Here is a 72,089-nt window from a genome sequence, read left to right as displayed (position 1 = left end):
GGTCCTGCAAAAAAATTTAATCTTTGAAGTTAACATCAACAGTATTAACAAATTCTATAATTAACAATTTCTATAAATCTAGCTAAATTCACTACATTAACCCCCTAATCAACACTAATTAACATAAAATCCGTAAACCTATCTAAATTTCCTACACTGACCATCTAATATATCCTAAACTAATAAAATTAGAGAGGAATTAGAGAGAGTTACCATTGCTACGAAATAGAGAGGAAGTTGAGACGAAATGAAAGTGTGAGCGCTCGCGAGTATATATAAGAGATTAGATATCCTCGTAATTTCCTCGTAAATTTACGAGGAATTACAAAGGCCTGCATTTTGTTTCCTCGTAAAGCTCACGTTAAATTACGAAGAAATAGCAAGGCCCGTGTTTTTATTTTACGAGGAAATAGCAAGGCCCGCGCTTTCCGGTTACGAGGTCTTTACGACGATTTTTGATTACGTGGAATTAACGAGTCCCGCGTTTTTTTTTTTAATTTCGTCATTATTTCCTCTTTATTTTACGAGGAAATTACGAGGATTATGTTTAAATCCCTAAAATCGGAAACCCCAAACCCCATCTTCCTTATCTTCTACTTCATATATTTCAAACCCCAAACTCATCTTCCCTTTAACGAGGAACTCGCGAGGCCCGTGTTTGGTTTCCTCGTAACATCCGGAGACCTTTTTGGATGGTTCGGACCAGGTATTAATATAGTCAAGAATAGCAACTCCCGTTGCATGCACATCTCCGGTGGCATGTTGTATGGCGTAAGAAAGACTGGCCACAATGAATATTGTCTCCCTGACATTCCGAATGGACTAAATCCATATGTGCATAATCCAAGATACACATTCCGGCTATTGCTAGTGAATTCCGGATGTACTTTGTTAAAATGTTTACAGGTTCTTGCATCTAATGGATGAGTCATCTCACCATCCGTCTGAGTATGCTTGGCCTGCCATCTCATCCCTCCGGCTGTCTACTCAGATTGGTACAATCTTTTCAATCTGTCTGTAATTGGTAGGTACCACATCCTTTGGTACGGTACCTTATTACGTCTCCGTCCTTGCGGCTTGAATCGTGGCTTCTTGCAGAATCGATATTTTTCTAACTTCTCATCATCTACCCAGTAGATCATGCAGTTGTCGATGCAAACATCTATTATCTCTGAAGGAAACCCAAGACTATAAACCAGTTTCTGAATCTCATAATAAGAATCAGCAGACACATTGTCTTCCGGCAAATACTCTTTAAACAAGTCTGCTCATTCATTCATGCAACTTTCTGGTAGATTGTGATTAGTTTAAATATTCATCATTCTAGGAGCTAACGACAATTTAGAGAGACCTTCTCTACAACCACTGTAAAGTGGCTGATTCGCCGCATTTAACATTCCATAAAACTTTTTTGAATCTATGTTAGATTATTCATCTTCATCATGAGCTACGAATGCATCAGCTACCATATCATGAACCCTATCATAATCTACCATGTGCTCCTCCCGATGGTAACTATGTTCATTATGCAAATGATGATCAACCAGTTCTTCCTGAAAATTGCTATTACTACTACTAGCTTCATTCTGATCATAATTATAACCTTCTCCATGTTGAAACCAGATATAGTAATTTGTCGTGAAACCTCTATTTAATAAATGCTTTCAAACATTTTCACGATTTGCCAATTTCAAATTGTTGCATTTCCGACAAGGACATAACATTTTACCGCTTTCTTGGACGAACGGTGTGGAATCTGCTTGATGCATAAATGTCTCCAGCCCCGCAAGGTATTTTTTCGTCACTCTCCCGTTAGCATCTCTATGCATATACATCCACCTCCGCAACTCGAAAATATTCCCGGAGCCCGATATTTTTTTTCACGTTTTTTTTCTTGTTGATGTGTTTAAAATGATGTTTAAACGTCTATATTTATAGGAAATTTTTGAATCTGGTAGTTGTAATTTTGCTAGGAATTTACGACAAAATTTAGTTAGGTTGCCGAAAAAACGTGTTACAACTACAAAGTTGGTGGATTTAAAATTTCCTTGCTAAGTAGACGTAAAATATTTCCTCATACAGTACACGCTACATTTACGTCGAGTTTACGAGGAAAGCGTATTTCCTCGTAAAAGCCACGTGACATTACATCGACTTTACGACGAAATGATTTCGTCGTTATTTTACGAGGAAATAACGTTGATTTTATATTTCCTAGTAAGTTCCTCGTAAAATCGACGTAAATTTACGAAGATTAGTTTTTCCCGTTAAGTTTTCTCGCTAAACTTGTGTTTTCTCGTAGTGCATCGTCAGAGATGTCTAAGAAAACGCAGTGATTTCTTTCTTTCTTTTTTGGCAGGAAAAAACGCAGAAAATGTTGTGAATTTCTAAATATATATAACCACCGAAGATGATTGTACGAATAAGTGTCGTGTCGATATAATTACGTTTCTGAACGTAATTGATTGATTTGACCCCCGAGTTATTTCATCTACGCAACTCTTGTATATATGAAGTCTTTTTTTGAGGGGTCTAAAGTATATATGAAGTCTTGATTTTGATTTTAAAATTGTTTAGGAAAATTAAGATATGAAGAAAAAGAAAGCTATGTTTGGAAAAGTGAAAGATTTAAATGATTTTTAACTAACGTTTAACTAGCTAGTTCCCACTTCCCACATCTTCATGATATGGGTTTATGCTCGTTTAAGCAGTTACTGAAATTACATAAATGAAATCTTATTCTATGAATATCTTAATTAAGTATTGAAATCGTATTCTATAAATATCTTAATTAATCACGAAACAAGGTCTGAATTACAAATTTTTAAATATACATATCAAATAACGGTTATAACTACATGATTCTATTATACATGATTTATCATAGCTAGAGACATGCAATATTCCTAGTAGTACAATTAATAAGTATATTACGTGGAAGAAATGAGTAACGCTTTTAAGTGTAGTTGAAGCATCCAAGTTACAAAGGGTCCATTAACCAAAAAAGGCAAAGCAAACCAAAAAAGTTGGCTAAAAGAAATTGTACTTAGAAACGAAGTGAATGATTCTAGCGCGTCTCACCAACTCATTTAGTTTAATTTTTATTTAAAATCTTTTATAATCATATTGGAGACTAGAGAGTGATTAAACTATTAGAAAACTATTATCATACACGATAATATATATATAACTGATGAACCAATTCATTTGCAAGGTTTTTTTTAGTTAACACCAAGTATCTGAATGTTTTCTTTTGGGAGCCGAGATATAGCAGATATAGACTCACAATCTTTGCAACTGGAACTACATGTTAACACCAACTATCTATATGTGAAAAAAAAAAAAAAACTATCTATATGTGCTACCAGTTCTTTTTAAAACAATAAAGTGAGACAAGTATCATCTAAAAGCGATGTTCCTTTAAGTCGATCATTTAAATGCTTGTTAATGCCATGTTTACAAACATAGTTTGATTATCAAATTTAGTGAGAATGTTTCATTTGATTTAGTCCTGCTTGAGATTTCATAGCTAGCGACACCTAAATTATCTTGATTTTTGAAGAGGTCGACGACGATGCTACTTTTTAATAATATGAAAACATTATAAATTATTTATGGACCTACGATCGCTCAGATTTATGGCAACCAATTTTTTTTGTATCAACGTCACTAACAGCAATGTTGGCCTTGGCCTCTCCACATCTTAGGTCCCAAGCAACTTTTATTTACTATCCTTTTTGTCGTTTCTTTTGCTGTTAGCGTCTAAGAGCACCATTATCGGGAGCTCTTAAAGTCCGTATTTAATGTTTTCAGATTAAAAAAAAAAATTAGGTAATTAAAGAAGAGACGTCGCTTAATCAAGCCACACAAGAGACGGGTTTTGTGAACACGTGTCATTATCTCATCCCTCTCTCTCTCTCTTTCGTGTCTCCTCGGCGACTTCGAATCCATCTGCTGCTCCTCCACGATGACCTATCCGCGACGACTCCGACTCCATCAACCGGCGACTCCGACGATGACCTCTCCGCGACGACTCTGACGCCATCAACCGACTCAGAGACTCACTTCTCGTCAACCTCACGTTTTCCTCCGCCGCCGCGTCTTCTTCGCACACAGGTTTCAAAACTCTCATCTGATTCTTTACCAAAAGTGATCGTTTCCTTGTGGCCAGAGTAGTTTGGAGAACTCTTTGCAAGCTTGGGTCTCGGTCGCATAATCGATTGTAACACCCCGATTTTTTGTGGATTCAGTTTATTTTTGGATATATGAGGATCTTGACTTAAATCTAAAATCTCATTTAAATCCAATTGAATAAAAGATTAAAACGAGGATAGCAACCCAGAAAAGAGAAAGAAGTTAAAGAGAAAAAGGAGAAGAACGTGAGATGGAGAAAGGTGAACTAGAGAAGAAGGAAACAAAGGTGGAGAAGAAGAAGTACACAGTTTGAGATGGAGTTTCGAAAGAGAGATCCGGATCAGATATGAGTTTGGGAAATCACATATGGATTTTCTCTTAATAGAGGACGTGGCAGGGAAGCCATAGAAACTGACGTCTCTATCATTGGAGTAATGACTTCGTTGTGGTGTGCCTTGCTTCCTACGCAAGCATCAGAAGTAGCAGCTCAAATCTGGGAGGTTCAACTGTTCTGTCGCAGCAATTTCAAGAAAGCGTGGGAGGTTCATTTGTATGCTGATCTGACTGAAACTTTGTATAAATGTAGGGGACACTGCAGACTCAGAATTCAACGGTGTGATCGAAAAGTGGACGGTCAGTTTATTAGTTATTCATGTATTTCTGAACCGGTTTGGTACATTGTGAAAAGAGTGATATTTTGATGGATCGTCTTGTTTGGTTGGGAAATGAGCTCGGACTGAGCTCATATTTGGCAGGAACCTTATGGACTCGTGGATATATGTTCAACTATAAGGAGAGAGGGTCTGGAGTTCGGGAACATGGAAAACGAGCGGTACAACGGATCTGTCCAAAGTTGAGAAAATGAAAACTTGTCGTCAAGTGGCTAAGGTGAGGGATTTATGGGAGCATAGTTCATATTTTTCTGTTATACTACATGAGTTATATTATGTAGGCTTAGATCTGATTGTTATTTAGGAATTCTATGATTATATGATTATATGGTGAAGGTTGCAAAGTGTGTTACACTTAATAAGGTTAACTTTACTTGCTATCTCCTTGGACTTGTTATTAGTGAAATTGATATAGGGAACATTGTTTTGAGATGGTTAAGCTTTTTCATTTGCTTGTCTAGTGTATTGGTCTATGCCTTGGTTTGTTTGGTTCCTTGTATCTTTATTGTATCCTCCATTGATGGAGTTGAACTCTTCTATATTTCAATGAAAGTAGTTTGATAAAAAAAAAGTAGGTTTTAAAGTACATTTAAGTTTCAATGAAAATAGTTTTAAGAAACCTTAATTAAGAAACTTGCATTGGAGCACATAAATATTCAAATCTCTTAACTAAGTCTCTTAATTCACTATTACTATTTAAAAGTATTAAAAAAAAATAAGAGACCCAAAATGAATCTCTGGGATAATGATGCTCTAAGTTCCCAACAAAGCTAATTCTTCCACCATTTGTAATTACAATTAACTGATATTATTTATAATGATTGGTTCAAAGATGTTTAGATATATACGTTGATAGCCAAAACAAATTTTCTTTCTATCACAACAATAGAATCGATGTCTTTAAGAAATTTCGAGAAGTTTAAAAGTGTCGGCCATTTGATCGCAAAAGAGTCGATAAAAAAGGAGAGTGACAACTTTCCAACCCCAACTTGTTTGCTTGCTTTCCCTCAACTTTATTTGTCCGTTTCCTCTTTCTCTCTTGGAATCTGTGTGTGCCTATGTCTCTTGCTACTTCCTTTTCTCGTGTCACGTTTATAAAAACTAATTTCTCCGTTTCACAATACATAATGTTATTTGTTAGTGCACAAAAATTAAGAAATTTTTCTTTCTCTAAAAAGTAGTTTTAAAAATATAATTTAAAGGTCATCCAACCTATTACATAAATGACTACAACATCTAATTAGTTACACAGTTTTCAATAAAATTAAAAATAACATAAAAATATCAAAAAAAAAACTTCTACTTAAAATCAAGTATTATCATAAATAACTATATAGGTGAGTTGCGAGTTGCTCAAAAAAAAAGATTGAGTTTAATATCGGTTGATCATAGAATCGTAAAAAATTTTAAAAAATACTATGGAAAAAATCAAAATCTGTCTAATGAAAATAGGAAAATAAGTTTCTTACACGATTGAATAAATTTTGTAGGATGGCGGAATACAATAAAAAAGATTGATCAAAATATATTTTATAATATTTTATTTATTGTAAGAAAAACAATATTAATAATTAAACTAATCACTACAAAATGTGAAAATAAATAAAATTTATTAAAAAATATTTTATTTCTTATTATAAATATTTAACCTATTTTCCAATATGATTTAATAATAAATTGACATTTATAATAATATAAAATAAATTGTAGTATAATTTTACTTATAATATAACTATCTATCATTAAAAATTATTGCTATTTATTTAAAATATAAATAATATTATCATATAATTAAATAATATAAAATATTAATTATAAATAATTTACTAAAACTTAATTTTCCACTTAATAATTTTTTTTTGCATTTTTTGTCAACAAAAACAGAGACTTACGTTTTTATATTTTTCCATTTCATAATTTTTGTTGATTGGCAAAAAACTTGTGGAATCGTGTTTAAATATGATTTCACCATTCCGCAAAGTTGCCGGTAAAGGTTTATATGGTTGAGGATATGTTTTTTTTAATGAAATTGGATTTTGATGAAAACGAATTATAATGGGTTTATGCATTAGTTAGCCAATTCTTGAAGTTAGTTTATATACAATAATACTTCTAAGAATTGGCTAAATAGTGCACAAGTCCCATTTATAATTCTTTTAAGGTAGAGTTACAATTTTACAAAACTACGGGGTAATAGTTTTGCGCGTGCTTAAAAATACATGTTTTATCTGATAACATTTTATTTATTTCTAAGAAGAAAGAGGCACAAGCTGAATGAAATTAATAATGATATCAAGAAGGTAAGAAAGGCAAGGGTTATGAAATTGATGGTCTGTTCTTCTGCATCCTCAGACGAAAATATCGTACGTCTTTTGTAAGGTCTCGTGATTAAAACATTAACTCCTTTAGATTTTGTCCCATCATTTCTTTTCTTTTAAACCCGGTCGACCAAATCATGACATATGCAGAACTTTCATGGGTTTAAACAAAAATAATAATTTGCTACATGGAAAACGTCATTTTCATTGTCTATTCCATTTATTTCTTCCTACTTCTGAATATGACGACTACGACCACATGGTGCCAGTACCCACGACTAAACGATTTAAATATTATATTATTTTCTCCATACTAAATTCTCATAGACAAATGTTATTGCCATAATGATATATATGTATATAATTAGATGACTTTTACCCATTATTTTACATACCATTGCTGAAAAAGCACAAAAATCTCGGTGGTGTTTGGTTGTAGATTTCAAAGTAAGCTGATGACAGATTCCAATTTTTTTTTGAAACATGCATGGGTTCTTTTGAACAAAATTCAATACAAAAACAAAAATGTATATATTATTTAAAAAAAAAAGAAAAAGAAAAACAGGTCGTTCAGTTTCAATTGTACTGTTGCTGATCAAGCCATGGCCAGAAACCAGAGTGGTCATCCATTGCACACAACATGTTACTGATACTGTTTTCTTCTTTAACCATGCTTTGTCCTGACGACGAGTTTTGGAAGAACTGCATCGTCGTTGTGGTGGTCGTTGCGGCTGCTGGTGACGGTGGGAAGAAGTGTCGACCGACTGTCTGCGGTGCTGGTGGGTGGCCGGCGGTTATTGTGCTGTCTACTGATGGCAGCGCGGTCGAGATATCAAGTCTGAGATTATCGGAACTGTTATCGCTTCTGTTACTGCAAGATCCTTCTGTCTCTTTGTTCAAATTTATTGATTCTATTTGTTCTTTGTTTTTTAATCCCATTATCTGAAGTTTTAAAACACATTTATGAAACCTATTAGATTCGAATTTAGAAAAAGAGAGTACTGTATAATGTGATAAGCATAACAAAGCTATTATTTTCAGATCTCTAGTTTCATACAAGAGGGAGGAAAAGAAGATAATGATGTTTAAAAGTCATGAATCATGTCGAGTTTACTAACCCTACTTGAATGCAACTTCCGATCCAATAATTATTATCAAAATATTATTTTTAAATAAACTTAGATTTTTACCTTTAATTTTTTTTTTAAATTACCCTAGTGAACGCGATATAAGAGATTATTAACCAAAAATTCCAAGTCTATAAACCGTCTGTATCCAAATAGGAAATATAACATATTCCAATACTTTTTAATAAAACAAACTGTATCACAATACTAAAAGGGGAATATGCTGAGCAATTAGGCTATCCACATCAGCAATTATATTCAACCAATCACAACATTTCATTTTCTTTTTGGGTTTTATTTGTTTGTATTTGGGCTTTGTTTTCACTTAACTTAGAAACCTAAAACTAAGACCCAAACCTAAATCTATGACGTGAGATGTCGAGGCTCAATCCTCTGCCACTTCGTCTTCTCTAAACCTTATTGGTTTGTAAGGTTGACACAAGACAATGCCTCCCATCCTGTTCGTCTTCTCCAAATCTTAACCAATCAGCGAACCGAAGGAGGGAAGGTTTGTTACCGTGAAGGCCTAAGAACACGTCGCAGCATCTCACCCTGTTGTAAGAGACCGAGACTGAAGATGTCTGAGTGTAGGAAGACGAGTCATGCCCTCCTCTTGGGAATCATGGGATCACGCTACTCGAAGGCTCGAGATTCTGAAACACGAGGTCAGAGCTGGAGGTGAGGGGATCGAAGCTGTCGCATTGTGGATCGGAGCGAGTTGATTCGGAGTGGTCTTGGGGTTTGAGAGATCTTGGGGAGAAAAAGGGAGATTGGTTAGCTGAGAAGAAAGCTGCTGAGGAAGATGAAGACATGTTTTCCCCATAAATGCTGCTGCTGCCCTATCAATCCATCGAAGCTAATCTAATCTAAAAAGGAAACAAAAAAGGACAAAGTCAAGATTTGGACAGAACAAGGAAAGTTAACAGCTTATGTGCGTAGGTTTGGTAAGAACTGAACATTACACGGTGATGATTTCTTCCACAGTATATACCATAAAAGCTCTCTACTTTCTATTTTTGAGTGAATAGTTTCAGAAAATACAACACTTTCTCAAAAGCAATAAGAAAAAGAAAATGATGATTCTTTTTATTAAGGGAAATAATTGATTTTGAGGACGTCGTAGATCTAAGCAGAAAGGGAAATAATATAATCATTTTTAATGAAAATGAAAGTTTTGTTTTCTTATTTCTTATTCTTACAGATGGATTTAGATCTGAGAACTTACATAGCTAGGCGTCTTGAATAAGAAACCATCAAAGAAGATTATTTGAGCTCTTTGTGTTCAAGAATCGATCAAAGCTCAGGTACTTCAGAAGAATGATGAATCCAACAGAATGACTAGAGTTTGAATGAGAGTCCACCTGAAGAAGGAAGAAGAAGAAGAAGCCAGCTCGAATAAAACGATGTGTGTGAAGTCTTTTAAGAGAGTGTATCAATCAATGAGAGAGGAGTTGAAAGTGAGAGAAGGAAATGAGAGAGAGAGAGAATAAAGAAGTAGAAGAAGAAGAATTAAAACACTACAAAAGCTTTCAAAGAGTTGTAGTCGAATGCATAGCCATTTACAGATAGACTTTGAAAAGGACTTTCTTTTTATTTTATTTTCTTTAAACAAAAACAGGGGAGACAGAAACTGAGATATGTCTTAAATGGAATATTCAAAAGAAAAAAAATCGAATTGGTCAAAATAAATAATTTCATTTTTATATTATATAATAAATATATATTATTTAGTGATAATAAAAATATAGTTATTCATCTATCACATATATCTATGCAAATATGTGAATCGTGATGAATGGTTCGACTGTGGCTTTAAAAATTTTAGTTGTAGATGTTTAACTGTAGATAAATCGGTTGTAGCTGTAAAGTTATTACTGTAGACTTTTTCTGCAGAGACTTTTGATGTAGTTAAATTTGTTGTAGCTGTAAGCTGTAGGTTGTAGATATTTTAAAATAAAATATATGAAATATGCGTTGTATATATAAAATTATTATTTTATATATCAATTAAAATAATTTATATTAATATTTTTTTAATAAATTATCAGAATTTATTGTAATTTAAAATGTGATATGTAAATAATATTTATATTATTTAAATATCTTAATAATTTAAAAACACTCAAATTCAAAATTAACATATTTATAAAAGTTTTTATTATGATTATATAATTTATTTGATATTATAGATTTTTTTTTTATTTACAGATTCTACAGCTTATAAAAAGAAGATGTAGGGTTTTTGTCTAAAATACATAAGAAAAAGTTTTGCTTTATTTTTTTTTGATGCAGCTTTAAAAATAAAGGTAAAGCATGATTGGTAAAACTAAATAAAAACTTGATGTAGACTTTAATTTTTAAAAGTAAAGCTACAACATGATTGTTAAAATTTAGTGATTTAAAAATAAATAAAGTTAAAGTAGGGAGATAAAACCCAACCAATAACTCATGTTCACATAATGATTTTCATAAAGAAAATTTTAAAAATATATTTATGTTACGTAGTATTATTTTATATTCTTTAAATAATATAATATAATATTATACATTATTTTTTAGAATTGAGAAATACATATAATATCTTATCCGCGCGTAGCGCGGCTAAAAAATCTAGTTTAATTAAAATTTTCAATTTTTAAAAGTAAAGCTGTGAGATTAATTACCTCAGCTTGGAGTTTCTGATTATGAGTTTGAAGAAGCTCATTATCAGCTTTAAGGGCATCGACTTGCTGTTTAAGCGTATCATAATCTTTCTCGAGCTGCTTTGTTTTCCAGCGAGCTCTTCTGTTCTGAAACCAAATCGCGATCTGTCTTGGCTGTAAACCCAAGGCACGAGCCAACTGCATTTTCATCTCTGGTTCAAGTTTGTTTCCAAGCTCGAAAGTCTTCTCCAACGTCTTCACTTGCTCCATGTTCAGTCTCCTCTTCTTCTCTCCCATGTGAGACCCATCATCTGAATAATCCTCTTCTCCGTTCATATTGTTCCCCACTTCTATTGGAGATCTCTTACCTAGAAACGAAGCAAACCCTAAAAACAGAGCAAGAAAACAGAGTTTTTAGAATAAAGAGGAGACCATGAGCAAGTGTGTGTATGTATGCATATACCATGTAGATCCTGAGGTATAGAGCAAGAAGGAAGGAGAGGTGCAAGAGATGGAGCTTGATGAGGATGATCGTCTTCGTAAGAGGTTTGGATCATGAAATTTGAAGGGAAAAAAGACATTCCATTATTGCAAGACATTTTTTCTCCTGTTATTCAACAGAAGACAAGACACTGTTGGCTCAAACTTTGGTTGTTTCTATTTAGTTTCTTCTTGCCATCATAATTGAGAAGTCGAGATCTCACAACTCTTTACGTGAGTCGGAGATTCAAATTGATAAAGAGAAGAGGAAAAGAAAGGAGAGATAGTGAAATGAATCGGCCTATAGACTATACCACTTATGGTATTTGTTTTCTTCTTTATTGCGTTTTATATAGAAAGGTTGACAGAGAGAGAGAGGGATAGAGAAACGAATCCTCGTTATTGAGTAGATAAAATTGCTTAAACTCCATTTAATTAAACTAAACGAAAGCTATAGTCCGACTCCATTTTTTTGTTTTCATCTTCCACTCTAAATTTGCTGAAATGCAATTTACTTGACCATGGTATACCAACTGTACTCTGCTCGATGACCATTCTAAACTATTTCGAGGTGCTGATGATAAACGTCGATGATAAAATCTGGATATTAATTGAGGTGTAATTGCGTCGAGTGAAGCCAAATAATCATCAAGATCTAGAACAAAAATGTTGTTAGATTGTTCATATTCATATGTTTACAATCATAAGAAGATTTAAAATCCTAAAGTGAAATTGGAACCAGAAATAGAGGTATATTTAGGTTCAGAGTGATATGATTTTTGTTATAAGTTTTTTTTTTTAAAGATAGTTTTGTAAGGTTTTAGATCAGTTTGATTGAAACTAGGAAAATTGTATGAGTTTTATCAAAACACTCCGAAATTCCATTTCTAGTCATGAATTTTGGATCTTTATATTTAAAAATTTAACAGTTTTCCTAAAATAACATATTCAAACTATTTTAACAATATGAAATTTAAAATATATATTTTAATCAAAAGATCAGTAACACCAATTTCTAAATGATTTATTAAAATTCATGTTCCCATCTGAATTCGATTCCAATATAACATATTTTGTTGAATATTTTTACAATATGAAAACGAAAGAATTTGAATTTTTTAAGGAAAATATAAAAGGGTTACAGCTTGCTTACAATGTGGAAAAATGAAAAGATGAGAATCAAAAAGGTAAGAAGGAAATGACTCTTCTTTTTCCCCTTGGGAGAGACATGCAGATGTGTTCTCTCTCACTCACCATACCTTTTTTCTCTCATCATACAGTAATTAGAGACATGCAGATGTGTCCTTTTTCTTTTGTAAACCAAATTTGATGGGCAATGCTCATCGGCCAAAAAAAAACTATCCAAGTTATTTCTCTCTCAATGTGTACTCTAATTAATGTACAGTTTGTTACTACTTATTGATTCCCTGGTTCAAAATAAATTAACCAATATATTTTATTTTACAATTTAATATACTAGGGAAGGTGGATAGTGAACGGGTCCACTGTTGATCCTAAAAAGTAAAAAGTGTATATACACTAGTACGTATAGGCCTATTAAAATCGTAGTATTATGCTACATAGACCTACCTAGCCTTGTAGGTCTATTGAGGGTACGCAATCAAGAAGAACCTTAGTATTTTTTATGTTTCTTGGGGAGAGAGCAGTGATATTATTGATTTTCAGATGTTCTATGATGCTAACGTTGGGATTACTTTGTGCAAAACATGGATAGAACAGTTCATAGACTATGGCATTATTTGTTGCAATTGAACGCAATCTATCAATTTTATTTAACGATAACTTATAAAATCTGATAGTTCGTGTTCGATCGAATCATATTTGTTTCCGTGTTCCTAAGTTTTGGTAGATTAAAATATAAGTCTAAGACCATGATTTAAGAACCGGTTCTTAGTTTTTTTAGTAAAAAATTAATAAACAGTTTCTTAACTTCCGATAAGAATCTCATCACAAGAGCCCTGAATTAATCATGTTCTAAGGACACTTGGTGATAGTTTGTGTTCGAACGAATCTATCAGTTTTAGAAAAACATAAATGTAAACAAAAATTTCAAATTTATTTTTATATTGTCTACAACTTGACCATACTTTCGATAACGTCACCAAAAGCATTAAATAGCAACAAGAAATTTTAAAGTTTTCGTAATAATTATTTTCAAAACGAAAAAATGAAAGAAAAGAGAAGTTTAAATTCTACTGTTTAGTTTATTTTGCATATGCCAACATGGATATATATATGCAAACAAAAAACAAAATCAAATATATAGACAGAACGTGTTACATGGCTTGTGTAGGCAAGAATGCATATGCATTAATGCATGTATAGATCATAAAGATGGTACGTGGGGTATTTAGGTTAAGGAGAAAAACAAACAAAATCACTGTTTAATTCGCCCCACATAAGAGCTGTTCTATTTGTCCCTACTTCCCTTCTCCTAATCAATCTTTCCTTAATTAATTTTCCCAACACCCCTTGTGCCGTGTTATTATAGATCAATTTATCATAATAGTTTTCTAAAATAACAAGAACCACATAATTATTACATTTACATTCTATTTCACTTTATATTAAGACTCCAATATTAATTATTGCTTATTAGAGTATTTACCCGCCTAACTGACATGCACAGAGATGACCCATCACCTCGTGCGAATCAGAAATTAAAATTTAAACTTTAGTATTCGAGTAATTATTCATTTAACTAATATATTCATATATGTAGACATGAAGTAAACTGAAAAAAATAGCAATGGTTAAATTAAACTAACCATTTCAGTACTCATATCGATCAAAATATTATGTTAAATATTTGATTTATTTGGGTTGAGGCATGTACATATACACGGTTGTTGAGAAAAAAATATACATATAATATACAAAATTATATACAAACCTAACACTAGTAAATCATGTTCTAGAATATATAAACCGATATTATCTCATTTAAGACACATTTGTGTATACATTCAACGAGCCTAAGAATTTTTTGTACAAGTGATCAGCTTTTTATTTTTTAAATGATGACCTTAATTTTCCAGTTTTCTTATAGTGTTTCCAAATCCATTCTTTCTTGACAGGATATTCGACTGGACGCGATATATGCACTCCATCATCAAGTAGTGAAAATATTAGCATGATACGATTGGTGAAAAGGCTAGCTAGTCTCACAAGTTGCTGGAAATTGAGATTATATTGTACATCCATGTTTTCTATATGATCATCAAACTTTTTTTTATCTATTTGAGAAAAAATATATGCCCATATATGGTTTCGATTAATGTCTATCCATATAAGAATGTCATAATCGGTCACAAAATTTCAATATGAAAGTGAGGAATGTCAGCAATGTGGTTTTCAAGAAGTCACAATATGTCTCTCCCCACTCGTCACCGGTCCTCCTAGCGTACTAGCTGCGTAGTATAAAATACTGTATATGACAAATTTATATGATATATACGTGATCGTTCGTTTGTGCTTCTGTCAGATTTTACATGGTACGTCACTATTGCTATTGTGGTCAGGCCGTGGCTATAGTGCATTAGAAAAATCATTCGACTCAAAGATCTAGTTCGTTAGAGAAAAGATCCCATGAAAATACGTAAATGACTTAATAATACATAAAGGATTTGGACCATTCCATTTACCGCCAATTGATTTTAAATTAGAAATCCACACAAATTGTCATGATATCACAGCGTGCCAACACCCAAACCCATTAATCCGGTCCGAAAAATGGTTCGATCATCCTATGAATTGATTGCCCAAAAAAACTTAATTTCTTCGAGATAACTAGAAAATAAAACATTATCTCGGATGGGGTATAATGGATTCTGCGAGATTAATGATTATATCATTATCTCGAAGGAAGGTGTTGGAGAAAATATCTCACATTGAAAATATGTATTGAATTTGAGTAATATATAAAAGATTTGGTTCACTACATTTACCACCAATTGGTTTTAACTTTCCCATGATTTAAATTTATCTTTTTCTTATGTAATTTAATTGTATCTCTAATTTATAGGTAAATGTATATATTTATGTAAACTTATTATTATTATTTTATCGATATATTTGGTTAATATGATTGTATTTAAAATTATTTTAATATAATTATAAATAATCTTATTTAAAAATTGCTTTAGACTTCAAATATTATTCACACCAAACTGATTATAAAATTAAATAGAATGATATAGAAGTTGTAACTAAAAGATAACTATAAAGTAGAATGAATCTTTTTTGTCAACTTCCGAGTTTTATAAAGCCATACAATTTAAGTGTCTATGGAGATGATTGGTTGGGGGTGTAGATGCTCTGGACAGCCAAAATTTAGTCTACAGCTATATATGTCAACTAATCGAGCTTTGTTTTCCTTAAAAAACTCACAGCAAAAAAATCTCTGCAAAATCAAAATATGGCCGTAGAGAGCTTTATTCACAGAACAAAAAATTAGTGCTTTAGAAATCTACAACAAAAGAAGTTACAACAAATAAATCTACAGATTAAATTCTACAGCAAAAAATATAAAGGTACAGCACTTACCAATCATCCCCTATGTTAAACATGTGTCGACTTAGAATGAAAATACAACATGTATTTAAAATTTAACATGCAAATCTGTAATTGTATCTCTGCCACCAGCAAGCTTCTTTCCTCAAACCATCGTTGATTAAAGCTTTTCTACCACAATATTGTGTCATCTTTGATTTGCACTCCACTTGACTGCATCAAATGATAACTCAGGGAGAGCTCAAATGACCAATCAAGAGATATTTATCGGACCATCTTCAATATAGAGAAGATGCCGGTTTAGCTAAATCTCCATTAAAGTCAGCCAAGATCAAAACCAACAACACTGCTTCCTTTCCGCATAGATACTTTACTAAAAAGCTAATCTATCGGTTTTACGATACGGAGAGTAAAGATTGACTCTCTTAAAAAAGGGTTTAAAAAAAAACACATAACAAGAATCCGACAATTCATTGTGAAAATTTAGATAGAGAACATAACCGAAAAGAAAGTAGAATGAATCAGTTGTAGAAATTTGCTCGTTTAATGATTTACAGAATTAAACTTAATTATTTTAATTATTCAAAGTAAATAATTACAAATCAACTAAGAAGAATTATCAAAGATCTCAAGTATAGTGTAAATATTTTACTATATCAATATATATATATGAACAATTATTCAAAAGTGATATCTATAAAATTTCTAAACATGTTTTTTGGTATCCCAGTTGGTTTAAGTTATTGTATTTTCCTAGTTTGGAAAAGTGGGTGTTCACTGTTCATGTTGTTGTTGTCCAACAAAAACATGTAAATAAAGCAAAGAAAACATTAGTGGACCTATGACGAGAAATAAGGGAGGCCCAAAAGTTGGCTAATATTAACCAACACAACAAGGCATATTTGTCCACTGGACATTCGTTTTATTATTCCTTCAAACACTTCGCTTTCGATGACAAGAGAGAAAAAAAACACTTCGCTTTCCTTCCCATTCTCGTTAGTATTCTTCCAATTTTCTTTTAGCAAGAACACAAATACATTCACTCCCATATACGTATACTTATGAATTTTAATAGATTATTTAATTTTAGGGAGAATTGCCAAGTGTGACTCAAAACTTGGAGTCAAACCCAAAACAATACTCCAACTTGGATCAAAGGCAAAAGTAACCTAAAAGGCTATTGAAATTACAAATATCCCCTTGTGACCAAACAAAAAAACGGATTTTTTTTTACGTTTCTACCCCTCGCAAGTCGTCTGTTTAGACGACTTGAAAATAAGTCGTCCAGAAAGTCGTCTGTTTAGACGACTTGAAAATAAGTCGTCCAGACGACTTAACTGAAAGTCGTCTGGACAGTTAGTCTTAAACATAATTTAAAAATTTTGTAAAAAATATTTTGATAAGTGAAAAATGGGAATTATGTAATTAACATATGTCTTAGGAGGTATAAATTAAGATATAACAAATTTCAATTGTTTTCAGCATAGATGAGTGAAAGTAGTGAGTCATGATATTCTTTAGTTTATGTTTCATCAACATATGTTGTAGTATTGTATGTGTTCTTAGGGTTAGATTTTGGAAAGCATTAAAACCGTTTTTGAAAATTTTTAAAATTACTTATGCGTGTTCATTTCTGTGTATAGTAAACACTATTTAAGTATAATTTGATTTTATAACGTGGTTAGTTAGTTAATCTAGTCATTTTAGTTTAGGGGTTCATTTTAGGGTCTAGGACGACTTAATATTTTGTCGTCTGAAAACAGACGACTAAATATTAAGTCGTCTGTTGTACATTATCAGCCAGAATAAGTCGTCTAAACCGGACCAAACCTTAAAGTTTACCAATGTACTTTTAAAGCTAACCGGATTATTTACCCAATATATAAGGTGATTTTTTTTTGTTTCATTTTTCGCGAAATTCAGAAACCCTAACAGTTCTCTCTCAAAACCCTAACAGTTCTCTCTCAAAGGCGATTTCGAATTCCCACGATTTCCGAACAAACCATCGTTCTCAACGTCGGCTATCTATCTCACTTCATTCTCACCGTTGTCGCCGCAGCTTCTTCTAACCCTAGCGCCGCCGATTCCTCTAAACCCTAGCGCCGCCGATTCCTCTAAACCCTAGCGCCGCCGCTTCCACTATTTCCGAACAAACCGTCGCCCTCGCCACCGTGGTCACCAACGTTCTCACCGCCGCTTCCTCTAAACACTAGCGCCGCCGCTTCTTCTAAACCCTAGCGCCGCCGCTTCTTCTCTGTAAACCTTAGCGCCGTTTCTCTGTAAACCCTAACGCCGCTAAGTCATCAATCTCGAGGAAAAGATGAACATAAAACGTTGTCTCTATCAATTTACTCATTCTCACCGTTTCACGTTTATTTTTTCAGATCTATAACCGCAATGACGAGTACTCCAACTCCTTCTGCGACTGGAAGACTTGTAAGTAATTTAAGTCGTCCGGCTTTGTCTTCCAACTGGACGACTTAGTAGATGACTTAAATATAAGTCGTCCATTTGGAAGACTTTCCAGACGACTTAATTATAAGTCGTCTACTAAGTCGTCTGGACTTATATTGTTGTCTTTGATTATTTTGCAGACAAAAAGGATGGATATTCCAGAACTCCCCCGTAGGTTATACACATCAGGGGAAGAGCCAGAAGCCCACAATAGCATTTCGTATCATACGGATAACAGCAAGTTGCATACTGCTCTTAGGAAAGCTCTTACTGATGACGAATTTGAAGAGCTCAAGGAGTCGAGTTTGGGAGTTTTCATCAAGTTCAAGGAGCAGGGATTTGGTTGGGCTTCAAGGCTGGTTCACTACATGCTCAGTTTCAAGCTGGACATTAAGAAGAAGTATGAGATGTGGTCTCTCGTTGGTCCAGAACCTTTGAGGTTTTCACTGTTAGAGTTTGAAAACCTCACTGGTCTAAACTGCGAGTACATCGAGGACCTTGAGACACCAAAATGTGACGTTACCCCAGAGATGGTTTCTTTCTGGGGGATGCTGGGAGTTCATCTGGAAGCTGGGCCAACTACTGATCAGATAATAGCAGCACTGAAGAGATGCGGGGATTGGTCCAGGGAAGATCGCAAGCGGCTCGCGTACCTCTCCATCTTCACTGGATTCATTGAAGGGAGAAAGTTTTCAACCGCTACACGATCTACTCTGGCAAGGCTAGTGATGGATTTAGAACGGTTTGAGAATTATCCATGGGGGAGAGTCGCGTTTAAGGTGCTGATGGACTCTTTGTGGAACAAAGAAATTGCTGGCTGTTACACCGTGGATGGGTTTATACAAGTTCTTCAAGTCTGGACGTACACAGCTATGCCGGAATTGGGTGCTAGTATTGGTGGTCCCAGAGCAGACAGTCCGTCTCCACCGATACTGGCTTACGAGGGCAGCAGAGGCCGCAGATCAATGAAAGCTGCTATCTTGAGTCAGGTATTTACTTCAATCCAAAAGACTGCGCAGACGACTTATTATAAGTCGTTGGAAGGTCGTCCAGCTTGACGACTTATCGGACGACTTATAATAAGTCGTCTGGAAAGTCTTCCCAGCTGGACGACTTATCGGACGACTTAATTAAGTCGTCTGGAAAGTCTTCCATCTGGACGACTTATTAGACGACTTATAATAAGGCGTCTGGAAAGTCTTCCCAGCTGGACGACTTATCGGACGACTTAATTAAGTCGTCTGGAAAGTCTTCCATCTGGACGACTTATTAGACGACTTATTATAAGTCGTCTGGAAGGTCTTCCATCTGGACGACTTATTAGACGACTTATAATAAGGCGTCTGGAAAGTCTTCCCAGCTGGACGACTTATCGGACGACTTAATTAAGTCGTCTGGAAAGTCTTCCATCTGGACGACTTATTAGACGACTTATTATAAGTCGTCTGGAAGGTCTTCCAGCTGGACGACTTAGTAGACGACTTATAATTAAGTCGTCTATTTAGTATTTTTTTTCAAATATCTAACTCGATTCTTCTATTTACTGCAGACCCGCGTGATCAACTTTGTTGAGAAGGACATTAGTGAAATGTGGCCAAAATGGGACTCTGAGGTTGAGGACCTGCCCGCGGAGAACATCATTAAAGTCATGTATGAGCGGAGACCGTGGAAGTGGACCATGGATTGCTGGGAAGTCACTGGTACTAAGGTCAATACAAAACCTAAGGTTGTGACTCCATCGAAGAAGGCCAAAGAGATGGTTGTGTTGGAGGAGGAGGAGGAGGAGGAAGACAATCCAAGACCTCGGAAGAAAGCTCGTAAAGAGGCTCCTGAAGAGGCTAGAGAAGAGGCTAGAGAAGAGGCTAGAGGGGTGACCAGAGAGGAGTTGGAAATTATGTTCAAGGGCGTAGCTGAGGCTATGAAAAAAGGGTTTAATAAGTGCATGAGGGAGTTTAGGAAGTTGTCTGATAGATTGGAAGCTGTGGAGAAGAAGGTTGGTGTCACCAATCAGGCTACCCCTCCACCTCTAACCAATCAGGCTACCCCTCAAGATAAACAGCCTACCCCTCTTGCCAAAGAAACCGGGGGTAGAAACAAACAGGCTACCCCTCATGCCAATGAAACCGTGGTTAGTAACCAGCCTCCTCCTCATCAAACCAAACAGCAGCCTCCTCCTCCTCAAAAGAAACAGCAGCAGCCTCCTCCTCTTCAAAAGAAACAGCCTCCTCCTCAAAAGAAACAGCCTCCTCAAATCAAAGATGTTAGTATCAAATCCAGGGTTAACTAGTTGTCCAGACGACTGTAAAAGTTGTCTGGACGACTAGTTGACCCTGGACGACTTAAACGTAAGTTGTCTGGACGACTAGTTGACCACGGAAGACTTAATTTTAAGTCGTCCAGGGTCAACTAGTCGTCCAGACAACTTTTATTTAAGTCGTCCAGGGTCAACTAGTCGTCCAGACAACTTTTATTTAAGTCGTCCAGGGTTAACTTGTGTGCAACTTTTATTGCAGAGATGGTTGCCGGAGGATACAGCAACCGAGGCGAACTCGGTAAATAAAGCAGATGGTGTCACCTCCAAAGAGATTGTTGCTGTCACTTCCACCGATCACCAACCGAGCCTCGCTTCCACAGATCAACAACCGAGCCTCGCTTCCACCGAGCCAAGCGATCCAGTTTCACAACCGAGCCTGGTTGTATTGGACAAGCGTGCAAAGAGTAAACGAGCGAAGAAACCTGCTCCTACTGTGAGATCTCCTTATATGGCAGAGAAAAAAAAAGATAAAGTGGCAGCCTATAATCCATTTCCGCCAGTAAACAAAGAAAAGTTGAAGGAACTCGCTGATTGGTTGAAAACTGATCCGTAAGTGATTGCTTTACCCATAATAGCTTGATTTAGTCGTCCAAAACTGATTGCTTTTTTGTTTGCAGTCATTATTTAACTAAGATCGAGGACAAACCACGTACATCACCAACAAGGTGGTACCACTTCCTCCGGACAGCCAGAGGATGGCTGGAAGACTGCGTAAGTCTTCTGCACACGATTTAAGTCGTCTACAAAGTCGTCCAAGTAGACTACTTTCCAGACGACTTAAAGATAAATCGTCTGGAAAGTCGTCTACTTGGACGACCACGTAGACGACTTAAATATAAGTCGTCTTCGTCTGGTAACTTCTAACTTGTTATATTTAATATGCAGCATATAGATGCTTGGATTAATGTGCTAAGGCAGAGGTATCAGGAGAACCCACAAGCTTTCAGGAGCGAGCGAATGTGCTTCCTGGATCACAACTTTTCTCAGTCTTGGAGAGAGCAGTATCAGCTCTTCAAAACATCGGAACCTGATCACAAAGGTTTAGGAAGAGTTCTACCTGGTGGGGCGTCGTATTTTTATGACGGATCAATACCTTCATTTTGCCAATCAAACAAGAAGTGGGGGGAGGACATTGATGATATCTATGCGCCAGTGAACTTGGACGACAAGCATTGGGTTGCTATTTGGATATCGATCCCTAAGAGGCACATAGTCGTCTGGGACAGCATACCTTCATCTAGTGTACCAGACGCATGGGATGCGATAATGGAGCCTTTTCTCCAGATGGTCCCTTATCTGCTTGTTGAGTGCGCAGCCACCGACGAAATGCGGGTCAAATACGGGTTGGAGCCATACACATATGAGAGACCTCTGAAAGGTGTACCCACGGCCAACAATGGTGATTGTGGCGTGTACACTGTAAAGTACATTGAATGTCATGCGCTCGGGGGCTCCTTTGACCCTAAAGACTTTGCTAGGTGCAACGCGAAGAAAATGAGGGATAATATGGCTGTGGATATATGGAAGGAGCTTGTTGATCAGCATCTGAAAGAAAATGTGGATGGTGATAAGTTCGTGGGCATGTATGATTAGATTTGTATTTGAACATGATTTTTTAACATAATTTTTGTATTTGAACATGATTTTTTAACATGATTTTTGTATTTGAACATGATTTTTTTACATGATTTTTGTATTTGAACATGATATAAGTTGTCTGGAAGAAATAAGTCGTCTGGAAGGTTTTCCAACTGGACGACTTACAAATAAGTCGTCTGGAAGGTTTTCCAACTGGACGACTTACAAATAAGTCGTCTAGAAGGTTTGGACGACTTATTATAAGTCGTCTGGAAGGTTTTCCAACTGGACGACTTACAAATAAGTCGTCTAGAAGGTTTGGACGACTTATTATAAGTCGTCTAGAAGGTTTTCCAACTGGACGACTTACAAATAAGTCGTCTAGAAGGTTTGGACGACTTATTATAAGTCGTCTGGAAGGTTTTCCAACTGGACGACTTACAAATAAGTCGTCTAGAAGGTTTGGACGACTTGAAGGGATAGTAGAAGGTAGTCTAAAAATAAAATACACTTGAAGGGATAGTAGAAGGTCGTCTAAAAATAAAATACACTGGACGACTTAGTAGAAGGTCGTCTAAAAATAAAATACACTTGAAGGGATAGTAGAAGGTCGTCTAAAAATAAAATACACTGGACGACTTAGTAGAAGGTCGTCTAAAAATAAAATACACTGAACGACTAAATATTTAGTCGTCTGGACGGGTAATCAAGACGGGACGACTTAAATTTAGGTCGTCTGGACAACTAGTCAACTGGTTGTGTACATTGTGGTTTCGTATGGCCAGTTTCCTTGCAGTTTGAGCATCTCCGTGCCCTGTGTTTCTTCCTGGGTTTGTGTCCTCTCATCCTAGATAGCTCCAACCAAGATTGCCATCTTGATTTCTTCGGTCTCCCCCGACCACGCTTTAGTTCTGGAGGAAAGCATTCTCGTTCCTCAATATGTTGTGACACGATAGGATATATATTCTCTGAGTATCCTGCATACAGATAATTCTTTGAGTACAGTGGACATACAAGTGTGGAGATATGCAAACCAGCATGTATTCCAGCAGCTATAGCATGAGAGCAAGGTATTTTCTCCACTCCATAGACACCACAATCACACTTTGCATGTTCCAAATCAACCACACAGTCCATTTTGCCACCTTTGACAAAGAAATGCCATCCATCAATTGGTTCGACCGTCATCATACCCGCTATCTCTTCTCGAACAGCAAGCAAGTATTCAACAGCCCGGCTATGTTCAGTTGTGAGACTCAAAGCATCTTGTCTCCTTTTCCAATACCATTTTCCTAACTTCTGCCTTATGAACTCCAGCAGGAACGTAATCGGAAATCCTCTTGCTCGCTTCAGTGCGGAATTAATAGATTCAGCAATGTTGCTTGTTTTTATGTTGAACCTGTTCCCCTTACAATAAACCCTTGACCATAGCCTGACGTCGGCTTTCTCCAAATACGTTGCAAGTTCCGGGTTTGCACTCCGTATCTCAGCCATGTACCGGTCAAAATCGTAAACCGTGTGAGCATAAGCAGCCCCTTTCACCAAGTACATGAGATGTTTCCCTTTAAACTTTTTGACAATGTTATCTTGAAGGTGATAATAACATATTCCTCGGGTTGCCCAAGGAAACACCTTATCACACGCACTTTTAATGGCCTTGTGCCGGTCGGAGACTATCACCAGAGGCTTGTCATGAGATATACAACTAGCCAATTTTGTGAAAAACCATTCCCAAGAAGGTATATCTTCCTCATCCACGATCCCAAAAGCCAATGGGAATATCTGAAAATTGCCATCTTGTGCGGCTGCAACTAACATAGTTCCTCCATACTTTCCACTTAGGTGAGTTCCATCCACCACAATGACCCTTCTCTGATACTTAAAACCTTTGATAGAAGCTCCAAAAGAGAGAAATAGATACTTAAATCTTTTCATAGAATCAAGTTCTATCGCCGTGATAGAATCAGGATTTGCAATGGAGATTTGCTCGAGATATGATGCCAGACGCGAATACCCTTCTTCTGCTGATCCTCTCACCAATCTTTGTGCATATAACAGTGCTCTGTATGAAGTGGTGTAATCAAGCGCCATGCCAAACATGTTCCTCATTGCATCAGTGATATGCTGCGGAGTTATCCCATCAATGATTCCAACACGATCAATGAAAAGACTACCTACATACTTCGGAGTACAGTGTCTCCGCTGAGCGATTCGGTCTCCCGCTGAGCATAAATGTTTTTCCACATACTTTGTTACCCAAAACGTGTTTGTCCCATGTTTGACACTCGCTCTGACCTTCCATCCACAATAGCTAACCGGACATGTTGCCACAACGAGAGTTTTCGTTGATTTGTATAATCTGAAAGAAAACTTACCCCTCACTGCTGCCAACCGCAGCTCTGAAAGCAGTGCACCCTTGCTAACAAAACTCTGGTTGACATAGATGGTACCATTCGATTTTCCTCCTTCAATAGCATTTGTCTTAGCATATGCCTTTTGGATTTCTTCAAAACAAATATTATCATCATCTTCCTCGTCCTCATCTGGAACCTTTCCATAAAGACTGTAATCCCCACCATTCTGATCCGTTTCACCAACAATAGAATTATCAGCATCCTCCTCCCCATTTTCCTCCTCCCCATCTTGATTTTCATCTTCAACAAACTCATTATCACCAACATCTTCATCATCACCACCAACATCTTCTTCCCATTCACCAGCTTCATCATTATCACCAACATCTTTTTCCCATTCACCAGCTTCATCAATATCCCTTTTCTCTGAAACCGTTTCGACCTTGCTGCGGCTTGATACACAAAGACATACTCTATGGGTTTTGAGTATCTCCAGCAAGTTTCGAACTTGTCTATCACTTGTAACATGAATGGGAAGACTGCCTGGAGCCATCATCATTTCTGCTGGTAATGAGTAGCTAATCTCCACACTCACTGTTCTCATGTCCAGGTTATAATCTTCTTGAGCCATTGCAACAAGTTCAGCATGTGTTGAATCTTCATTCAATAAAAACAATCTTGCTCCTTTGAGATCATCAACCACAAAATCCCAACGGAAATCTCTCAACAACCATTCTCCATACACTGCATGTAACTGAAAAATCATCTGCAAATATTCAAAATAAAACACATTAGTAAACATAGAGAAAATGAAGAAGTTCAATAAACATTGCCGCAGACGACTTAGCATTAAGTCGTCCAGAAGACTTAAAGGTAAGTCGTCTAAAGAGGTCACTTTTGCAATTGAAAATTAAAAGGGACGACTTAATTCTAAGTCGTCCGGCTTTGTTTGTTAAAAAAAAAACTTCAGACGACTTATATATAAGTCGTCTACGAGAAACGGGCTAGTTTTGCATTTGACCGAATCGTGTCAGATCTTTGACTATTTCTGGACGACTTATAATTCAGTCGTCTCTGGGAAAGTTAAAATTTCAATATTTTATGAAAACTTGACGACTTACGTGTAAGTCGTCCTAAGGTTAGTTTTGTAATTGAAAAATAAAACTTGAAATTTAACTTTCTCCAGACGACTTAGATGAAAGTCGTCCAGCTAAACGACTTAATTTAAGGTCGTCCGGGATAAGCAAGGTTTGACCAGAAAATTGGGAAAAATTCTGGACGACTTTGCTTTCCCCGGACGACTTTAAATTAAGTCTTCTGGAGGGACGACTTTATATTAAGTCGTCTGGTTAAAGTTAAATTATGAAGTTTTATTTTTCAATTACAAAACTAACCTAGGACGACTTACACGTAAGTCGTCAAGTTTTCATAAAATATTAAAATTTTAACTTTCCCAGAGACGACTGAATTATAAGTCGTCCAGAAATAGTCAAAGATCTGACACGATTCGGTCAAATGCAAAACTAGCCCGTTTCTCGTAGACGACGTATATATAAGTCGTCTGGAGTGTTTTTTTTTAACAAACAAAGCTGGACGACTTAATTTAAGTCGTCCGTTTGACCAGAAGACTCATCAGTAAGTCTTCTACATACAGATGACTTACTAGTAAGTCTTCTACGCGAACAGATCTTGAAAAAAAATTCAAATTCGTACCTTAAACTAGGTGAGATGACTTCGTTTGCACACAGGGTCTTCTCCAACCACCCAGAACCTCAAACGAAAGCAACCGTAAGTAAAAACGAAAGAAATATGGCTCTGTCAACCATAGCCCATATTTTGAATCAAAAGCTTGAGTTTTTTGGATGAATATAGAGAGAAAGTGAAAGAAATGTTGTTTTTAGTTCATAACAATTGAAACAGAGAGAGTGTAAAGAGATTTACGTGCATTAAAGGGCATTAAAAGCTCCAAACAGTTCGTACAAGGTTGTTGCCACTATTCATTGCAGTGGCAATATTGTAAATACTTGAAGAAGATGAGGTTGAGACAGTAAAGAAGCCATTTTCGAAAAAAAAAAAACAAAATGTTAATGGCATTTTCGTAGATAAAATGCAGGTGTGGGGTTAAAATCTCAAAAAAAAAAGGAGTCAAAAGAAAAGGTTAGTTTTCTGTTTGACTCCAAGTTTTGAGTCACTTTTGCAAAAAGCCCGTATGGAGTTAGTTACCGCAGTGAGATCCTTATAGAAAACCAAATGCATATATTTTAATTGATTTTTTATAAAACACTGTGTTATAATTACTTAACAGTTTATGTTACACCATTTTGTATAGAATTATAAACGCTTAACAATTACTCATTTGTTTAATATATTTTAGATACTCATATACTTGTTTTTATTTGTATTCCATTAAATGTTTTCTCAAGTTTAGATTATGATTTAGTATTAAAATATACCGCAACAAATGAGTTCAGAATTCAATCGCGTAGAAAAAAGAAAATATTTTAAAAAATAAATTATTCAAAACCGAAAAGTGCAGAAAAATTATTTGAAATACATTAATTTGAATTTCACTTTTTAAAATACACTCAATCAAAAATATCTTAGGTTTAAATTTAGGGTCTAGTAATTATTGTTTAGTGTTTAAGCAGTAGGGTTGAGTTTATAAGCTGTTACAAATCATTTTTTAAACATTTATAAATAAGTTTAAGAGGAATAAATATTTTTATAATAAATTTAAGGTATTTGTAAAAATAGTTATCATTTAAAACTAATCAAATTTAAGATAAAATTTGAATTTTCTCGAATGTAATATTATTTCATGAGTAAGCATTTGACATTCGGTAGTGGATGCAAAGCACACACTATTTTTTATTTTTATTTTTGTTAAATTAATTATTCTTTAGAGTTTTCAATGCCAACTTTAGAAAATATTTAATCTTTCAAAATATCATATGTATTATTATTTTCAAAACAAATTTGACTTTATTGAAAATTAGTTGATTAATAAACTTTATTTCTCTATTTATGATTGATAGTTTGAATTTTAATTTTTAAAAGTAAAATTTTAAATTCTTGTATTTAAAAAAAATTATGAAACGAAGAAAGTATTATTAAAGACAATGAAAAAATATATAGTACTTCCTCTATTAAGCATAAAATATTATTTAAAATACATATTAAAAATTAGTTTTTACCTAAAATGATTCAAAATATATTTTATTAAAATAAAATATAAATTTGATTGGTTATATTTTTTAATAAAATAATAATTTACGTAAAATATGAAAACATTATATATATGGAAACATAAAATGTTTTAGAGAAATTGTCTCAAATAGCTCCAAAACAAGTTTTTGTTCCAAAGTATAGTGCTGAAAAGTCAAATGATCTAAATATATTTTATTAAAGAAAAAACTGATAATTATACTCTTTCTCAACACAAATATAAAATATTTATAAAATATTTTTTTATTGAGAAACAGAAAATTATGGAAAACTGTTTGTTCCATGAACAATTTTAGAGAAAAAAGAAGTTCTTTTGTAATATAATTGTTCTTTTGGAAGAATTTCTTGAATGTTTATGATATATTCTTCAATTTGAGTTTGGGAAAATAATTTTGAATACATATAATATCTCCCTACATTTTACAAAAATATATATAATATCCTCACAAATTTTTGAATTTTTCATAATGTGTATTCATTTGAAAATTCATGAATATACATTTCTAAATACCTTTTTAAATTTTATTATATGTACATTTAGAAAGATATTTTTTAAATGTATATCATTTTCTTAGGGAGCCTTATTGACTTAGGGATTTGGTACATCTAAATCTCCTATTATTGAATTGAGTATTTATAAAAGTTCTTACAAATCTAGTGTTATTAGATTAGTCATTTATACAAAACTATAAAATCCCCCTCTTATTGGAAAATAAGTATTTCACTAACAATATGTCAATATATATAAAAAAATTATTTGAAATTATTAAAAATTTGATTTATAGTCAACATTCATTGGAAACAAATACCACCTAATGAGATGGTATTTCAAAAAAAAAACAATAGTTTCATCTTCTTCGTTTAGAAACTTTCACGTCAAAAAGTGATCAGTTTTTTTAAATAAGAGAAATGGATTTGGAACCCAGCTTTCACATCGCACGTCTCTTCATTTTTCTTTGGTAACACCTCCTTAACGGTCTATTTCAATTCGATGGATCAGCTTGATGTTGATGTGTGGATGGTCCATCTGTTAAACATGTGATCAGATCAGTCTTTTTTTATCCAGGATATTGTGGACGTATCGAACTTGTGTATCTTATTTGCCACCCTTCATTGTTTAATTTCTTACAACTTTTTGGAAAGGACATGTTTCTTCTATCATCATCTTATATATTAAAACAAAAGTCGCAACTTTGATTCATGTGTAATTTTTTTTAAAATAAACTCTCACAAAAATCAGTTATCATTCATTTATTACTAATAATATGACTTAATAATATATCATTCCTAATATAACATCGACTCCTAAAAACTCGGATTGGTTAACAAACTCACCTTGATTCATGTGTGATATTTTTATTTGGATCATCATTTAATTTTTTTATTAAATGTATTTTCTTAATGCTAATATATAATCTTTTAACTACTTAAATCATAATATAATTTGATATCTTTTAATTTAAAATATAAATATATATATTTAATTTTTTTAACAAACGTGTTGAAAAACATTATAACAATATCTTAATTATCAAAAATTGTATATAAATATTTTCACTAATTTTGTAATTAGTAATGAAATTAATGTTATTATACATTAATATATATATATACTCAGTTATCTTTTATAAAATGAAAAAAATTATATCAAATTTTACTATTTTATAGTTATATCTATCATTTTAAAATAAATCATTGTATTTAACTAAATATGATAAAATTATTTTAAAAAATTAATATATTTTATTTTCACAAACATTAAAAATTTATGCTAGAAATATAATATGTTGGTAGAACGGGTTAACATTAGTAAATTAGATAATTCATGTATAAAATTAACTTATCTTAAACTTTTATATATATATAGTTATTATCTTAAATGAATAAACATAAAAAAAGTATTGATAAAGGAAATCTAGCGCTTTGAATTACAGATCATGATCATAATAATTGAATAAAAAATAATTTTAAAATATATATAATAAAAAATATCAAATATATGTGATGATTTGAAATAATCAATTAACTTACATCATGAAAACTATCAGATTGTTTTATTTAAAATAATTATATATAAACATTTAAATATATAAGTAGCTTAAAAAATATATTCTAATTATGTAAAATATATATAAATATGAAAATTAATATCCGCACGGTTGTGCGGGTCCAAATCTAGTTTTATAGTTAAAGAAAAAGAGATGATAATGTACGAGAATTTTGAAAGAGATTACACGGTTTTGGAATATTTTTTAAAAAGATATTGCCAAATCTAATTTTGTTTGTATTTTAAAATTCTATCAAATATTTCCTCAAAATCTCCTTCAAAGTCCTTCTAATCCAAATATTTCAGCTAAATTCCAGCAAATATGAAATCTTTAAAATTTTACCAAATCCATAATCTAATGAGCCCCATTTAAAGTTTTTAGAAGACTTTTCTAAGTTTTATATCTAAAATTGTGTAATGATATTATACATATTTAAAAGAATTTTCTTATGTTTTTGGAAACATTATATATTAAAAAATATTTTTTAAATATGCATATAAATTAAATTCAGAAAACATCATATATATAATTATGAAAAACTTACTAAATATATATACTAATTATAATCAAAAGTTTATTTGCACATTTATGAAAGCGTTCGGCAATTCAGAATTTTTTTACAAATTTAGAGATTTCATTAAAAAAATCTTTTCAGTTTTAATGGAACATATTTTTGTCATTTTTTAACGCTGGATAATTATGCTAGTAAAAACTATAAGAAATATTACAAACGATTTTACACCCGGCAATTCTACGTGCTATATGAGGATTCACGTATTAACTGCATCAACTGAATTGTCTATGCGATCCACGCTTGACGGTACTCATTGCGCCATGTTATAGATTTGTTGTAAGTTTTTTCTCTATTAATTTGCATAATTCTGTATTTTTTGAGATTTGAAATCCATGTCTACTGTTGTGGAAGCACTAATGAACTCATAACCAAACCATTGGACTAAGGGAGAATCCACTATTTTTGTAACTTTGATTTTTAGAATTTATTTAAAAGTCAAAAACTTAAATCAAACTACTTAGGAGATTTACCTAAAAATTTAAATATCATTTATTAGAGATGGAGAAATTGTTTTTAAAGTGTAGAAGATTGCAGAAGTGTAGAAGGTTGTTTTTAAAGCCAAAGTACTTGGACCATTTCCAACTAATTTATATATATGTTTTGTTTTTATAATAGCATTTACAATCAAAACTAACTCATCCCACCTTTTATTTTTCATTTAAAATATAGATCACAATTTTTACCTCTATTTATAGAAGATAAAATGATATTTTTTATTATTTTTTATATATTTAAAAATTATTATTTTAAAGAAAAAGTTGGAGAAAAAATATTTCTATTATAAATATAAAAATAGCAAAATTACATTGCAAATTATTATTATTATTATTATTTTTTTTTGATAATCCAGGGTTCCCTGCTTCGCGGATCAGTCCCTGGGCCCGGTCAGGTAGCGGGCCAGCTTCACCCGGGAGGTTTTTCTCTGAGCCCGAAGGTCCAGTATCCACTTTAGTGCCAGGGATGAACAGTTCGCCTCCGACTGGCGTCGAACCCGGAAACATGACAATTGGCCCCCAAGGCTCTAACCAATAGAGCTGACTCATCCCGTCACATTGCAAATTATTTTAGTAGCTCAAAACTCGTCTGCGGCTGGACCACCATCACGTGATTCATAGTTGCAAATATTATTTTTTATTTTAGCTTGATATGAATTATCTGTATGCGCTTAAATAAATATATATATATATATATATATATATATAATATATATCTACATATTTTTGTTTATCGCGTCGTCCATCTAATTAACTCTAACCGATCTAGATGCATTAAGATAAGAAATAATTGATTAGATCTCGATCCGCACAACCGCGCGGATTTTTGTTATCATTTATTTTTATATTAACATTTTGTTTTCAATTCTAAATTGTTATATATTGGCTGTCAAAAAAAAAACTGTCAAAAAAAAATTAGTATATATTATAATATATATGTGTCTATCAAATTTTAAAACATAATAAGTTTACGGTATTTTTTTCATTGAATAGATTGTTTTAAACTTTCACATGTATTTGTATCTTCATCTATATATATATTTTCGGATTATTATTTCATTATTAAAATCGTAACTATATATATAAAGATTAATAAAATATTATTTTATTGTCATATTCAAAAATATTGTAACATTTTACAAATTTAAAAAGTTTTTAAAAACTTAAACTTTTCGCTTCATAGATTTATATTATCGAGTAAATAATTAAACATTTAGTTTTTGTTTAATTTTTAAAATAAATTATATAGTTTAAAATTTGTTTTCATTGGTTTAAGGTAGTTAAGATTAATCATTGTTAGATAATATGATTTTTGTTATTTAAAAAAAAAATCTTTATAATTTTAAAAGTTAACATTGATAAATATTTAAATAATTAACATATGGAAATACAGTATTACAACATTAAATTATACCTAGTTAATTTATATTATATTTAAATTCAATAGATCATCTATTGTTTTAATTTATATTATATTTAAATCCAATAGATCATCTATTGTTTAAATCCAATTATTGATATCCCAATAAAAATTTCTGATAGGCCCAAAATTTAAATGATAAGATTAGAGATTAAATGTAACATGATTTTTTAGGAATATGTCTATTAGGTCCGATTTTTAAAAAATCACACATGAATCAAGGTTGTGACTTATGTTTTAATATATAAGATGTAGATATATTCCCTATATATTAATCATGGAGCATTACATGTTTTCGTAGTCACGTGTCATCATGAGAATAATTGTTATAATTGTTAGAAAAAGAAGTTGGTCCACATAAACATATACTATGTTTTTTATTAAACTAACTATAAAACTAATTAATAATATACAAAAGAATATTTTATTTCCTTAAATAAAAGCTACATAATTACCTAATATTGTTAACATATATATGATAATTAATGATTATGAATAATACATATTTGATTAAAAAAATTTAACCTCTCTCTTTTTTGTTTAATTTTATACTATTAAAAAAGTTAAACAATAACATTAAGCATATAAAAAAAACAATTAGATTTTTTCTTATATGTTATATTTTGAAACTTTAAAAACGACTATAAATTACTAAAAAAAGGTAAAAGTCTGACTTAAAAAATTTGTGATCAAAGGTTTATCTTTTTTTTTTGTTCAAGCAAGATACAAATGATCATATATCATAGGGGTGGGCGTTCAGATACACGTTCGGGTTTGTATAAGATATTTCAGTATAAAGGTATAGAACCCGTTCGGGTATTTCTACATTTCGAGTCGGGTTCAGGTATTTTATGTCCGGGTTCAAATATTTTTGGTCGGGTTTGGATATTTAAGTTTTGAAGAAAAAATAAATAAATTATTCATTGTTTAAGTTTTTTGTATTTAAAGTATATTTTAACTTAACAGTTTTTTTTTCTTTTAAAGATTAAACTATTAATAGGTTTGGAGATAAAACTTTAAAAATAGAAAGACACTAATTTAGTTGTTGTTTTGAAATCTTAGATGCAACTTTTGTTAATGCAAGAAACAAGAACTTGATATGTATTTTAAGTGAGTAGCAAATGATTTTGTCAATAATTATATGTATATTATCTAATTTTGAACAATAAGAATCATTAATATAAATATTTTGAATAAAATGTGAGAAATAAACTAGAAATATATAGTTAAGTATACTTACGTTTGGTTATTTTCTGATATCCATTCGGGTTCGCATATTACCAGTTTGGATTCAGATATTACCTGAATTGGTGAAATAAGTAATATGTTTTGTTGTTCTAATTAGATGATTTTTAGACCGAACTGGTGAATATATACTAGAAAAACATTTATATTTCGAGTCTGCACATATATTCTCTAACAAATTGATATATTATATTTGAACACTAACCTATTAATATAGTTTGCCTGTGATTTTTTTTCAAAATTTTGATTCTTAGATATGTATATGGAGTGAAACTAATTTTTACAGATGTCCATTTTTTAATTGACACTTATATAATTCACTAAACTCATAAAAGAAGTTAAAAAAACTTAACTCATATCCATGAAACAAAGACGAGAACGAAAGCACAATTCTATAGAGGTAGAAAATGAAATCACTTATAGAGAGTTAATAGTAAACTAATCGAGAGCAGAAAACCTAACCATCTTTCGTCATTATACAATCGATGTTGCCTATTTGGTTTTGGTGATTTGTGTCAGCCACAAAACTTAATTTCGTTTTGTGCATATGAAGTCATAAAAATAATTAAAATGAGATGTAATACGTTAACTTTTCAACGACGACGATATATTTAAGAGACCAACATTTGTATTCATCATTTTATAATCGATAAAGATTGTACTGTTGCAAAATATTAAAATCATTTTATAAACAAAAATTATTATAAGAACTCACTACGCGCATGCGCGCAGCTTATCATCTAGTATATATTAATCTTGGAGCATTACAACATGTTTTCGTAGACACGTGTCATCACTAAGATAATTCTTAGAATTCTAAGAAAAAAAAGTTGGTATATACAAATATATATTATATTTTTTTTATTAAACTAACTATTAAATTGATTAGTAGTGTACAAAAAAATTCTCAATTATTTTCTTAAATAAAACTATGGAATTACCTAATATGGTTATAAATATATATGAGAATTAATGATTAAGAATAATACATATTTGATAACAATTTTTGTATCCTTTTTTAAATTTTATATTATTAAAAATAAATAAAAAATCACATTAAACATATAAAAATATATTTTTCTTATATGTTATATTTTGATTTTTTTTGAAACGACTATAAATTACTAAATAAGGTAAAAGTCCCATATTAAAAAATTTGTGATCAACGGTTTAACTTTTTTTTTTTGTTCAGTCATGATAGAAATGATCATAAATCATATGAATATGAAGTATCATAAATAAATATTCATATTATATATATATATATATATATATATATATTAATTTTCAAAATTTTATTGATAAATCTCACTTTAAAAATTTCGTGATTAACAGTTTAAAATTTTAATACAACAAATATACAAATGTTAATAAAATCATATGAGTATAAAGTGTCAATAATAAATATTTATATTAAAATATTATATATATATATATATATATCTATGTTAATAACACTAAATTTTTATTATACACCAATAAATTAAATAAAATGATTTTATTGATTTATTTACCAAAAACATGATTGTAAACAAAAAAAAGGTATTGGTTTGATTTATATGATTAATCAAATTTATATACTTTTATGTATAAAATTATTTTTAAGTTGGTGGTTTCTAATGCTCCTTCCATTTTTTAATATAAGTCGTTTTATAATTGTGCACATAGATTAAGAAAATTATTAATTTTTTATATTTTCTAAACAAAAACATCATTAATTATTTACCAAACCACAAATCAACCAATAATAAAATAGAAGGTATATTATCATTGGTCATATAACATTAAGTGTTAATAAATTTTACATAAAAAACCAAAAACGTCATATAATTTGAAACATAAAAATTTCTCTAAAACGACTTATATTAAAAAACGGAGGAAGTATGTTATTTGATCCTGACATTCCCATGAATACATTTCTTCAAATCGAAAAGATTTTTAATATTGGAAGCACTATATATATATATATATATATATTATTTCATTAGGATTTAATATTTTAGTCTTGATTTTTATTCATAAATGCTTTTAGTGAGATATCATGACAAGATTTCAATCATCTCCTTTTGAGTTTGTTCCAAGAATGAGAGATTTGATCATTCGATATTTGTTTCTCTCTAATACTCTATATAGCTATTGTAGTTGTAAAATGAGATATTTGAACTATTTATTACAAATTTTATGGTTTATCATTTAATAAATTAAATAATTCTTATTTTATACCCCTCAGTTTCTTTTTGTATGATGTTTTAGAAAACAATTTTGTTTCCATTTGTATGACGTTTTGAAACTTTTTATGAAAAACTATTAAAATAAATGATTAAAATATTAAAACTTAATGTGTTGTGTTTGTCTTATTTGTTCAGAATAGCAATGATTAGTTACTTTTGTTTATTTATTTTTTTCTTTAATCAAGTGTTTTAATAAAAGTGCAATGTTTCTTAATTTGTGTGCTAATACTAAAAAATCATATAAGATGAAACAGATGGAGTACATTGTTTACATATACTAGAATGGTAAAGTATTATATTTTTTTTGTTGATATACTCTTAAGTAACTAAACCTCAAAAACTAAGTTAATAAAATAAGTAATTTGTTTTGTTGTTCTCGAATTATATAATTTTTAGACCGAACTAGTGAATATATACTAGAAAAATATTTATATTTTGAGTCAGCGCTTATATTCTATAATAACTTGATATATTATATTTGAACATTAACTTGTGAATAGAGTTTACCGGTGATTTTTTTTCAAAATTTTGATTTTTAGATATGTATTTGGAGTGAAACTAATTTTTACAAATGTCAATCTTTTTAAATTGACACTTATGTAATTCACTTAATTCATATAAGAAGTTAAAAGAAGAAATAAACTAATATCAGTGAAACGGAACGAGAACGAAAGCACAATTTTATAGAAATAGAAAATGCAATCACTTATGGAGAGTCAATAGTAAATAAATCGAGAGCAGAAACCTAATCCTCTTTCGTCATTTTACAATAGATGTTGCATATCTGATTTTTTTTTGTGATTTCTGTCAAGTGCAAAACTTAATTAACTTTTGAGTATATGAAGTTTTAAAAATAATTAAAATAAGTTGTAATACGTTAACTTTTCAACAAAGATAATACATTTAAGAGTCCAACATTTGTATTCGTCATTTTATAATCGATAAAGATTGTAATGTTGCAAAATGTTAAAACCTTTTAACGAACAAACATCTTTATATATATAGTTGGGTTTGCTTCCCTCCTAGACTGTCCACATAGGCGGACACATCACTAATTCGAGTCTTGAGAAGCCGACACGTGTCCGCATTCAAAACGCGGCGTTTCATTAACTTGGAGTTGAAGTTGGAGATCGTGTGGGCTTTTGGTGTAACTCATAAACACGGGGAAATATTGTCGTGTGATCTTCGATCAAATTAAAAATAATACTTTTAATAGTATAATTTTATATTTTAGTAAACAAATAATGTTGTGTTCTTCGTCTTATGAGTACGTCATAAAAACAGCTCTTATGATATTGGTGATATTCAATTCGATCATACCGGTATGACAAATTAATGTAAATCAACAGAACCGAGTACAATGATTTTTATTCGATTTACATGTGTCGCAAATACAATAAAATGTTTTTATTTATTTTAATGTATAAAATAACCCATAAAAACCAAAAAAAGTAGATGAACCAATAGGTTTATAGTATATTAGTGAACGTACATATAAAATGTATAATATTATATAGTGAATACAAAATTGAATTTACTAATTTGATATACATATACTGAGCATTTAACATATGAATAATGTTTTAGCAAAAAAAAAACATATGAATAATTATTTGTTTTACCCATTTATATCAATTTATTTTTTAAGGTCCATAATTTCACGATAAATAGTGCTCATATAATTATTTGCTTTACTCATTTACATCAATTTATTTTTTAAGGTCCATGATTTCACGATAAATAGTGCTCCTAACTTCTTCGTTTTTTTTTCATACAATAGTGCAAACATATTATTATATATTACTCTTACTTAGCTATTTGAATAAACGAACACTATGATATTTAAAATTTTTGAATGATTCCTTTTGTACGGTAAACGGTTTTATTTCAAAGTATTAATACATCAATGTAAAAATATATTTTGCAAGATAATTACACGCATCTGCAGCATAAGCTCTTTATTATATAAGAGCATGAATTCTATAAAAAAGCGTTCATGCAATATTATCATTTAATTTAAATATATTGTTAATTCATAACGCAAGTTTCCACGGTATTAATAACTTCTAAATTAATAGTAAAAACTATCTAATAAATTCTAAACTTATTTAATAACGATAAACCGTATTTAATTTAAAGAGTAACAAGAAAGTTGAAGTATGACTTTCATTAATAGAAAACTATCACATTTAATTAAAACATACACAGACAAGCTACTCACATTAACAAAATGTCGTTTTCGCTTAGATAATATAAGTTTTTTTTTAACATATTTCCCTGGGATGATCATTGCATAATTGTATGTGGACGTTATTAATCTTATTATATTAGTTTTTTCTTCATAGAAAAATGAAAGTTACTGTCATTTTAATTCAGTTCAAAAATATTTATTGAAAATAACAACATATCTCCGAATTCTATTTATTTATTTTTGTTTATAGTATCGTTTTCAATCTACAGTTTTGTTAAAAATGTTTTATAAAATTAATGTAAATTCATATAAAATAGTTTTTTCTAATTTTTCGTCCGTAGGACGGGCCGAGAGTTACTATAAGAAACTCATTCATTCTGCGCATGTGCCCGGATTACCATCGACTTGTTTGTTAAAACATAAGGATTGCGATATAATGCGCAAACATTTAACTTTAAACGTGAACTAGATTTTGATCCGCACTTTCAAAGCACGGGTTTATTTTTCTTTTTTTCAATTGACAAATATTTAGCGTCATATTTCATATATTTGTGTTTTATTTTATAAAAGACTTAAACTTTTTATCTTTCTTTATCGTGTTTTATTTTAAATGACTATTTATGTTTAAAAAATTAAGCTTTATTTTTTTAATGAATTAAGTTGGTATAACTCTGATGAATTAATTTTATTATGTGGTTAATATATTTAATAAAAATAATTATATATTTTTAATAAAGATTTATACTTTTCAATGAAAAAATCAATTTTTTTTTTTATGAATGCTTAAATTATATTAAGAAAAGAAAAAAAAATTAATTAAGAATGGTTGAAAAAAAAAAATTATTTGAACTTAGATTCAATGGCCCAAAGGAAAAAAAATGTGAGAATTGGATCTGATTTCTTAATCGGCCCAAATGGTCCAAGAGAGATCTGATGTGGATAGTGGGCTGAATCCGAAAATAATGGCCTAATATAGATGTGTTATTAATATTACTTGATTGTCTTTAATGAAACATGCAATGTTAATAAAGAAAAGGCAGACTAAAGTAAAAAAGACAATAGGATACTGCTTTAATAGTATAGATGAGATGCTAATTAGGTCTGACGAACCACAACGCGAGACCGCATTCTTGGTTTACTTGAATTAATATTTTTCACGGGAACATCGTTAATCTACTTTATTTTCTTTAATAACTTTAGTTCAATGCATTGCTTGAATCGATACGTTACTTCTTTTCGCTCGCAAAATAAATAAGTAGGGCCAATAGTAGATACTCCGAATCATCATGATAGGTTTCAGGCTTTTGCAGAATCACATATATTATAGTATTATACTTAAATTTTCGTTCTCGATAATTAAGACCATCACCGATAGAATTCTATTTTTCTTTCTGTAATTTACGCTAACTCTATTATAGTGTAACTTTTGCTCTAATAGTATTATTCTATTATAAAATGAAATATAGAAAAATATCATATATATTTTTTTTTCATTTTTATTTGATACTTCAATATTTCAAAATTTTAAAATAACATGAAAAATATGAATTTCATAAGAGAATATTTAATAATTTTAAATAAAGATGCATAAACTAATAAAAATACCAAAACTGAACATAAATATATAAAATATAAAAATAATAAATGATTTAGTAAGATAGTCAATTATTTATTAAACTGCCAAAATTGGTGAAATATTGTCCAAACGATCTATGACATATTTAAAAAAAAAATCTTGATTTAGGAAAATCGAAAATAAATACACTCATGATTCTTTTTTTTTTTTGGAAACACTACTCATGATTCATTATAAAATGCATTAGTTAACCATTTGTGGAAAAACAAAATTCTAATGTTCATTATTGAACCAAAATATGTTATATCTTATATATATATATATATATATATATATGATTATTGTAATTTTTAATAATAAATATTTAATTTAAATAAATATATTTTTATGGAAGCTTTCCAAACATAAAATAGTTGGGGTTAATTAGTAAAATTTTAACAATTATTACTAACAATTATCAATTAAAATAATATTACTAACAGTTACTAATTAATAAAAGTTCAATTATTTTGTAATATTGTTTTTTGAGTAAAATATAAATAATACTTGGGATTAAAATCCAACTTCATTTTAGTATTATACTATTTTAGAACAAAAAATAAAGTAATACATTGAAAATGCTCTTAAGAAATTTCTAATAAGATTCTTTATTTTTAATGTGGTTCACCGTTAAAACAAGGGATGAAGCGGTGGTTCTCCAACAACCATCTTCAAATTAGCAATTTAAACTTTAGTTTTTAACATTATTAAAATTAACTATAACCATTAAACTTTCAAAAATCAATAAAACATACTATTTGAAACATATTAAAATAAAATATTTTTAAAATATAATAATACATAGTCAAATATAATAATACATAGTCAAATATACATAAAATGTTAATAAATAATTTTAATCCAAATAATTTTTAAAAATATACATATAAGTACTAAAATATAATATATAAGAAGTTATTTATGCTAGTATCAAATATATGTAATTGTAGGGACTAAAATAAAAAGTAAATAATATTTTAAGAGAATAAATAGTGGATTATCAAATTTGAAGATCTACTATTCATCTCTTTAAAATTTTAGGGAATGAATAACCGTCCGAATGCAAAATCCTTCAGAAATTAAAGGATAAGAGACCGTCGAAGATGCCCTTACATGTCCGAGTTTTCTTAACCTTTTATATTTTTCTAAAGTATTTTGAAACATAATACAAAAGAACATACCGAAGAGGCGAAGAGGATGTTAATTTCGTCGGGAGAAACGGGTGAACATAATAATGTCACAAGAAAATATCCGCCTATTCGAATAATTTTGTTTTCGTATTTAAAATAAATAAATTCCCTAAGGAGCACATGTCCATTCATTTTTGTGTCGATAAGCATCATGTCCATTCTTTTTTTTGTGTCGATAAGCATCATACCAGTTGAAAAAAAAAAGAATCATACCAAACATTTAATATTTGACTCTCGAAACGATAAGTTATGAGGTTCTACACACGACACGCATACGGCAATATACACATGACTGGAGAACCCTTCACTCTCTAGAGATGCAGATCTTCCAAAAAAAAAAAAAAAAAAATCTAGAGAAAAGCTACCTAAGATATAACAAATTAAATGCAATTTTTCAAAAGTATTTTCATTCAAAGATTAGTAATTATTATTTAGAATTTAATATTTAAGTATTAGAAATTTAGAGGTTGATTTTTACCAATTTTGAAGTTGTTTTTGGTTTTTGTTTTTGGAAAAATCAATTTTTAGACAATAAAATTTTGTAAGAAAATAATTTCCTTATATTTTAGAGAAATTGATTTTTTTAAATAACTTTCATTTTCTAAAAAAAGCCAAAATCCAATTTTTTTTGGTTTTTTATCTTACAATGCTTTTTTCATTCCTTTTTTTGTTAATTTAAAAGTTTTGTTATATTTATGCATTAATACAGTATAAATAAATAAAAATGCTAACTACTTTAAACAAATAAGTTTTAGTAAGAAGAAAATTTTTAACATATATAATACAAAAATAATTTATATTAAGAATTTATTTTTATATAAAGTTTGCAGGTTTTGTTAATAATCTATTGTGTTTTCATTTAAAATTTAATGTATTCTTTAAGTAATTTTATGGTTGTTTAAAAAAATTATATTTAAAAAAAAATAACAGAAAAACTAAAATAGACCAGTAATCAAATTTTAGAAAACAAAAAATCTAAAGCAAAAATTTAAAATGCAGAAATCTAATTTTATTTTTAATAAAGTTTATATTTTTGTAATTAATTTTTATTTAAACTTCAAAAAATAATTAATAAAATATATTAAAATTAATTTAAAAAAAACTGAAAATTATCACTCAAGTTTTTATAAAAACTAAAACTACAATAAAATTTAAAACCAAAAAATTAAATAAATATTTTATTACTTTTTAAAACAAAAATCTAAAGCTAAAAACCAAAATAGCCATTTGTGCTTTTTCAAAAACTTAAACCTATTGCAAAATAAAAAACCAAAAACTAAAAACCAAAATCTAAAAACTAAAAACTAAAAACTAAAACCCAAAAACCAAAAAGCAGAACCAAAAATCTAAAATTCATCTAAACAATCATCACCTTGTAAAATTCTATAAATAATATATAGACATTTATATACAATTTCGAAAAGTTATTTTAGTGTTTTTATCATAAATTTAAAATATTTATGAAAATAATTATTATTTTACAATTAAAAATAATATCAATATTGTCGTAAAATTATAATTTTCGTAAGAAAATGGACAAAACTTTTAAGATCCAAAATTCGATGCAAGCCATAATAATAAAAATCTATAATTAGTGTGTACTTACAATCGTTAGTGAGTTGTCATTTTAGTTGATATGAAAAATCGTTATAATCGTTTTGCTGTAGTTTCTTTTCTATGTCAGATTACCGAGTTTTGTTTTATTTGGATAGTTTAAATAAATGTATTTGATAAAAACTTAAATAATTTATTTTTATCATATAGATTCTTCAGACTAGATCGGAAGCTCCGCATCCATATTTGCTTCTTTGTACTGCGTACGAGACTGTCTGTCTTTGAATTTTGCGTTTGTGGTATATGAATGAGCTCTAAGTTGTTGAAACTTCTCTTCAAAATCTTTATGTCTTCCAAATAATTTGCAAAGGCTGTTCATTTCCGCTGGCCACCGTCGATTAAAATGGGGTGAAAAATACGGTCTTCCAGGATGTCTTATGATGAGGTGTACTTAGCCGATAGTTTATTACCTGGATTATAAAAAAAAAAAAACTTGCAAAGGCTGTTCATTCTTCTGGTTCTGAAACCATCTTCACCAACTGAGAACAATTTGTTGTAAATGTAACAGTCAAGTGTCTTAGATTCTTCATGCATTCTATTGCCTAAATGAGAGCCTCTATCCCCGAATGAAAAGGCGATTGACTCGCTCTTATATTCATTGCTCCCATTAAACCATCAAACCCTTCCATAGTGTTATACTACCCTTGTCCTGAATAGATTTCATGATTTATTTCATGATCCATCCGTAAGACACCATCTATTTGGGATAGATTGTGCTATTGCTTCTATTGATAATCGAGTTTCATCGATTCTGTGTGTAAGTGAAATCCGTGTCTCAGCCCAAAGTAATGACTCTGTTTCTGCCAATTTGAGAGTATTCTTTGATCACTATCCAAATCTATATATATAAAAATATGTTTGTCTCTCTCCTAAGCTATCCACGTGAAAAGTCACTCTCTGACAAACCGACACGTGTCCGTCTTCTGGGTTTTATTTCTTTGGTTGGGCTTGAGCAAAACAAGCAAATATCTCTAATCAAATCAAATATTGGTAGCTTCATAGTCTATTTAGTATTCAAATACATTAACATGTACAATATTTAACTAATATGTATATTTTTATATGATACAAATTTATATTGAACATTCATTCTAACTGTTTAAATTTTTTTAAAATTTCCATCCCGCCCGTAGGGCGGGCCGGCCCTAGTTGCTAAATACTTTGTTGTTTTTTCCTTTCTATATCTACCATAAGATCCTTGCAAATTGATGATCTTCTAGTTCTGGAGAAACCCTCCGAAATAAATAATCTATGTTTGCAAAAATTTATTGAGTTGGAAAAATGAATGGATTCGATGGGATTCGCGAGAGTTTTCAAACATGAATCATAGGTGGACATTCAAATAACACATGGTTTATGGATTCTTCAGTTGTTTTACATCGTGCACGAATTGTATCCCCTTGTATTACTATACATCCTAATACCAGTTGCCATAAAAAATGTTTTATCTTAGGTGGACAGCGTACTTTCAAGGAGAAAGCCTTTGGTAGAAAACCGAAGGACCATACTCTGATAGCGTTCTTTCTATATACGGGTACACTCGTTTTACTTGATATCCATATTTAACTGTGTACCTTCTATTATTATTAAAATGTCATTCATCACGATTTGCTGTCTGTATTTGATTTAATGGTATATTTTTAATTATTTTCGCATTTTGAGAATCTACCAGAGTCCAAATGACCTGTAATTTTGATGAGAGAATCTACTGTAAGGTTCGGATAAAAATTGTATTGAATTTTATTTACCGGTGGTTACAATCACTTGCAATTCAAGAATCTCCACTTTTAAATCACACTACAAAAAATTATAATAAATCAAGTAAATCCAATACACCTTAAAAAATCACCAGCATAATCAAATATTAAGAAAAACAAAATTTTAAAATATTATTTTAATAAATAAATATCTCAGGTTATAGACCTCCATTTTAAGTGTCTCTAAATCTCAGGTTTCTTTCATCATGCTCCGTGCATGCATTGGAAAACTTCCATCTTAATCAACTACTAACTTACTTTGTAACTTCTTCTATAATTTCTCATATATCTGTTTCAGATATATGTTTTTCTCAATTGTAAGATGTTATTATCGAACAATTGTAAACTTTGGTTACTTTTATTTTAATGCACCAAATTTAGTCAAAAAAAAAAAAAACAACTAGGTCTTCATTGCAAGCAATGTGGCGCTAGTCTAATGTTCAAGGAAGATTTAACGCCTCATTAAGTTTAAGTTTAATGCCTATCAAATTTTAATTTGTAAAATGTACCTTTGGCTCAAAATAATTTTTGTATACAGCTTTTTCATTAGTAGATATATCATATAAAAGAGTGAAATATTATTTGGCAATTGGAACCTATTAATAATTTACTAAAATTATTTGTTTATGTTGATATATTGTATTTGACTAATAAGTATTGCATGCGTTAGGTCTAAAAGATAAAAAAAAAAAAGAACGCTCATGTAATTATATTATATCTATAATCTTTACTAGATTATAATATAAAACTGTAAACCATCTATTTTAAAATATCTCTCCGGGTGATGCGAAAGATGGAAAAGGATTAACATGTCTCTTTCCTGACATGCACGAACCAAACAAAGTCCTTAATATTATTTTCTTTCGTTTTAACACATTTCGTTAAAAAATAAAAACCTCACTTTGAACACAACCTTTCTCTATATATAGATTTTCAGTCTCCTCCTCTCTCATCAAATCACACGATACTCTCTCACGAACGATTTAAAAAGCTAAAACAAACCTCTCAACACCCTTGTAACATCTCTCCGTCAAACTAAAAAAAATGGCAGAAACAGCAACATCATCGCCATTGAAACGCCAAAGAGACGAGCAAGAACAAGAAACCACACCCCACGAAGATTCAAAACGACAAAAGACTTCTTCATCATCTACCTCGTACAATGAAATTCAATGTCTCCTAGATAATGTAGAAGCACAAAATGAAGCAGACAGTGATCTAACTTCCCTAATCACCACACTTCAGCAAGAAATCTCAACAGAAGAGCAAAACGTTGCTGTTTTTGAGAATCCTCCTCTCTCTTCTTCTTGCTCCTCTTCGTCGTCTTCATGCGCTCCAAAGGAAGAAGAATGCGAAAGTGACAAGGAGAAAGTGATGAAACATCTTTTAGAAGCTTCCGATGACGAACTCGGGATACCTAACACTGAAACTGGCGGGAGTAATTATGAGATAGTTAACAGTGAGACTAATCAGGATTACATTAATGGGTGTAGTTTACTAGATGGGTTTGGTGATGGGCTTTGGGAGCTTGAGGATGAAGTTGCTAACTATTACACGTTGCTGCAGTCAGAACTGTTCATGTAAAAGTCCACAAGGGTAAAGTAGGGAAACAGAAAAAGAGATGATGGGTATAAAGGAAAATTAAAGAAAATATATGATGAAGAAGAGAAAAAAAATAAAAGAACAGGATATTTTCTTTTATGGAATTTATTTTCATTATTGCATTTTTTTTTCTTTCCATGTGAATTTGAGAGGTCCCCTTTGATTTTTTTAGCTCTTTCTTTATTTGGTTTATAAAAATTTTAGTGGGACTAATGATAATGATACTTTGTTGTTTTTATCTTTCAAAATTGTTTGTTACGTTATTAAAAGACATAGGACCCTACTATAATTGAAAGAATTAAGTAAGAATACAAATCTTATTCAAGTGGCCTTTATCGGTTCCATTTCGGACCATTGTGTTTCATCTCGTTCGTCAAAGAATTTCCTCCAAATATTCGTGTTAAAGTTATTGATCGCTTTCACGTATATTATGCACGTTCACGGTGTACCTTAATTTTGCTGATAATTATATATAGAGAAAATGACTAGAATATCATTAAAAAAGTTTTTGTCGAAAATATAGTTTTTAAGAATAAAAATGATCAAAATAATATTTAATGTTTTATCAAAAGAGATAAATATAAACTTATATCTCAATGGTAAATTAATTTAGACATTAGGGTTTAAAATTAAGATGTGGGTTTAGGATTTAGGGTTTAAGGTTTAGAGTTTAGGGTTTATAGTTTAGGGTTTAGGGTTTAGAGTTTGGGGATGAGATTTAGGGTTTAGGATTTAGAGTTAATGGGTGGGGTTTAGGATTTATGGTTTAGGGTTTAGGATTTAGGGTTTAGGGTTTAGAGTCGAGGAGTTGTATTTTGAGATAAGATTTCAAATTTTAAAAAATAAAAAATATTTAAATTTTCGGAAGATAAAATGCTATTTTGGTCATTTTAGTTTTTGAAACCTATTTTTACGACATAAATTTAGAAATGTGTTATTTTGAAGATTTATCCTTATATATAACGCTACATCTATTATTTGGCGTACGTCACTTGGTCACGTGTCTCGGATTTTAGTGTTTGGCGATAGTGCATCGAATAAAGAGGAGCATTTCTCCAAAAAATTGATTTGTTCGATGAAGTGTATGCAACTTTTTTTTTTTCTTTTTTGTAACATAAGTGTATGCTACTTAAACGAAGATTGAAGCATATTAATCTTAATTTATTTGAAAATAGAAGAAAATAACAAAAATATCAGCCTAATTTTTTTGGTTTTTTGTTAAGTTAAGATTATGAAATATTGGTCGATGCATATGAGCATCTCTACCTTAGTGAAAGAGCTCAGAGCAACCTTATGGGATAACCAGTAGCGGTAGTCCAATGGCGCTTAAGAAAATAAATCCAATACGACGAATTCTGATTCGAACTCCGCTGACCACATGGATATGAACTATTGTTTACGGTTCATTTGAATATCAAGAAAAGAGTCTAACCGTAGGTTATACCTCCACATGAAAATTGATTCTGTGTCTTTAATAGATTCGAGTTTAACCATTTTAGTTTACAAAAAAAACCTTATGGGATAGTATCTCAAAATAGGGTTCTAGCTATTACAATATAAACTACTAATGTAAATTAACTTTATAATTAAATTCTAATATTAAGAAAATGAATTAATTAGAAAATGACAAGGGGTGTAATGGTATATTATCATAAGTTTTCATTTGAGAACCTTCTTTTTATTTCTTTTCCATATTTTAATTTTTAAAAAAATACTTAGTAGAATATCTCATTGAAAGTGTTCTTATAGCTCAAACGTTAATCTAAGAGGTTCTAACTTCTAAACAAGTTTCAAACACAATATATTATAAAGAAAATGTTAAGCCTATAAAAATTAGCTAGTATTATTTTTATTAGAGATTTATTAAATAAATTTATGAAAATTTTCAATCAATATTATATGACGTCATACTGACCAATTTTGTCTAGCCTCACACCAAACTTCACAACAACAGTTGTGGAATATTTTTATTTACTCACCAAAAAACCTAAATCACTCATTCCTTTGTTGGTTCATTCTTTTCTTCCAGACGGCTAACCCTAAGCTTAGAGTAGCCTACTTGTTACATACTCCACATATTTCCGTTGATAGTAGTATCACTATTACTATATCTTATTAGATCCTAACCTACTATGCCTATCCATAAGATAATTTTTAAGGCAGATTGTTAATTTCATCTTTCCTTTTGGTTTTAAGCCAATTGACTTTATAATCAAATGAACTACCGGCAAAAAGCATATTTAATTACGTTATTTTGCAAAAAAAAAAAGCATATTCTTTTGCAAAAAAAAAAAGCATATTTAATTACGTTATTTTAGAAATTTTGTTTGCGTATATCTTGGCATTTATCTGAAAATAATTGTTTATAGTTTTATTTTCGGAGATACAAAATGTATTAACACTGAATATAGTTGGCATTAATAATGATATTTTTTTATCTCCATTTTATTGGCTATAGTTGCGTCGTAACAAAAGATAATCAAGTGGAATTAGGACTACGCCTATCGTGACAATGATTTGAGACAGAGAGATTATGCTAACTTGATTACATAGTTGAAAACTAATAATCTTTTCTTTCGTTTTAGCTTAGAGTTATGTGATCTTAAAATACTGTATAAATGTAAACCAGCGAAAGAATTGCTTCATGTACGTCACCCTCTCAATTATTCTTTTTTTTTTGAACGGCAATTCATTAAACTCAATTATTGCTTCATGTACGTCACCTTCTCTATTACTCCTTTGCTTCTTGTTAGTGACAACAATATATGAAGTCCTAAAATTTTTATTCAGAAGTAAACAAAAATGCATGAAAAAAGGTTGACAAATAAATATTTGAAATCATTTTGATTCTAACGTTTTATATAGTAAATATTTTTCTTTGTAATAGTTATAAAATGGACAGGAGCTAATGAGAACATAAACCCACTAACTAGATGTAATAGAATTTGATAGCATACAACTATAGTTCAATACAATTATTTTAAGTATATTCAAATACAATTAAATTAACTAAATGAAGTTGCAAGTCAGTTAGATTGTTATAGTGATATACTTGTTGTATAACCATGTTATTTATTTATTTTTATTTTAAGGATATTTGCACTCTCTGCATACGCATTTATGCGAAATTAGCTATATACCAAATTTGCCTTGCTCTGATCCAGCTTTAATCCAACACGTGATCCACAACAATATTTTTAAGGCAGATTGTTAATTTCATCTTCTTCTTTTTTTTTTTTTGACTAAAAAATGGTTAAACCTGGATCTATTAAAAATACAGACCTAACTTCTGGACGGAGGTATTCCAAACCGGAGGTGTTCTATACCTTGTTTTTAGCGACTTTTTTATTATCTTTACAGAAAAGGAAAAAATGAATAAGTGAACAACTAAAAACGTTCTCCTTTTAAGAATCTATATGGGGAAATTTTACTTATACACTTTTCTTGATACCACTTTTCACTTATACCACCACTCAAAGGACATTTTCATAAATACCACATTCATTAATGTATAAATGACTAAACTAACCCTGCCTTATCTTCAGTCTATCGTCTCCTTCTTCTCTACCGTCGTGATCCTTCTTCTCTCTCCGTTCGGATCCACCGTCTCTCTCCGTCGGATCCACCGTCCTTCTTTTCGAGATCCATCGTCTCTCTCCCCGTTGAGATCCTTCTTCTCTCTTCGTTGAGATATGTCGTCATCTCCGTCGAGATCCGTCGTCATCTCCGTTGAGTTCCATCGTCACTCTCTCTCACGTATCTGGTGATAAGCAATTACGAGAATCACGATTCAAAACCTCAAAGATGTTGGCTCCTCTCCACGATTCACACTGGTATGTTTCTAATTTGTGTATTTTTTTTGTTCGATTCAAGTAATATTTTGGATTTGTTCTTTCTGTTATAAAAAAAAAATCAACGAAGGTTGGTTTACAACAGGTCGATCTAAGAGAAAGAGTTTTGATAGTGAACATTGAGTTTTCAAAAAATTATAAACCTTTATAAATCTGGGTTCAAGTAATTTTAGGATTTTCTTTCCTCTGTTATTCAAAAAACAAATAAAATTGATTTAGACTTGTCATTTGAATAGTTCTGGTTAGGAGAATTATTTTCGGATAGTGAACATTGTATTTTAAAGAATTAGAACCTCTTATAAATCTGGGTTTTAAGATATTGTTGATAGTACAACTCAATACTTTACAAGGTTTTATAAAGAAGTTTGTAAACAAGAGTTGTTCATATATGTCTATAAAAAACATATAAATGTGTGAATTTGAGAAATCTTGTCTTTTATTATCCTATATTCTTTGTAAGACTGTTACCAAAATACATGAACATTATGCTTGGATAAAGTATCTTTAGACCATGATTAAAAGTTAACATCATCTTTTTATGTCGTCTTTCAGTTAGATAGCAATGAATTTTGCACATCTTTGAGATTGCGTCCGAGGATTGATGAAGCAAGAACAGAACCACTAGACAATCTAAAAGTGATTATCCAATCGGTGTTTTGGTCAATAATGTGAAGCATTTTATAAAAGATTATAAATGTAGTTTTATAAGGGTTTATAAATTAGAAGTTTGTAGAGACTTATAAAACATTGTTTATTCTTTATTACTTCTTATGGTTAATACAATGCTTTGATTTCCTGATGAATACAAACATTTGGTGACCCTAACACATACTGATCTTGATGACATGGATTTTAACAGTGTTGTACAATTAGTTCAACAAAGATATAAAATAAAAAAAATTTAATGGGAATAAGGATTTGTAGATTTACTTTTTGCAACATATGATATAGGAAAATAACACATGAAAGAAGATAAAAATGAAGAAAAAAGAAAGCTGAAAAGAAAATAAGAGTTTGTAAATCATTTATAAAACGGTTTGTTAAGTTTATAAGCTATTTATAAAGGTTTATAAATTATTTGTAAGAGTATCGAAACCATTTATAAAGGTTTATAGAACAATTAATAATGGCTATAAACCATTTATAGCTGTTTATAAAAAAATAATGAAATTTTATAAACAATTTATAAGGGGTATGTATACAATTTATATGGTTTATAGGTTTAGGAATCAGTTAGAAAGTCTCTTAAATAATTTATAAGAGTCTCTAATAATTAATGAAGACTTATAAAAATCATTTATAAGAGTTTGTAAAGTAATTTATAAGGGTTTATAAGGATATGTAAATAATTAATAAGAGTTTATAGATCATTTATAAAATTTTATTTATTTTTTTTATGAATTTTATAAACCTATTATAAAGGCTGATAAAACAGTTTATAAAGTATATAAACTATTTATAAATGTTTATTACAAAATTTATAAAAGTTTATAAATAATTCATAAGGGGAATGTATATAATTTATAAGGTTTATATAGGTATATACATGTTTATAAATCAATTGGAGGTCATTAAATCAATTATAAGAGCTATAACCATTTAGAAAGGCTTATAAAACAATTTATAAAGTATATAAACTATATATAAATGTTTATTACAAAAATTATAAATGTTTATAAATAATTTATAAGGGGTATGTATATAATTATAAGGTTTATATATGTATATACATGTTTAGAAATCAATTGGAAGTCTTTAAATCAATTATAAGAGTCTATAACCATTTAGAAATGCTTATTAAACAATCTATAAGAGTTAATAAAATAATTTTAAAGGGTTTATAAGGGTATGTAAATTATTTTCAAGGTTTATATAGGTATATACATGTTAAGAAATCAACTGGATGTATTTAAATCAATTATAAGAGTCTATAACCATTTAGAAAGTCTTATTAAACAAGGTGTTATAAAAGAAGTTCTTAAACAAGAGTTCATCGTATATATCTATAGAACAACATATAAACGTGTGAACATGAGAAGTCTTGTATTGTGTTATCCTATATTCTTTGTAAGACTGTTACCAAAATACATGAATATTATGCTTGGATAAGGTATCTTTACACGATTAAAAGTTAACATTATCTTTTTATTTCGTCAGGCAGTTAGATAGCAATGAATTTTGCACATCTTCGTGATTCATCTGAGGATTTATGAAGCTGGAACAGATCCACTAGACAATCCAAAAGTGATTATCCAATCGGTGTCTTGGTCAATAATGTGAAGCATTTTATAAAAGATTATAAATGTAGCTTTATATGGGTTTATAAATTTGTAAATTAGAGATTTGGGAGACTTATAAAACTTGTTTATTATTTGTTACATCTTTTGGTTAATACAATGTTTGGATTCTCTAAGGAATACAAACATTTGGTGACCCCAACGCATTCAGATCTTAATGACATAGATTTTGACAGTGTTGTACAATTAGTTCAACAAGGATATAAAAAGAAGAAAAGTTAATGGGAACAAAATTTTGTGGATTTACTTTTTGCAGTATATGATATAGAGCAATAACACATGAAAGAAGATAAAAGTGAAGAGAAAAGAAATTTAAAGGGCAAATAAGAGCTTATAAATCATTTACAAAAGTTTATAAAACATTTTTGTAAGTTTATAAGCGATTTATAAATGTTTATAAATTATTTGTAAGAGTCTCTAAGATCTATGGTTCACTTTCTCAGATCAACCAATGGGGGTAGATCTATGATTATTGATGAATGTAAATAATTTATAAATTTATAAACTATTTATAAAAGTTTATAAAAATGTTATGAAAGCATATATTCAATTTATAAGGGGTATTATAAGAGTTGTATAGGTTTATAAATCAATTAAAAGAGTCTATAACCATTTAGAAAGCTTTATAAAACAACTTATAATGGTATGTATAATAGTTTATAAGGGTTTATAAAGGTATATAAATAATTTATAAGAGTTTATAAAAATAATTTATAAAATTGATACACCATTATAAAATAATTTATAAGGGTATGTAAAATTATTTGTAGGAGTCTATAAACCATTTATAAAGACATATAAGATTTGTAAGTCCGACAAAGGAGGTTTCTTCGTTCGTGGAGCTGAAGCGGTGGGGTCTGAAGCGGTGGAGCATTGTTCGCTGTCCGAATGTGCCTCGGAATCTGCCACGTATCATCATCTCTTTATAAAACATGCACATGTTCTTTATTTTTATGAATTTAATCTTGTGTATCAAAGTGTTGGGCTTTAAGACGAAAGACTTGTGCCAATAATTTCAGTCCATGAGGCTTAAATGAAAAGAATGTTGACAAAAAAAAAGATTTATAAGGGTTTATAAAAGATTTTAATGGGTTTTGAAGAGTTTGTATAGGGTTTACAAAAAAATATAAAGGTTTTATAAGACTTTATCAAAAGATTTATAAATAGTTTAGAGAGTCTTTTTAAGCTGTTAGAGAAATATCTATTCAGCCAAAAAACATATCAGAAGAATCAGGTTAGTGGTATTTTGAAGTGTTACAACTTTTTATTTCATGAAATCAGGTGTAGAGTGTATGACAAAGCGTTGTAAGTATATTAAGAAATGAAGCATTGTTAAAAGATAGTTGCTTGTTACTAGTACTTAATCTGAAGGATGAATGCTTCTTGAGACATTAAGAAACATACATTCAGAAAGAAGTCATTATAGTCTTCTTTGAGTGTGAATTCAGCTGAATCAAACCGCCAAGCAAGAGGAGTAGAAGGCATCATCATCATAGAGCCATGGCGGATTGGGGAGCACCAAGTTGATGAGCTCTTCAAGCAATCAGTAGACTTGGGATATTTTATTTTGTTTTACAAGAATGTATAAATTGATTCATATAGGTTTATAAATAGATTTGTAATGCTTTATAAAATATCTACTGCAGTCTATAAGTTAATTATAAATATTTATAAACTAATTTATAAAGCTTTGTAAATCATTTGAATCTAGCTCCAATAGAGTTTGTACTTGCAAAACTCAGTTTTTGTTAGATGTTACTAACATGATCTGAGAATATCAAGGCTTTTCCATATTTCATTCTTCTATAAAAGAAACGATTGGAACCACACTCATTTACATGTCGAACTAATCTCTTCAACTATGCAACTCGTAAGAGAATCTACAATTGGTTTAGTATAAGAGATGTCTGAAGAAAATGAGAGAGAAGGATGTATAAAGAAGCCAACTCTGCAATTTTTATAAAGAGTTATAAATATTTAATTCTTTGATCATACAAACCACATTCTTGTTCAGAGTTCCTCTTGCTTCTTCAAACAGCTCACCAACCTCGTCGATCTTCAAAATCTGAGCGCAAGCCAATCACATGTTATTCATACGCATCATCACTCACTTCCAAAAACAAGATTCAAAAATAATATGCTTTGGTAACTCAACAAACTCATGCTCCATCTCCACTGCTTCTATAGATATTATACACAAACAAGACATAAAAAATGAATCTCATATAGTACCAAACAGAACATTACACTACCAAAACACCAACCTTCCACCTCATATACTGCACATACTAAACTTTGCTAGTCAAACTACAAATGGTATCATTGTATTACCTCAAGAAAGTGAGGTACTTGATATGCATATCATCACACATATTCTCCACATCATCCCTTAAATCCAAAAGCTCATACCACACCTTTGTAATTTCCTGCATCATTAACATATCAACCAAGAGAAGAAGAAATCATGGAATAATCTTAATCTTAAATTATTAATTTCTCATGATTTAAATATATGTTAAGTTCTATGTCTTTTGATTGCTAACAGATCAATAGTAAGATTCCAAAGGACCCAATTTATAAGGTCTTATAAATTTGAGATTTGAAAACTTCATGAGAAAAACTTCAAAACTTCGTCTTCCTTCCTAGAAATTGATCGAATATGATATACCAACCTACAATTACAGAAAGAGACGAAAATCACCATCTATTATCCTCTTACCATTGTTAGCGTTTCTTAGGTGTTGGGAGAGAGATCGTCTTGTTCGTTTGAGCTTGTAAATTATGTTAGCTTTGTGGAGAACTCGTCATTGGCGTGAGATCCATCATCTAGGGATTGGAATTGGAAAGGATGAGTTCACCTGAGCAGGCGAAGACATGAGCTGAGGCGAATCAAAGATGTCAATATACGGCGGTAAGAAGAGGCGTTTGATCACCAAAGGCTTAAGCTGCTCGACACGTTACGAGCTGCCGGAACCATCAGATCTTCACCAGACGAGCATGACGATGCAGCCGATGAGAACAACTATGGAGGTGGATATAACAATGGCGGATTGACGATTCTCGATGAGCATCAAGCTCAATTCGGCGGTGACGGACTCATAAGCGGAGGCGTTGGCCAGGTTGGAGACGATGATGAGTTCTCCATTTCTTTTGATTAGTTAGGGTACAATAGTCTTTTACCTATTAAAATTTTAATGGTAAAATTGAAAAGTGTAAAGTTGAAAAGTGGTATTAGGAAAGTGGTATTAGTGGCAATTCCCCAAAACTATATTAGTAGAAAGCATTATCTAATATATGTATAAATATTAAAATACAATATATATATATATATATGTTAATGTCATTTACATTTAATTATGTACAATATAAAATAGAAAAAGTGATTGTTTGGATTAATTAAATTTATTTATGTCTTCGTACCAATTTAATTATATATGTAATAGTTACTGACTTTTTAATTATTCAATATATGTTTATTATTTTATAAATATGTAAAAGAACATATAATACATAAAAATAATATATATAATGTTTGTTAACTTAGTATGTATATATTTTGATAAGTATTTAAATGGTTGACGGTCTAACTGATTCAACCCAAAAAAATCCATTAATCTAAAAGATTTTCTGATTTGATCTTCTGATTAGAGACAAAACATTTGTTTTGGCAACTTAAGCTTTCAACTAAAGGCTGCACCATGACTATTATTTGTTTCAGTAAAGAAAATGTAACTGGCGAAAATATTGAAATTGCATAACCATTCATGTATTCCACCTTTATGGAAGCTAACAGACAGATTTCTATTGCAAGTGAAGAAAGCATCTCTTTCTCTTTTGACCACATACATGACTTAGCTCATCAAAAGTACAATGACTTTTACAACTTAATATATAGTATAATAAGCTAAAATGATTAGTACCAGAGTTATGATAAAAGAGGAGAAGAAGGGGACATGTGGGTGATATGAGGTTGATGAGACGCATAAGTAAAGCAATAAAAGGAGAAAACTTCTTGGAGGGAACAAAAAAAATGCAATGGGTGTGAGAATAATTAAAGAGTAGATGTTCGGACATTTTGTTGCAGAATCTGAGCCTGAATCTTGCAAGTTGCGACCTCATCAATATCGCATGGTATTGTTAATTTCTGCATACTCCAAAAAACTACAAACGTACAATATTCTCTTAAGTTTGACTTATCTATCTCCGATCTCTCTGTTACTCTCTTTTTTTTTGTCGCTTCTTAATTCCACATCATCGTCCCATCTTCAACATATGTCATCTTCCCCCTTCATATATGAAGCATGTTGTTGCTCTTACTCCACATTAATGAATTGGAATGTGACACTTTCGTATAAGTTAAAGTGTTGGTTAGAACTATAAAATGGTACATGTTTATACTTCAAATCAAACTTTGCTTTTGAAAGTGAGACAATATGGCATGTACATTAAAGCATTAATTAATTAACCAAAGAGTGATACGTACGTAACTAACACGAGTTTAAGAATGTTGCATGGGACTAACAACAATTAATCTACAAATGGTTATTAATTAACGCAACAAAACTACATTAAATAGACTCGGAATCATCTCCTACTTTTTGTTAACTAACCTAATTTCTCTCTTGTTCATGGTGATGATCACACATTCACACTGTCCCCAACCCAAGAAAATCGAAAAAGTGTGGTTTCTTCTTCTCATTCATGCTCTCATCAAGCATCTCACACTTCCCCGTTTGGTTTGAATCACCGAATGTAGTGGCGACCTCTCGTGTCCTTGTAGAGTAGTCATCGATCATCATTTGGTTTTCAAACATTCCATGATCATAACCTGAAAGTTACAAAAAGAGAATATGTACAAAAACATACTTTAGGATAATTAAGAGTGCTTAAACCAAAACCAAATTAAGAATATATAGCCATATAGGACAAACTCAAACCTGTGAAGCAAGGAATTGGTAACATAAGGTGGCTCTGATCATTACCAACAAGGTGGATCAAATCTGACCTAGTAGGTTCAAAATCATTGCAAGAGTGAGCATTAGGGTTAACAAGTGGCTTATGAGTAATCATCGTCTTCCTCCTAGGGTAAACAGAAGACTGTTCTCTAAACTTGCGAGCCATTACAACATGCCAATGGTTCTTCACAGAATTATCAGTCCTTCCAGGGAAAAGCCTAGCTATCATCGCCCATTTGTTACCGTAAAGGTTATGAGCTTGCATTAGCCTCTCCTCTTCTTCCTCAGTGAAGGCTCTCCTGTTTATCCTCGGGTCCAGTTGGTTAAACCACCGTAGCCTACAACTCTTCCCTGCTCAACATTAACACCAAGAACGACATCAAGAACTTCAATCTTGAAAAGCTAATTATTAAGAGATAGTAGTTACTTACCGGATCTTCCTTGGAGCTTTTCTGCGATGAGGTTCCAGTTTTGTGGACCGTAGACCGCGACTAGTTCTTTAAGCTTAGCATCTTCAGCCGGTCTCCAGTGCCCCCTCGACACCGAAGCTTTTAACGAGTGTCTACAGCTTCCACCGTCTCTCCTCTCTTTCTTGCTGCTGGTACTGCAGTTACATCGATTAGGGTTTTTCATCTCTTCTTCTCCATGACTTGCGTGGTAGTAGTGACCTTTATGCTGATCGTTGTTGACGTTTAAAGAGAAATACGCGATCTGATCCATCCGTCGATGATGATCTTTCGACATGAAAATGTTGTTGTTGTTGGTTAGTGGATGAGAAGAAGACGGGAAGTGAGGTGTAATGGAGGGAAATGACACGTTAGTATACGCTATCTCCATCCCCATTGGAGGACAAGATGTGATGATATTAAATATGAGTTGTTATACTATTTGATATTATTACGTATGGCTCTAAGCTATGTGCGTGTATGTATATGTCATGACCGTGTTTTCTGACAAAATGCTGTTATACAACTGTTAAAAGGTCTATGGACTGTCACGGACTGATTTGATAGCTGATGCATATTTCTATTTAGCCATTAAAATAGATTCAACAGGTCCAACATTCTAGATATTTGGTTTAATATAGTGTAATCATACTACCACACCTAAGTTATAAGCAACCATTATCCAAAAGAAGAATTTAGCAAAGCTGTATAATCTACCATTTACATTCAAAGCTGATAAACGTCGTCACATTATTAACTATCGCTGGAAATTTGGTCAAAAAAGGAAAAAAGCCATAAATGTGAAACCTTATATATAGAGATTAAAAACATGGTGGGAGAGAGAAAGAGTGAAGGGCAGGGAACACGTTTCCTACGTTGTGAGCAGTGAGATATGTTTGAAAAAGTGAAAGAGATAATGAAAAGTTGTTAAACATCCGTAAAACTCTTTTTCCAGCTCCACTCTACTTTTTGTTGTTGTTGTTGTTGTCCCATACATAACACCAATGTTTACTATTAGGATTGCTTGCCGGACATAATGTAGGTTTAGTTCTTGTAAACCAACTTGGTTAATTAACTGATTGAACCATTATAATCTGATCTCTAGTTTATTTAAAGTGTAATCTATGTAGAAAACCGGTTAGTTTGATCTCACTTGTGAGGAGGAAGAAACAAACACGTCGAAGAAACACAAGTTCCTTCTCTTTATGGTCTCTCCACTTTCTTTTTCCCGGCTTCTATGGATCTTTGTTTTCTCACTTTTTTCTTCCGGCTTTTCCAAATTTCACTGAAGTGCCATTTACAAATAACATACATTGATTTGTTTCCATGGCTTTTCAGCAAAATAAAAATATATATACAATTTGTAGTAACTTTTTCTTCTATTTGGTGCTTTTGTTGCTGTCGTTGGTTGATAAAGAAAAGTAGAAAACACTATTAAGGAAGAAACAAAACTGAATTAGTATTAACTTTAACTAACTGCCCAAAAAGGCTCAAAACACATTTGATTGGACTCTTGTGTCTCTTTTAAGTTCTAACCACAACCATCATTCCCAAGCACACTGCACCTATCCTTTCAGTAACCCCCACCTCTTCTCGCTCTCTCTCTTTGGAATGTTTGACATATTTTGGGTTTATAGAAAACTTATAAAACCCTTTCTTTTACTTGCGGGTGTCTCCATAATGTGAATGTGATGATGGTCAGAAAATAATGTAGTCTGGTTTTCTTATAGAGATCACTAGAAAAATTGTTTCCAAATCAGTCTACCAATTAACGATTTTTACATTAACTACTCAACCATCTATTGCATACGTCGCTGCAATACTTCCATTTGTAAGGGGTTGTTTAAGAACTTGATTCCAAGAAATTCCCCTGCAATATGAATATTCATCACATCACAGTGCAAAAAACTAAAATAAAGAAAATTAACTTTCTGAATTAGTCGTGCACAGAGACTTGATATTTGCACATGGTGTGGTAAGCAGTGAAAGTCAAATAAAACTAAAGAAAATAGGTGAGACTTTAAATCTAAAGTATATGTTTTCTTTTTTTTTTGAACAAAAGTATATGTTTTCTTTTTTTTTTGAACAAAAGTATATGTTTTCTTATTTGACCATAAAGTTAAATTGGCAGAGGAATACATTAAATATTGGGATAATCTTTCCTCAGGTTCAGAATGGTTGCAGGTTTGTACGGTCCATCTGCAGAGATTATTAACTGAACACGTCCTATGCTCTTTCCGATATTTTTTTCTTGGTCAATAACTTTAAATAATACATCAAATTCGTATCATAAAAGAGATAATAATATGGATAGTTACCTTTTGTCAAAGAGACTAACTACCTTATTGACATTATCATTATCACTTTAGCAGAGTGGGGAATATCATACTCAGACACGCAATTTGCACCTTCTCTACTTTTATTTCCCTTTTCAAGTCAATTGTATTATTATTAATATTTCACAACATTTATTAGAATTAACAAGATGTTTTCACCTATGTTCGCTCATTGGTAACTGGTAAGCCATGGGAATAACTTCTTTTTTTTTTTTTGTTAAAATGTTGTGATATTATAACCGATTTTCAAGTTTTACGGAGTTGTGGTGATCCCATTTATTACAAGAAAGAAAATATTAGACAGGAGAGAGTGAGAAAGAAAAGAAAAGCCATTGAACCCAAATGGAAGAGCCTCTAGAGAAGTAGTTCCATATCCTTTTAAGTTGAAAGACCTCCTGAAACTCCTCCAGCTTATGAATCCCCAGTCCCCCTTCCTGTTTTGGCTTGCATATACTTTCCCAGCTTACTCTAGCTCCTTGTGCCGATGAGGTTCTGTTTCCCCAAAGGAAGGCCGAGCAAAGAGAATCAATTTTCGCATAGAACCGCTTGGGAAGGTCAAAGACGGAGCTCCAAAAGTTCACCATTCCATAGATAACAGAGACAACCATTCTTACTTTACCAGCGAACGAAAGGCTTTTTACCGTCCAAGTAGTAAGCTTTGATGCCACTCTCTCAAGAAACGGCTAAAGGGTAGCAAAGCTGATTCTGTTAGGGTCCAGCGGTAGGCCGAGATACCTAGTGGGGAACGAGCCTCTCTTGAAGCCAGCCAAATCACTAATCACCGCAGCTTCTATCTGAGAATAACCTCCGAAGAAGATCTTTGTTTTGGCTGGATTAATCTCCAAGCCTGTCCAGCTTTTAAACTGCGCCATCACCTCTTTGACTCCAGAGACTGAGTGGAAAGATCCGCCAGAGAAGACTAGTAGATCATCAGCAAACATTAGGTGAGTTACCCTCGGCGTGAGACACAGCGGGTGGAGAGACATACCTCCTTCATCAACTACTTTAATCAACAGTTTGGACAGCACTTCCATGATCATAATAAATAGATAGGGGGAGATCGAGTCACCCTGTCTCAGACCTTTCTGCCCCGGGAAGAATCCTGCGAGTTCACCATTGATTGCAATAGAAAACCGTGGAGAAGAGATGCATTCCCTGATCCAAGTTGTGAAGAGAGTCGGGAAGTTTTGAGCCTCCAGCAGCTTAATGACAAAGCCCCAGCAGACTGTATCAAAAGCTTTCCTTATGTCCACTTTGAGCATGCAACTCTTAGGGCAATGATCCGAGTTGTAGCTCCTTATTAATTCAGACGCCAAGAGAACGTTGTCCCCTAAGCTACGGCCTTTAAGAAAGACTGTTTGGTTGGGACTTACACACAGCTGCAAGATTGGCTTCAATCTATTGGCGATGATCTTAGTGATCAGCTTGTACACGATGTTACAACAACTTATTGGTCTATAATCCCCCAGCTTGCAGGCTTCAGGCGATTTAGGGATCAGGCAGATAGCTGTTGTATTAAGGTCCCTCAACAAGCGACCATTTCTGAAAAACACAGCAACCGCTGCAATAACGTCATTTCCCACAGTCTCCCACGATGCCCTGAGGAATCCTACGCAGTAACCATCTGGCCCCGGACTTTTGTTGAGTGGCATTGAGAAAAGGGTGGCCTTGATCTCAGCAGCACCAACCTCTCGAGTTAAGTAAGCCTGGTGGAGATCCGAGCATCTAAAGTCCAACAGGCTGCAAAGAGAATCAACGTCCACTGGAGATGAGGGCATATCTGTATGACCCAAGATTCACTGGAAATAAGCCACAGAATGCTCTTTAATTGCTGATGTCGTTCCAAAAAAATTGTTGTCTTCATCCTGGAGGTAGTGAATGTGATTCTGAGTTACCCTTTGATTCACTGTCTTATGGTAAAAGGTCATATTTCTGTCTCCCACATCTGCCCGTCTGACCCTCGACCTCTGCCTATAAAACTTTTGCTCTGCCGTGAACAATTTGTTTAGTGTGTCTCTCTCTATGCTCCTCAACAGCAGTTGCTCTATCAGGGCTCGTAAGGAGTGCTCGCTGTAAACCCTCCACTTTTGCTCCCTGCTGTTTAACCCTTTCAGAGATGCCACTGTAATGCCTTTTGTTAAGCCCCCTCAAATCTTTTTTCAGACACTTCATTGATCTCATCAGCTTAATTTGAGCAGTACCCACTATAGACTCTGGATGCCAAGCATTGTCTACAGTCACTAGGAACTCAGGGTTGTCGATGATGTGATGGTAGAACTTGAAAGGCTTGCGGATCCGACTCCTAACGGATGGAGTTCTAAACAGGCATGGCGCGTGGTCAGACTGATCCGGCTCCAAATATTCTGCAAACGAGTCCGGAAAAGAGTTTTCCCAAGCCTGATTGATGAGGGAGTGATCTATCTTCTTAGAGATAGGGTTATCCTCTTGATTGTTCCACCACGTGAAGGGAGAACCTTTTGCCTGCGCCTCAAAGATCTCAGCCTCCTGAAGTACCGTGTTCATGTCATCCATCCCCGCAACGTCAATAATGGAATGGGGGTAACTAGAATGATTGCTAGCCATGGGAATAACTTGTTTTTGTGGTGAAGGTTTTCAATTATTGTAAAGGGGGGGGGGGGGGGGGGGTTTAGAATTATTGGAATTAAATTTCAGTTTTAAATGATGAACACAAACGTTGCGTAAGAAAACAAAATCTCGGAAATCAAAGATGCATTGGATCCAATTCACATGAACAGAAAAAAAAATACGTTTCAAGTTTACTGTGGTTAACATGTTCGACCCCACGAACCGATTTTGGCGTACGATGTCGCACAAACAGGACGTCCATGCTACTCATTTTACTATAGCCACACACATTGCTCAATTATATATTGACCCAGTTCGGAGCACATAGTGACATAGCCAATAGTAGCTAGTTTAATAGGCTTGCATGCTCTGGGTCCTGATAGGCATAAAGCCTCTTCAATACAATAATAAAACTCACTACGGTTCTCTTTTTTTGTCAGCATTCACTATGATTCACTTATATTGTTGTTTACAATATTTTTTATTTTATATAAGAGGAAGATTTTGTTTCAAAATAAAATAATATATATATATATATATATATATATAAGAGGAAGATTCCAAATCAAAACGTACTACTTGGTGGGGTGATTGGGGATCATGGGATTTTTTTATCAAAGAGTTATGCATTCATACTAAACGAGCTACTCAGTAGTTAATTCGGAACAATGTTTGCCAAAGCGGCTTTTGCAAGAGCAGCTGCAGAACAATTTGCAGTGGGACGGACAAAATTAAACAATCATAAAGAGAAGAGAGTAGCAAGGTTTCTTATATCAACAAGAAGACCTTTAATCTCATTCAAATCCGACCCATTTCAAAGCACATAGTGACATAGCCAATAGTAGCTAGCTTAATAGGCTTGCATGCTTGGGGTCCGGATAGGCATAAAGCCTCATCAATATAGTAATAAACTAGGTTTTTTTTTAATTGAAAATTTATAAAATTCGTTTTCTTGGTTTTAACTCTATTGTTGTTTGACAATATATTGTATTTAGTTTTATACAAGAGGAAGATCCCATATCACAATATATTCCAAATAATTTTTGAAAATTTAAATTTTAGGTTTTCTTTTTGAAAATATAAAGTTTATGTAATATAATTTAGGAAATATTACTATAATAACACTAATTCGTCTTTTTATTACTAGATTAGCTTATAATTTTTTTTAGTTAGTAGACTGTTTTTCATACTCATAATACCATTCATTTCTTTGTTAACAAAAAACATATTTACCAAAAATGTCATTATTAATTTTTGCCACGTTATCAAAAATCTGCCACAAATGAATAAGTTTGCCGAATAAAATTTGTGATATGATATAGCAGTTTTTCTAGTCTCTAGCAGATTTATTACCTACCGTAAACTTATCAAAACACACTAAAAATGGTTAAAGACTTTTAGGAATAAGTCCACCATACGTTACAGTAGATTTATTTACATTGGCAGATTTCTTTTCCGCTGGCAGTTTTATATGGAAGATTTTTATTGTATGATAGCAGATTTTTAATATGTGGAATACTTTCACACAGCAAAAAAAAAAGTTTCTGGTAGATTTTCTTAAAGTTCGGCAGATTATTTTGTTTTCGAGGTGGCAGACATGTTTTATTTGTTTATAAACGGTAATATGAACTTTGTGATGAAGAAAATGGAATTCATTGATTCCCAAAATAAATAAAAAAATCGAATGACAGAGACTAACCTTTGATTGCACGAATGGATGAATTAAACTGATTGAAGCGGATATGAGCTTATAATAGTGTAGAAATCAACGAGAATAAGTGATGAAAGGCTTGAGATTCGACGAAACTGTGAATTTCAGAAAGGGGATTTAGGGTTCGTCGACTGGGTTTCAGATTCATTTTTCCTATGTGAATCGAATGTTTTAATGGTAGAGTAGAGGGGGGACATGACCGAATCGATGAGGAATCATGTTAAAAAGAAAGATGAGACGGTAATAGGAGGGAGTTTTGCTATCCGTGCTGCTGCTGGTACGGTTGTGACGTTGAATTGGCGGACGTGAAGAGCAAGATGTTGATTCATGTTTGTCAAGAAGATGCTCAAAGCATGACCTGGAGCAAGTGTGATTCTTGTACTAGCACAATCGAACTTGTCGAGGTAAACGTCAATAGAGTCGTTTCCTTGTTTTAAGCTTACTAACTCTGATAAAGGGTCGTCGAAAAGCTCACTAAAGCGCTCTGATATTGCAGGAACATATTCTGGCCATAATGGGAACATGTTATAACGGTTGGCCATATATGCATGGTGCCATTGTAGAGCTTTGCCTGTCATATGGAGAGAGGCGAGACGAACCTTCAGTTCTGGTGGGGTGCTATCAATAGAGAAGAATTGCTCACAACGATAAATCCATTCTCAGAGTTCAGAACCATCAAACATTGGGAATCCAAATTTTGTTAGCCGTGTAGACAAGCTATTGGGGATATTCTGGTGTTGGTTCTGGTTTCGTTGATCTTTAGTTGCGCTCTGTTCTGTTGCTAGACGGTCTGGTGGTTCTCGTCGGTGCTCTGTTCCTGCTGCGGTAAGATCAGATGATGTTTGTTCTTCATGTTGTTTCCCTTCGCGTTGATTAATGGGTTGGGAGTTAGCAAAATATTTCTCTAATGTCTCTCTGAGAGCCGAGATTTCTCCACCGAGATCCTTGCGAATCTTTTCACTTTGTTGAGTTTGTGAAGTACGCAAATCTTCAATTTGTTTGTTCATCTCGTTTAACATGGTGGTTTGTCTGGTGTCCATAGCTTGGTCCTAAGGTTTGATTGCTCTGATACCACTGAGACGGTAATAGGAGGATAGATTCCTGAACTAGAAACCCTACTTGTGGATTTGAAGAATGGGGATACACAAACCTAAAAGATGATCGTTGGGAAGAAAGATCTTCTTAGACGTTATGTGTTTCTAAGCGAGACTTGAGTAAAGCTCTTGCTAGATAACTTGAGAGATAAGTAAGATAGGAAAAATAGTTTATTGAATTGTGTTGTTCTTGGCTATCGTAAGAACTACATATATAGTAAAGCTAAAACAAAGATAAGGCTGAAGTTAATCCTTATCATAAAAGTAATAGGAATCATAAACTAACTTGATAATGATAAAACTAAAACCAAACAAAAACCGTTAAAACCGGTAGTGACGTGTCTTGTCCTACGTAGCATGGAATCGTTGGTGGTCATGCGTTTCGTGCTTCCGAAGCGGAACCGGAAACGGAATCGCTCGGAATCGTCATGGAATCACGTTTCGGATAGTGAGACGTTTGGAACCGTAATGGAAGCACGCGATTCCGGATTGGAAGCGTCGATGGATAGTTGACGGAAGCGTCGATGGATATATGTTCAAAAAACTGAAAATTATTTTGGGCTTTTAAATTTTGATTTGTTTTGTGAATATGTGATCCAATTAGCCCATTATAATAACAAAACCCTAGTTACCAAATAAGCTAAAAAGATTAAAACTCTTGAAATTCAGTTACCGTACGAAGCAGTTCTGATATTTCTTCAAGTTCAACATTTTATCCAGATTCTGAGAGAAGAGAAGCAAAGGTACGTAACTCATATATATATAAATACTCAGTTATTGTGCTTTGTTTGATGTGTTGTCACTTGTTTGTCTTTTATGCATGTGGTTTGCATATTCTATTGTTTGATCGTGAGTGTATTAAAGTCATGGCTGCACTTTTCTGGTTTTCAATTTCAGTGCAAGGAATATTTTAAATATGGTATTATTATAAGTTGCTTTGTGTACGTAGCTTTGTGTGATATTGTTGTAGTCTTTTGCAATTTTATGTTTCATATTTGTATTATGTTTGGTAAATTAAGATATTATATATTAGTATTCATATAACTTTTTCACAGGACTAATGTCTCAAGATCCTCTAAACATTGATGAGTCCTCGAACGTGGATGACAAGGCACCTTTGTGGATCTATGTGAAAAAAATTGAGAAGTTAGCTGGAGGAGGATCATGGAGGTTTGAATGCAAGTTCTGCAGTAATTCATATGTTGGATCTCATAGTAGAGTTATGACTCATCTGCTGCAAGAGGGAAAAAGAATTTAAGGATGCTTGAAAGTTAGGGCTGTCAATTGGTTGGGTGCCCATGGGTGTGACCCAGTCCAGACTGTGTTGGGTGGGTGTTGGGTGAACCCATAACTTAATGGTCCAGTTGGACTACAAAACCGAATTTGCCCATGGATAGTTTGGGCCAAACCAATTGGCCAGTGGGTTAACCCAATACATTAAAAAATTAGGTTTTTTAATTTTGGGGAAAAATCAGATTTTTCCATTTTACGATTCTCCGATGAAAAATCTTCTTCTCGTGATGAAAGATCCTTGAGGCTTCTCTGCATCTTGATTCGTCTTCTCCAACCATGATTTCTCTGGTTTATCTCTTCATCCATCTCGGTTTATCTCTTCATCCTTCGATCTTTATCTCTTCATTCTTCGTTCGTTCGTTCCCTTGGATGCTTTCTCTGGTGATTGATTGTTCTCATACGCTTTAGCTTTATTTGATTGGGTTTCTGTTTATAGTTCTGTCCTATTTCCCTTGATCATGCAACTCCTAAACCTTCTCTGTTTATTATCTAAAGTGGATCCTGGGTGCTCACTATTTTTTTTGTAGCCTTGTCTGTCTTCAACTTGAGTTTCCCTTAGAGCATTTGGAGCTTGAGAACTTAGTAGAATGTTCTCGTGTCTTTTTAGTTCCTTTGGTTGCTGGTACATCCTTGAGGCCAGATTCAAAGATGGATAACTAAAGAGTACTCTTCAGGCTTTTAATTCCTTTAGTAAAAAATTCTGATTCATACTGAAGTAACATTGGTGCAGAGTGGCAATGGGAGGTAGGTCTGTCCTCTTTGGACACCGACCCATCTTTTTTAACCCGGTTATTCTAATTTTTTACGTCAGTCCCAAACGTTGTTTGATAGTCTTTACCTTGCTTTTACGATAGGTTGGGGATATCCGGTTTAAACCGGATATGTTTTCCCAGATTTCAAGAACTGAAGTGAGCTAAGCTTTTTTTTTTCTGTACGAAGGCTCCATCAACCAAGAGGGCCGTGTTTAGTTTTTATAATTTGTAAATCTTCTTGTTTTGATGTTACTTGCCTCTTGGAGAAAGCTTATTGGAGCTGTTTCATAACTGGATTGTCTTGGTGATGATTGGATTGGTCTATTGCAGGTTACATAAGCTTTTCCATCAGCTAGCCAGTATCATTCACAGATAGTTCATAATGGAGGGGGTACATTTCAACCTTCGATCTCGGTTTATCTCTTCATCCATCTCGAGTTTTAGCTTCGATTTCATTTTTTGGTTTTTTTCTTAAAATCACTTCAAAAGCTTCGTTCTGATTTAGTTTTTTTTTTCTCTAGTTCTGGTGATAATGGTATGATTTCTCTGATGATAATGGTATGCTATGATTTATTTCTCTTAAAATCACTTCAAAATCACTTCAAGGCGTTGAGAACGTTGGAGTATCAACGTTGGAGTTTTGGAGTTTTGAGAAGTTGCTGAATCATACCCTCTTAAGCTCTCTCTCTGGAGGTATGATGTTTCCTTTTTATGATGATGAGCCTCGTTTGCATAACTGAGTAGTCTCGTTATGTGTTGTGGCCTTGTGGGTTTTGTGTTCATGTTTCTGAGATTCTACTCAACTTTTATTCTCTTAACTTGAGTCAGTCTCGTTATTGTTGTGGGTTTTCTATGTTCATGTTTCTGTGTTCACAGTTTGCTAGTATTATTATGTGTATCTTTTATAGATTGTCTTCACTTGCTAGTAGATACTGTACTGCTCCTTTCTCATTTAAATATTTTGCTGTTTCAGAAAATGGAAGCGATAGACTTGAATGATGATGGTCAGAATGATTTGATGGATGAAGATATAGAAGATCATGAAGTTATTGAGATTTCAGAGGTTAACAGAGGCACGCCACCAAGACATGCTCAGTCACGCCGTAGAGCTAGGTTGTGGTTAAAGTTTACTATAATTGGAGGACAGCGGCCTGATGGTAAAACCAAGATCAGATGCAACCTTTGTAAAAGGTTCTACTTTATTAAGCTTCGCAGAAATGGAACCTCAACCCTGTCTCGTCATTTGAAGGTATGTCCAAAAGCTGTTGGAACACCTAGAAGTAGTTCTAGGAAGGTGGATATGATGGTGTTCCGTGAGATGATAGCAATGGCCATTATAGAGCATGATCTGCCTTATAAGTTTGTAGAGTATAAGAGGATTAGAATGGCTTTTACTTATGCTAATTCCAGTATTGAGTATTGGAGTAGAAACACAGCAGCTTCTGATGTGTTGAAGATTTATGAACGGGAAAAGCAGAAGCTTAGGAAAATCTTGGTAGAGTTTCCTGGTAGGGTTTGTTTGACAACAGATCTATGGAGGGCTATCACCATTGAAGGTTACCTCTGCTTGACTGAGCACTACGTCGATGATGATTGGAATCTGCAAGCTAAGATATTGGCTTTCATTGCTTTTCCTCCCCCTCATACTGGAATAGCCATTGCAATGAAGCTGGTTGAGCTGCTCAAGGAGTGGGGACTGGAAAAGAAGGTCTTCTGTCTCACTGTTGACAACACTTCTTCGAACGATTCCATGCAGAGTATTATGAAGAAACAGCTGCACAAAGATCTGGTCTGTGGTGGAGAATTTTTCCATGTTAAATGCTCAGCACATATCTTGAATCTGATCGTCTAAGATGACTTGGCAGTGATAGGAGGAGCTCTGCAAAAAATCAGGGAGAGTGTTAAGTTCGTTAGAGGATCAGAAAGTAGGGAAATAATGTTTAAAAGCTGTGTTGAAATAGTGGGAGTTGAGGATGATGAAGGAGGTCTGGTCTTAGATGTAAGCACACGCTGGAATTCTACTTTCCTCATGCTTTCTAGAGCTTTAAAGTTCAGAAATGCACTAAGTCACTTGGCAGATGTAGAACAAAGTTATGTGAGTTTTCCCTCTTATTCTGAGTGGAGGAGAGTGGAAATGTTATCCGAGCTTTTGAAACCATTTTCGGAGATTACTGATTTGATTTCGGGTTCCTCATACCCAACATCAAATTTGTATTTCAATGAATTTGGATGATTTAGTGTTGGTTGAGAGCTCATGCAAATTCTTTTGATCAAGTTATCTGTGAAATGGTGAAGTCTATGAAGCTTAAGTTCAACAAATACTGGGATGAGTACAGCGACATCCTTGCAATTGCTGCAGTCTTGGATCCAAGACTGAAATTTGAGATTTTAGAATATTGTTTCTCGGTTTTGGATCAGTCTACTTGTAAGAGAAGGTTGGCTAATGTTCGTTCAAAGATTTACAAGTTGTTTGGAGCTTACAAGAAAAACCAGAGAATTAGTAGTGCTGCAACAACTTCACAAGGAGAAACACACGATGTTCCAGCCGGTTATAGGGTAAGTTATCAATTTCTGTAGTTATTTGTGACAAGTGTTGTGAATTTCTGATATTAAATCACTGATGTTTAACCTTTTTCAGGGATTCTACGCCTTCTTTTCTCAGAAAGCTGTTGGCAGTGGCAAGTCTGCTCTCGACATATATCTGGATGAGCCATTGCTTGACTACGCCGCTCACAAGAAACTAAATGCGTTACATTACTGGAGAGACAATTCGGCTCAGTTCAGAGAGTTAGCAACAATGGCACGAGAGGTTTTGAGTATACCCATAACAACTGTGGCTTCAGAATCTTCATTTAGCATAGGTAGTAGAGTGCTCAACAAGTATAGGAGTTGTCTTCTACCCACTAATGTCCAAGCCTTGGTCTGTACTAGAAACTAGTTAAAAGGGTTTCCAGCAATGGGTTAGTATAAACAATTGCTTCATATAATCAACTGCTTCATATAATCAATTGCTTCATGCGACTATTTTTTTTGGCAGGTGATGAGAAAACAGAAGAGGAGAAAGAGGAAGAAGAGAAAGAGAAGGAAAAAGAGGAAGAGAGTGGAGAGTCCACAGACTTGACTAGAGACTTGAGTTGAAGACTTGCTTCAGGTTCACACTGAGCTTTTATTCTTTTGCTTGTGTTGATAAGTTTAGTTGTAGACTAGTATACCTGAAAAGATAAGAAAAGTTTACGAGTATGATCTTGAGCTAATTTAGTGAGTGTAAGACAGGAAAAAAAACAGTTTCTCAAATCCATTTAGAAGTTGGGAGAGAGTGAGAAAACCAAGCGTTGACGTTGAGTATATTCTTGTGTGTTTACTTATCAAATCACATCCTTTTACGAACAGGTATTAGAGCAAGAAAGTCAACAAGATTTGGGGATCAATATGTGCATTTCAATGTCAGCATCCCTACGTAAGTCCCCATACAACACAGTTGGTAAGTTTAAGTGGTCAATGTTTCTCTGTAGGCTGAGAATCAAAAAATAAAAATGTTTCATATTTCAGAAACGAGTTAGAGATATTCAGGTTTCATGAGCTCTTTTTTTAACTTTTATCTACATACAACAATCATATGCTTTCATGTGTCTTCTTTTGTGTTAAACATGTGTTGCTTTAGTAGCTTGAACCGTAGATGTTGAACCTTCTTTTTTTCCTTTTTGCAGGCTGAGGACAAGTAGAGAAGCTGGAAGCTGAGAAGAAATGAATCAATAAATCAGAGAGTTATATTTTTTTTTACATAAAAGTATAAAACAGAACTATCAAAACCTTAAAATTGTATCCACATTTGAGAGATAATTTGTATTCAGAATTTGAGAGATAATGAATTCAAAACCTTAAAATTGTATCCACATTTTTTTACATCATATTTGTATTAGAGGTGAACAAATACAAATTAAACACTCAACAGATTTGAGAGATAATTTTTTTACATTAAATTGGGCTTAAACAGAGTTGCTAATCATGGGAAAGCTTGGCTTGGCCATATGGGTGTTGGGTTAAGTTAGGTGTGGGCTAGATAGGGTGTGGGCTAGATGTGGGTGTGGGTGTCTTGAGACCAGAAAAAACAAATACCCATTGGGCATACCCATTTGGGTGTGGTCCAACCCAACTGACACCCCTATTGAAAGTCACTCCTCAACAAAGAGTTAACCTTAAAAAGCTAGTTGATAATTGCAAAGAGAGGTTAAAGCGTGCAACTTCCAAAGCAGTTCCACTTCCTTCGTCATCAAGGAACATGTCTAGTTCTTCTCTTGATTATGATATGAGCTACAAAGTTCCAAATGCAACTGAGTCTGATCCAAAGAAGAGAAAGGGTCCTTTGGAAAAAGCATTTCAGAATGAAGCTAGGGAGCAATGTGATGGGGAGGTATCTAGGATGTTCTACACAGGTGGTCTGTCTTTTAACCTTGCAAGAAATCCTCACTACCGCAATTCATATGTGCGTGCTTCCCAAATTCCAGGATATGTTCCACCCGGGTATAATGCACTGAGAACCACACTTCTTCAAAAGGAAAGAAAGAACATTGAGATGCATTTGCAACCTTTGAAGAACACATGGAAACACAAAGGAGTGAGTATATGTAGTGATGGTTGGTCAGATCCACAATGAAGACCAATATTTAACTTAATTGCTGCAAATGAGAGTGGTCCAATGATTTTAAGGGCGATAAATTCTCATGGTGAGACAAAAACCGGTGAGATGATTGCAGAGCTGATCATATAAGGCATAAAGGAGGCTGGGCATGAAAATGTGGTTCAGGTTGTCACTGACAATGCTTCAAACTGTGTAAAAGCTGGTGCGCTTATTTCAGCCAAGTTTCCTACTATTTTCTGGACACCATGTGTGGTTCATACCTTGAACCTTGCTCTGAAGAATATATGTTCACCATTACTGAGCACAAGAAATAATGAA

At 32.4% G+C, this 72,089-nt stretch overlaps 3 protein-coding genes and 1 long non-coding RNA gene across 5 annotated transcripts; 2 read left to right on the top strand and 2 right to left on the bottom strand.

Moving 5' to 3' along the window:
* Window positions 1–2,067: 2,067 nt before the first annotated feature.
* LOC106453179 lies at window positions 2,068–5,265 on the top strand. Of its 2 annotated transcripts, none has more exons than XR_007325273.1 (2): window positions 2,068–4,116; window positions 4,319–5,265. It is a non-coding gene; the product is annotated as an uncharacterized LOC106453179 (long non-coding RNA). The 2 variants fall into 2 exon arrangements; XR_001289916.3 differs by having other exon boundaries at window positions 2,068–4,222.
* A 2,306-nt stretch (window positions 5,266–7,571) lies between these two features.
* Window positions 7,572–11,768, bottom strand: LOC106402717 (homeobox-leucine zipper protein ATHB-13). Its single transcript, XM_013843503.3, has 3 exons — window positions 11,356–11,768; window positions 10,914–11,278; window positions 7,572–8,065 (listed from the first exon to the last, which is right to left on the bottom strand). The coding sequence occupies exons 1-3, from the start codon at window positions 11,489–11,491 to the stop codon at window positions 7,700–7,702; spliced, it is 867 nt and encodes a 288-aa protein (XP_013698957.2). The 5' UTR covers window positions 11,492–11,768; the 3' UTR covers window positions 7,572–7,699.
* A 33,250-nt stretch (window positions 11,769–45,018) lies between these two features.
* Window positions 45,019–46,051, top strand: BNAC06G43580D. Its single transcript, XM_013843050.3, has one exon. It carries the CDS (start codon window positions 45,254–45,256, stop codon window positions 45,791–45,793), a length of 540 nt encoding a protein of 179 aa, XP_013698504.1. The 5' UTR covers window positions 45,019–45,253; the 3' UTR covers window positions 45,794–46,051.
* A 10,349-nt stretch (window positions 46,052–56,400) lies between these two features.
* Window positions 56,401–57,796, bottom strand: LOC106403571 (transcription factor MYB105). The gene is made up of 3 exons (XM_013844387.3): window positions 57,346–57,796; window positions 56,897–57,265; window positions 56,401–56,787 (listed from the first exon to the last, which is right to left on the bottom strand). Exons 1-3 carry the CDS (start codon window positions 57,755–57,757, stop codon window positions 56,606–56,608), a joined length of 963 nt encoding a protein of 320 aa, XP_013699841.2. The 5' UTR covers window positions 57,758–57,796; the 3' UTR covers window positions 56,401–56,605.
* Window positions 57,797–72,089: the final 14,293 nt, after the last annotated feature.

This window comes from Brassica napus, chromosome C6 (assembly GCF_020379485.1).
Source record: "Brassica napus cultivar Da-Ae chromosome C6, Da-Ae, whole genome shotgun sequence".
NCBI lineage: Eukaryota > Viridiplantae > Streptophyta > Magnoliopsida > Brassicales > Brassicaceae > Brassica > Brassica napus.
The sequence above is the reverse complement of the archived record's forward strand: the minus strand, read 5'-3'. Positions and strand labels throughout refer to the sequence as shown.

Excerpts from the sequence above, each read along its gene's own strand:
- LOC106403571 (XM_013844387.3), bottom strand. The coding sequence starts at position 57,757 with ATGGGGATGGAGATAGCGTATACTAACGTGTCATTTCCCTCCATTACA. Across the intron at positions 57,266-57,345 it reads AAAGCTCCAAGGAAGATCCG|GGAAGAGTTGTAGGCTACGG; the intron begins GTAAGTAACTAC and ends AATGTTGAGCAG. Across the intron at positions 56,788-56,896 it reads ACCAATTCCTTGCTTCACAG|GTTATGATCATGGAATGTTT; the intron begins GTTTGAGTTTGT and ends TGTAACTTTCAG.
- BNAC06G43580D (XM_013843050.3), top strand. The coding sequence starts at position 45,254 with ATGGCAGAAACAGCAACATCATCGCCATTGAAACGCCAAAGAGACGAG.
- LOC106402717 (XM_013843503.3), bottom strand. The coding sequence starts at position 11,491 with ATGTCTTGCAATAATGGAATGTCTTTTTTCCCTTCAAATTTCATGATC. Across the intron at positions 11,279-11,355 it reads TATACCTCAGGATCTACATG|GGTTTGCTTCGTTTCTAGGT; the intron begins GTATATGCATAC and ends CTCTGTTTTTAG. Across the intron at positions 8,066-10,913 it reads ATCAGAAACTCCAAGCTGAG|ATAATGGGATTAAAAAACAA; the intron begins GTAATTAATCTC and ends TTAAAACTTCAG.